Source organism: Nicotiana sylvestris, chromosome 11, assembly GCF_000393655.2.
Source record: "Nicotiana sylvestris chromosome 11, ASM39365v2, whole genome shotgun sequence".
NCBI lineage: Eukaryota > Viridiplantae > Streptophyta > Magnoliopsida > Solanales > Solanaceae > Nicotiana > Nicotiana sylvestris.
Genome location: NC_091067.1, coordinates 158,287,539 through 158,359,627, shown reverse-complemented (window position 1 = coordinate 158,359,627; position 72,089 = coordinate 158,287,539). Strand labels below are relative to the sequence as shown.

Here is a 72,089-nt window from a genome sequence, read left to right as displayed (position 1 = left end):
TGGAGGGAGAATCAATAGATGGATATATGGACCAGAGAGAAGATATATAGTAGTAGCTAGTGGTGGCAAAATGGATAAAAGAAAATAATTATCCATCGATATTATCCATTAAAATATGGGTTGGATAATGAACTATTTGAAAATGAGTCAAATATGGATAGGAACCATATTATCCACTTAGAAAATGGATAACCAGTGGATAACTAATGAGTTTAACTTTACTCATACATTTGTAAAGCCTCAAATCGGGGGTTCCTCTAGTTTGGGAGACTCGGACTTCTCCCAAAAGTGATCATATTCAAGAATCCATGGATAATATGGTTATCCATATTATCATCCGGTTAATCCGTTTTTTATCCGTACTAAATATAGGCCGGGTCTGATAATTTATCCGTTTTTATATTATCCATTTTCGACCCGTCCCATATCCAATCCGACACGCCCGTTTGCCACCCCTAGCAGTAGCATTTAAATCCTTTCAGTTTAGTGCTTTTCCACAACTCATTTGAAGGGGATTCTAATGTTTTAACAAGTATTTTCAGTTAACCTCAATTCTATTATTTCCACCTTTTTGTTTTAACCCAGTTATAACATTATCCTTTTCTAACTTATATGGGAGAATGACACTGTATAGCCGTTCTCAAAATAATTGACAAAAAATGTATATTTTTTGTATACGAAAGTTATACAAATTTTATATATTTTTTCGACTACTGAATATAAATAGTTTCTGACATGGGCTAGAAGTGATAATACCCCAAACTTATATTGGTATGAGATCTCTAACTTTGGTGATTTATGGTTGGCGAAAGTTTAGAAGTTAAAAGGAAAAAGAGATTTGCCCAATTTAAGCTTGTCTTATAAGTAATTACTCTAAGCGATAGTAAAAAGTTAAGTTTAACTTTTAAGGAACTTTCTCAAAGCATATTTCATTTGTTTGTAGGCTGGGGAGGGAAGGGGGGCAGAAAAAGTTCGTCAAATGACTTTTTTTTTGGGCAAATAAAATAAATACTAGAAATTGAGTGCTATAAATATTACCCATAAGGATAATACTAACTAGCCGTCATTACATCGATAATTAATTGTTCCACATATATGGGAGGAGAAAATACAGTAGTACAAAATATCCCATATTCAAGCCTCCTAACAAATAACTTGGGATCGATCCCCCTCAATGCCTTTTGGGTGGAGCCTGTCGCACAGGATTGCTTAGCGCAATTTATATACCCTATGTGATTTGCAAGCTATTATACAATGGAGGGTTTATTCAGTGCGCACAGAATACTCACCCGATAGAGGCTATAGCGGTTTTCTTGGGATTTAAAAAAAAAAAACTAATCGCTTTATAGCCCATCATCATTTTTCTCATCATTAAATTCCTCGTCTATAGCCCAATCTTCAGCATCAGAAAAGACGTAACCTAAAAAAGTTAGGGATTTTTACCTATCTATACCATATATCAAACCTTATTACCAAAAATGTTCATAATTTGTTATTTACCCGTGTAGTCCACACTTTTACTACAAATTATATACCAATCCAAAAATAGGTAGATTTTGCCATAAAAAACGCGCTAAAATGAAGGCACCAGATCTGCGTGTGATTCTGTCAACATTAAATTCGAATTGCTGCGTAATTCTCTCCTTCCTCAACGGAAAGAGATCTCTCTTCTCTCACTCAACTACAATTCTCAAAAAACGCAAGCTACTGAAGCTCCAGTAATCAAACGGAAAGGAGATTTCTGTTCTTCATCTTCATCTTCATCTTCATCTGTTCTTCCATATATTTTCCACCATTGATAGCCATTAAAAAGCTTGAAAGCTTTGAATTCAAATTTGGGTTTTCAAAAATCATTATTTGTTTGGATTGGGTGTTGTTGTAAATAATTCGGAATATGTTTAGGAGTTTATATCTCAATTTTGAGGGGTTTTGGTGAAGCTTAGACTTGGTTTTGACTGAATTTTAGATTGAAACTCGAAGAAGAAGAAGAAGAAGACGTATTTCCAGAAATTGTAGATAAATTGTAGTTAAATTGTAGAATTGTATATATATATTGTAGATAAATTGTAGATAAATTGTAGATGAATTGTAGATTGGGAAGACTAAAACTTCTACAATTATGTCGAAAATGCCAATTATGCTACAATTGAAATGAGAATTTGGATATTAAAATTCAATGTATCTATTTTGTAGATATTTTGTAGATAAATTATAGATTATTTGTATTCTGATTGTAGATGCATTATTTTCTGTTTTCACAAATCCAAAACGACTAAAGCTTCTACAAAATCTTCTGCAAAAAACAGTCTACAATCTATCTACAATTTTTCTACTTTGACTACAATTTGACTACAAAATATCTACAAATTCTGGAAATATGTCTTCTTCTTCTTCTTCTTCTTCTTCTTATTCTTCTTCGAGTTTCAATCTACTGTGTTAACCAGTAACCTTCAACCACTGCCCAAAAAAAAAAAAAAGAGGTCAAAGAATTTCGAACTCTCTGCCATTATTATTTCCAGTGGGAATTCAAGCGGTTCGATCAAAGAATTTAAAATTTTCTTGTGAATCTGAAAATATGATATTATTCGACGGTGGTGGGCAGTTGGGGATGATCAACGAGAGGAAGCATAGGACATCGTGAGTTATGTGTGTGTTGTGAACAATTGAGATGAAAGGAAAGAGAAAGTGGGAAGATACAGTCCTATAATTATGCCTAATATAAATGAACCCTTAATTATATCCCTAATTTGAATTATGATATAGAAATGGTAATTTGGTATGCTTAAATGTAATAAACACAAACCTTAAACATTGAGGGTAATAAAGTTTAATATATGGTATAGGTAGGTAAAAATCCCAAAAAGTTACTACTAGTCTTGTGTCTATCGGCAAGTCCATAAATGAGTATTTCTGAATACCATTCGGATGTAACAGCTCAATGTTATCTAAAGAGTGAGACTCGCCATTGATCATCTATAGTAAAATCAGCACAAACTTAATTGATACACACTTTTAACACATTAAGTATAAGCGCATATATTCTTTAATGAAACTAATAGTAATAATTAATTACCACTGTAGCCTTAAATTTGCGTGGATTTAGGTACCCAACTGGTTCCGCCCCGAGTACCCAAAAGGCCATTAAAACACCCAAGTATGGAGTAGCATGATCCGACTGTGCAGTACATGGCTTGCAGAAATTACCATCCATTGTAGCCGACTAGATACGCCCACAAGACTCACACTAGAAATCGAGTAAAACCCACATGTATAATTCTTTTATTTATTGAAAATCAACAAAAAAAGATATAATAGGAGTATGTAATTTGTTAGTTGGACCAATTTATACTTACCGTCCCTGAGAGATGGACGTTTTGAAGAGAACGTGGATGGGTTTGGAGGAAATGGAGTTCACGAACACCCAACGTAGTCTTACAATCAGAGCATTCCCACTTTCCAGCAACACACACACACACACACACATATATATATATATATATATGGAAGAGAAAAGGATTATCAGAATTATTTTAAGCTTAAAATACAAAGGCAGCAGCCCAGTGCTCGGGGGAAGGGTCGGAACCACAAGGGTCTATTGTGTGCAACCTTACCCTACATTTCTGTAAGAGGCTGTTTCCACGGCTTGAACCGGTGACCTTCTGGGTCACATGACAACAACTTTACCGTGAAACTGTTAGAACATGCGCAGCGGAAGCAAGCATACAAAGCTAGACATCAAATACATGTAAACTAGATAACATAATAATAACAAGATTAGAAGCACTGACCTCTTGAAGTAGTTGCACAAACCTTCCAAACAGTAAGAAACCAGAGCTGCAGTCTTCTGCTATTTGCCTAGTAAAACCTTGGACGATTTTGCTATTGGGTGGGCAAGAACAATACAACTAACTGGTAAGTAATTAGGTGAAACTAGTCTTCCTTTAATAGACCCGAAATTAAGCCACAATAGGGCTCAAAAAACGTGTAGGATTCTCCTACTCTAACTCAAAAGGAAAACTTTTCTCCCAAGCTACTTTTTACCCAAGTCTGTCCAGGTTTTTACTAGGTATAGTAGGGACCACAGAAATAATAAGAGACTACTAATTATAATATTAATTCGAAATTAGCATGAATTAATTCTTACTATAATTAATTGCAATTTATTTCACTAAAAAACTGCAATTGAACTCCTCAATATGAATTTCGAAAAATTATAAACGCTTATTTTAACTCCCCATGTTAAGATTTCAAATACCAGTTAATTAAATTAAATTACTAAAAATTTAATTCAATTAACTAATTAAATCCTTTATAATTCTGCTTAAACTATTTCATGTGACGGATACAAAATTCACCGGCCGGGTTTTCATATGAAAACTTATAAGCTTGTAATAAAGGGGTATCATCAAACCCAAAATCGAGTCATGGATTTTATCAACTAATTATTATTCACAAATGTTATTCGTTATTGTCCAATCTATTAGGCATATACTAACTCTAAATAGAGTCGTACCTTTTGATAAATCAAAACAATAAACAAATTACATTGATCATAATAATTATATCAAGATTAGGAGTATAAGCTCATTTAATGAATTAGAGAAAATATTTTATATATTCAGTACAAAAACATCTTTTCTCTACTTGGTCCGTTCAATATACACTGAGTATATTAGCACAAAAAGTTGGAGTAAAATTACTCCCATAATCAAGACAAATTATACAACAATCTTGTGCTACAATCATTAAGATATTTTGTCCAACAATATCTTTGATTGTGAACATAGTTTATTAATTATGAAAACCAACAATTTAATCTTCTGTGCATGAGTTAAGACTCCATACACTAAATTGTCTAAAATATAACTAAAATGACATACATGTAACAAATAATCTATTTAAAATAGTACTTTATTAAATTGAATAAATTAAATAAATAATTGTTCCATAAAGAATAAAATATAATACTATGTCCAAACCGCATGGTTAACAGTATATCCCAACAGAAGCATCCCCTCTATTTTAAGCTTACACATCTTAATTATAGAATTCATTTTTTTTACTTATTATCACCTCAACTTGCGTAGGTGGCTCAGCAACTATGGAAGTTCCAATCAGGTAGCAAGTTATCACCATTTTCCAATACTGCATCGTAAGCGAGGCGGATCAGTTTCGGTATCTCCTCTCCATCTACAGGAGGATCACCAGATAACACCCCGCCAAGTAGTTGTTTCTCCTCTTCAGCATCAGTCCTTCATATTCGTCATCCTCCTCACCAGCATACTCTTCGTTTTCTTCTAGTCCATAGTAGTCACCCTCTTCAGATTGGTTTTCTTCTTTGGAGGAGTACTCATTCTGATCATCGCTATCGTCGGAGTAAGACTTTGAAGACATAGTGCTGCATGCTGCTGGATATTGTGAGTTATATATATGGGTGGTGATGTTCTCCGGCGAGCTAGAATGTTCCATTTTATAGGGGGAATAATACCCTCCCCTCCCAAAAAACGTCAACGCCATAGCCAGAAAAAGGGAATTGTCTGATGGGGACCCAAAAGAGGAAAGGAAGAAAAGGATGTTGAGTTGAACCACTATGAAGTATGAACTGATCCGGTCGATGTTACATCGTACAAATCAGAAGAAGATAATTTATTCTGTGTATGGGACATCGACGATCGACCGGAGAAATAAATAAAGGTTTTAGAGAGAGATAGTACTTAATTAATTACATGTACATGGTATAATTGAGGGTTATATTATGGACTTTCGGTAGATATACGCAAATACATGGTATAATTAAGGGGTTTTTTTGTGGGTTTATTTATGTTCATCAACTGGTTAACACTGCATGCAGAGGAAATAACCCCCCTTCCCCCCTCCCCCCCCCAAAAAAAAGACGTCAACGCCATATATAGTTAGAAAATGGGAACTGTTGTTCCTGATGGGAGAGCAAAAATAGAAAGGGGAAGAAAGTGAAGTTGGGTTGGACCACCGGACAGAGATCGACTTTAATTTTCTACTCCTTCATTTCATATTGTTTGAGGTAGTTTGACTTGAAAGTTGTGGCCTTAAAAGCTTAAGGGGTAAAAGGTTTGTGAGGCTATGTCATTTGTGTGGTTATAAAAGCTTCTCATTAAGGGCAAAATGATAAAATAAAGAGTTTAAAGTTGAATTATTTCCAAATTTAGAAATGTATCATTTATTTTGAAACAGACTAAAAAAGAAAGTATCTCATTTAATATGAAACGGAGGAAGTATTACTTTGCATTATCAGATGATCAAAAGAAAATATATTCTGTGAATGGGACATTGACGATCGACTGAAGGGTTTTGGAGTACTTAATATGCACAAGTTAGTGCAATACAGAGAATAATGATGCCGAAGAAAGTATTTCTCTTTGGATGCGGCCACATTACCTCTTTTTTCAATAAATATTTAATTTTAACCCTTGCAGAAATGCATGCAATATCTCGCAAAAATCAGGGTAGGGAGCTTAGTGTACCGGGCTGCCCTTTTTTATTTAATTTTTAACCCTTATTTTGGTTAAGGTCGTAAATGTATTGGTTAAAATCTGACCGTTGTGGTCAACCCAATTGGGACCACGTCCAAACAATGGGATAAGAAAATACGACATTATTTATGCCAAACCACGTATTCACCGAACAACGAAAACGGACGCGGAGTGAGGGGGCTATGACCCAAATATATGGCAATGACTCTATGACTATACATAGGGGTGAGACCTTCCTAGAAAAAGGGCTTTTTTTTTCTCTTTCTCCTCGGTAATCTCCTTAGTGAACAGAAAGGAAATCAATTTCTAATCTTCCATTGAATATGTACAACAGTCATTTTCACCGATTGGGGAAAGAAGAAATGAAAGGCTTCGATAATTTATCGCTTCTATTTCATTTCGTGTATCATTTTCCGGTTTGTTTGCAGATCTGAAATTTATCATGTTTGACTAAGATTTACCTCTTCAATTTTCTTAATTGATTTAATCAAAAAGGTTTCAATATCTTTTGGTCAAACAATTTGGCGCCGTCTGTGAGGATTTCTTAGTGAAAACTTCATAATCTTATCCAGATCAAAAACCGGAAACATGGCCGCCCACCAAAGGGAACGGTAAGGATACGCTTGCAACTATTTCAAAGAAAATGGAGGAGACGAAAAATGAGAATTAAGCATCTTGTGATCAAATGAGGGGAAAGAGAGCTGAATACGGTTACCGAATTCAGAAAACATCACCCCCATCAACCATTAAAGTGTCAAGCAAAACGAGCAATGCTACAGATCCACCTTCATTCTCCAACCCATTGAATCGGAATAAAGAGAAGGTCATCCTGGTCCACCTTTTGCCGATTGGTCGAGCAATAAACCGAGTACCACGTGGGCGAGTGAGCAAGGAAACAACTTAACCAAAGTAAGGGAAATTACTACAAAACAACCGAAACATCATCCACCGAAAAACCCAACCCCTAGGGAATGATACCCCTTGAGTGGTACTCCCTCGCCCCCACCAAGAAGACGTCCCAAAAGTGCCCTCCCGGGGACCTAAAAACTGGGCTAATGAGGGGAAGATCCCCTAAGTCAAAGTGCAATTCATCGCCCCGCCCAACAATGACATTTCCAGACCGGCCAATAAAAAGTTAGAAAGGGAAACTCTAATATGTGCGCGAAGTGAGTGCGAGCAAAGCAGCAGCATTCTCTCTGTTCCCCGATATCACATTCCCGATGCAAATAAAATCGGGCGAATTGGGACTCCCCCAGAAGATACCCAACTCCCAAAAAAATCAGGACTCACAACGGGCTAATATTTCAATGAAAGTTCGAAATAACTCCTTTAAGGCCAAGGGCTTTCGCCAAAAAGAAAAGTTCGACCTCGATCGAACATCGACGGGCTAATATTTCGACGAAAGTTCGAAATAACGTCTTTAAGGCCAAGGGCCTTCACCAAAAAGAAAAGTTCGACTCGATCGAACATCGACGGGCTAACATTTCGACGAAAGTTCGAAATAACGCCTTTAAGGCCAAGGGCCTTCGCCAAAAAAAAAGTTCGACTCGATCGAACATCGACGGGCTAACATTTCGACGAAAGTTCGAAATAACGCCTTTAAGGCCAAAGGCCTTCGCCAAAAAAAAAGTTCAACCTCGATCGAACATCGACGGGCTAATATTTCGATGAAAGTTTGAAATAACGCCTTTAAGGCCAAGGGCCTTCGCCAAAAAGAAAAGTTCGACCTCGATCGAACATTGACGGACTAATATTTCGACGAAAGTTCGAAATAACGCCTTTAAGGCCAAGGGCCTTCGCCAAAAAGAAAAGTTCGACCTCGATCGAAAATCGACGGGCTAATATTTCGACAAAAGTTCGAAATAACACCTTTACGCCTTTAAGGCCAAGGTCCTTCGCCAAAAAGAAAAGTTCGACCTCGATCGAACATCGTCGGGCTAATATTTCGACGAAAATTCGAAATAACGCCTTTAAGGCCAAGGGCCTTCGCCGAAAAGAAAATTTCGACCTCGATCGAACATCGACGGGCTAATATTTCGACGAAAGTTTGAAATAATGCCTTTAAGGCCAAGGGTCTTCGCCAAAAAAGAAAAGATCGATCTCGATCGAATGATGACAGGGTAATACTTTATAAAAAAAAAGAAAGGGAAAGAAATACTGGGACTCGCGACGGGATAATGCTTCGATATAAACCCAAAAGTACTATCCCTACGGCTAAAAGTCGTTATTAGAAAACTAGTTCGATGTCATTCGGACTATGGTGGGACAAAATCTCGACACAAGTTCGAAAAACACCATCTTGCCAGCCAAAGCCGTCGCCAAGGTCCCATTCAACCCGCGTGACATTAAATTCCCAAAGAGTAGGGAACTTTCCATGCAGGAATGTACTTCGCACCAAAGTTATGAAGAGCAAAACAAGGAAAAAGTACAAAGGGCATATAACAGTGAAAAATTCCTCTTTATACAAAGTCAGTGCGCAAACGGTCGCAGATTACATCCGGCTCGAACCAACAGTAAAAAAAAGAAGAAGAGAGAAAAGAAGGAAGAAACAACGACAACAAACAACGAATAAAAAAAAAGAGACAGAAAACAAGAAAAGACAACATTCTTTCACTCGGCGTCATCACCGCCACCATCACCACCATCTCCAGGAAGTTCTCCCTCATCATACACGCCCTCATCGGCCTCCGGCGTCGCAGAGTCATATCCATAGTTGACACGAGCCTCTCATGCCTTCGCTCGAGCTCCTTTATATGCGGCCTCGGTAACACTACCCGCCTCCCAGAAATTCTTATATATGTCCCACTAGGCTTCAGCATGAACCCAAAGCTCATGAAAATGATGGGGAACAACGGCGGAAGAAGATTTGACTTGAGCCAACAGTTGCACCTTTTCGGCCTCATGGGCAGCGACCTGATCTCCTAACGACGACGCCTCCCGATCGATCCCGCCAATAAGCTCCTCGAGCCTCACTTCCTTTAGCGTGGCTGTCGCCCTCTCCAACTCCTGCTCTGATCGGAGGACACAGATGGTATTTTCAAGAGCCGTCGCCCTCGCCAATGCCGACGACCAAGCGGTCTCGATGTTCTCCAACCCGACAACCTTTCTCTCCAACTCGGCCAATTTACCCATCCACTCCGTGTTCATCGCCTCGACCCTGATAAGATTCTGATCCATCTCAAACTGCATCGACCTCAGCTTCCCCTGAAGATACTCGCATTCTGCAGCAACCCCTTTGCCCAACTCAAGCTCTTCGTCCTTTGCGCGAAGTTGTGCCTCGAGTACACTTTTACTGCGAATAGCTTGCATCATCTCTTGATCCCTCTTGTCCAATTCCTCGCCGAAAGATCGATTGCAAGGGTTCGCCTTTAGCCGCTCATGCATCTCACGGTACTTGTTGAGATAGAGCCGGTACTTCTCCAACATCTTCAAGAAAATCTTAGCCCGAATGTCGGCCCTACGAGCACTCTCTATTTCCACCATGTACGTCTGAAAAACAAAAAGATGGGTTAAAACCATATCACTAAGAAAAACGAGAGAAACACGAGAGAAAAGTATAACGTACTCTCAAGCCCATAGCGGCCACTTCATGCATCAAATTAATATCGGGAACGTCCCGAAGAGCCGCATTCTCAGCAGCAGAACACAAGATGTCATACTGCGGCACCAAGTCCTTCGTATCCCCCAGGAGATTGATATCCGACGAACTCTCAAAAATACGGGACGGACCTCCCGCATGAACCACCAAACGGGTAAGACCCTCTTCAAACATCCTAACATCGTCAGGATCAAGATTAGACTCAGATTTATAGTCGTCAACCACGACACCCTTCCCCTTTCCGCGGCCGAGGAGCAAGCACGATCCGACACTAAAGACGAAGGCCCACCCAAAGCGGCAACAGTGGTCTCAGGAGTGTGACCCCCTATCGCGGCTGGTTGTTGGTCAATCATAGCGGCCGGAATCTCCGCCGGTGGGGCAGGCACAATGGCTGGCTCTATCTCTACGAGTGGAATGGCACCAACTCCCGTCTCAGACCCCGTCAAGGGAAGATCTTCCTCCAGATTTATCACAGCTGCAGGAGCCGCTTCAATCTCCACTCGCCGCCTCTTGGACGGCCCCTCCCCTTCTGCGGCACGGGAGGATCCCTCCGTTGGGCGAATGATAGGGGTCGGAGTTCTAGCTCGAGGGGTAGCCACCGTGCGTACAACCGCGGCCGTAGATTCTACTGAGGCAGCCCTCGATGCAGGTCGGGCAGTAGATGCTGAAGTAGGGCGAGCAGACGATGAAGGCTGACGAAAGGCTAATGGGGGAGCCCTCGCTCTTCGCACTCTCCCTAACATCGACATACATCAAATAAGTAATAAAATTAAAAAAAATAGAAAGAAAGAGGACGGGGAAGAGCGAAGAACGAAAATGGTATTACTCACCAATAAGGGGCTTGCACATATTTCTCATAGAAGGATGACTATGTGCGAACCCCCGCCGTATGAGAAGGATGGCGTTCACCCACTCGCGGATACCATTAATTGGTGTATGAGGCAGTTTCGCAGCTGTACAAAAAAAAACACAAAAAAACATAAACAGCTGTGAGCACGTGATTTTTGCCTCATACGAATTACTCCAAAATAACTCCCGAAATTAGGTCTTTTCTTTAATTATGTGTTATTTTTAATAAATATTGTACGGATTTCCTGTTTGTTTGCATGGGCATATGTGCATGTGTAATTTTATTAATGCATTCAAAAATAACAAAAAAATGATATAATGTAATATGTGTTGTATGTGCATTTAGGATTTAGTTTTTCAATTTAGGAATTAACAGGTTTGTTTTACAAAAAGAAAATCACAAAAATATGTAATTGTTGTAATTTTGTCATTTTAATGTGCCATTGGGTGATTTAATTTTTGTTTATTTTATATGTTTATTATTGTAAGTGTTAATTAATATTTGTAGTTGTATTTAGATTTTTTTAGGAATTGTGAAAATTAAAAAAGGAAAAGAATTCAGAAAAAAATAAAGAAGGATTCGGACTGGGCCAGTTTTTAAAAGAAAATCAGGCCCAAAGGTTACACCTCCTACCCGGCCCAGATCTGCCAACCCAAAAAACCATCAAACGACGTAGTATAGGGCAAGAGCTATGTCGTTTTGATGGTGCCCATCCAGGTAATTGCCAGACAATAAAACGACGCCGTATTGGTATTCTTATCTGAACCGTTGATCAAATAGATCCAACGGTCCAGTTCAGTTCTTTCATTAAACCAAACGGCGACGTATGATCGTATTTAATCGGGACCGTTCATTGTTTTAAATCTAATGGTTCCCAGGCCCTTCCCATGACCCGACCCACTCCCGTCTGAAACCGACCCATTCCCCCAACCTAAACAAACGACACCGTTTGGTTAAACGAATTGATCCGGGCCGTAGATCTTACCTGATCCAACGGTCAAGATTAGACCACCCCTCCCCTATATAAACTAAATTCTTACCCCAGCCCCCTAACCAAGCACCCTCCCTCGCCTTCCTGTTCATCATCGTCTCTGAGACGACACCCCCCAAACCCTAGCCGCCCTAGTTCCATCTCACCTGAAACCCGGCGGCAACGCCGCCGCCGGTCACCACCTTAACACCCCTGAACCCCCTCGACCTCCTCTTTCCAACCATCACCATAACTCCCCTCGAATCAGGCCCCAGCTCTTCGAATCTTAAATCGAAGGTGGGCCTGAGGACACGACCGTCTCCGATGACCACCAAACTAACACCCAGTGACATTGGAGCCACCCCCAATACCGATCTTCAAACCGTTTGGTTCGAATCATCTCAGAGCTTCTCGAATCTTCATTTGAAGATTCGAGCCAAACATGAACTTACCCAGATCTGTCCCAAATTCCTACCAGGTGACCCCCAGGCCTCTCTCACCCCTAAACCACCGTTGGTTCCCTTCGAATCTGCCCAAAAATGTTCGAGCCCTAAATCCGAAGAAAAACGGAACCCTAAAATTCCAAATCGTGGAATTTGTCCAAATTAAATGAAAGATTGGGGTATAATAGACTTTAATCGAGGTATTCTCAATTGAGAATACTTCGAGTAAAGTCTGTTCGACCTCAAAATGTCTGAATCCTAGTTCAAGCCTGTGTCCGTATAAGTTCTGAAGGTTTGAGGTATTTTTCTTTTTCTTTTCCTGTATTTATGATTTTTGTTTATCTGTGTATTTGTGTATTTCAATTTTGAATTAATTTTCCACACTTTTTCAATTCATCTTTTCATTCCCAGTGACCCTTTTATTTGGTCGATTTCTCTTCCGTAATTAAGTTGTACATGTTATAAACTACGTAGTCGATTTGAGTAATGTCATCGAATAGTTAGCTTCATAAACCCCCTGTGTTGAACAAAACCATGAATTACCCTGTTAGTATGATTAATTCTGTTTGTGTTGTGTATATGTAATTGATTAATTAGATGTCAATGTTCAGTTTGTTCATATAAGTTTGAATCATTTTTGGCATTCTGTTTGGTTTTAATTTCGATGGTTGATGGTCTGATTATTTAAAGTTCTGTTTGATTGTACACAATGTTCTAAATCCTGGGAATCTTAGTATTTAAGGTATTCTTTGCCTTAAAATCTTTGAATTGGTTATAGTTGTTGTAGTTAATTGAATTCAGATAATGGTTGGATTTGAATAGGTTTGAGAGGTTCAATGCAGGTTGAAAGGGAGTGGGTAGGGCAGTAATTTCATAACTTTCAGGGGGCCAATTTGGGAGTGAAACAGTTAGGATAATACTTTAGTGTTAGTGCTTTGTTAAATAGGGTATTAATTAATGCAATAATGGGGGACAAAGGGAATTGGGAGTGCTGAAAATAAGGGAAAAAGTTTTCTTAGTGGAACTAAAAGTGAAAATCAGGGAAGTGGGAAATTTCTGATTTTAAAAGGGGAAAAGGGGTCCGAGCAGTAGGCTGGAAGAGGGGAAATAAGTTGTATAAGAAGGGGTGTTGGGACTTAAAAAAAAAAGAGAAAGAAAAAAAAAAGACAGAAAGAGAGGACAGAAGGGAAAAAATAGAAAGAGAAAAACAGAAAAAAGAGCACACACACACACACACACACAGAGAAAAGAGAAACAGAACAGAAAAATAGAGAAGAAAGAGAGAAAAATCAGAAATAGTGTTTCCTCATATCTGTCCGAGATTGTTTGGTGATATTGTTTGGATTGAATCTGGAGTTATTTTTTGAGGTTACTACTTTGTTTGGTTTTTCACGAAATTTTTTGGGGCTGTCCAATCTGTTGAACTACTGTATGCGTGCTGCTGTAAATTCTGTTGACCTTCATATTTCTCTGCTGCTGGTTTTTTGTTGCTGCTATTGCTGAATTTTACCTCTTCTACCCTCATTTTCAGGTATATATATTTAGACTCATGTTATTGCAAAGTTGCAATGTTGCAAAGAAATGAAATCTGGAATTCTAAATATGTCCGTTATCCATTTAAATTCATTAGTTGAGTTTCAATTTTTAGTCAACTAATATAGCTTATGCTCGGTGTGGGAGCTATTAGTCCATCAAGACCTCTTTTGAAGTTAGTATAAGCTTTGCAATAGTTCTATTTATTTCAGAATATCTTTAAGTATAGTTATATTTGAAATGTCGAGACAGGGAACTTGGTAGAAAGTTGACTATTCTTTAAACTTTGTATTTAGACCATGATTAATTAAGCGCTTGGTAACATGAAAATATCGAGGGACCACGCTAGTAAACTTCCTCAAGCCTGATATTGTTTAATTCTAGTTGACATAAGTATTCTCGTTTATACAAAATAGGGCCTAATAATGGGGATAACTATAAGTGAGAGGTGAATCGATATAATTCGTTACGATTAAGACATTGGAATATTCCGGATGGTTTAGATGTGTATTTGCGGTATATAATGTCAATTCATTTAATCAAATTTGTAAATTAGTTTTCTTTCTTAATAACAAATGGCCATTTATTTTAGGAATGCGATTAACCCAATTCCTTATAAAATAGTATATAAAAATAATGTCAATGATTTGTACAAAGTATAGATTTAGTATTTGTAAATAGCTTGCATAAGCCGAGATAAAAATTGGTTTGATTTTATCTATCCCAAACTCAATCATCATAAGCAAATTAACCAAATAATTAGACCTTTGGACTAAAAACAAGTTGTGTAAAAGAAGGTCGGATTTATAAATACGAATTGCAACATTTTAAGTCAAAGATATACAAAGTAGAGTTCGCTCCGAATAGAATAATGGAAATTCTTCGAAAACTATTAGTTTGCTTATCAATTAAATTTTTCCTAGTTTTTACACGTAATTCGCTTTTTGTAAGTTTTCAAACATATACACTTAGTCTTAAGCTTAGGAAACTAATAAATAACTTGTGCATATAATTATCAAGTACTAAAAATACAAAATACGAATACCGTATTCACGATAAAAATGGTAGTTTTAGTTGCACGTTATTTATTTATTTTCATCTCATTAATTCTTTTAATTTGAATAGTTTTGAGGTATATAATTCACACGTTTAAAATATAACCTGTGGTCAACACCTAATAAATTTTGATTTTTTTAAGAAATCTCGAGACATTCCATTTGGTGATTTCCCATGGCTTTCATATTTAAAAATAGATGGACATAATAAACATTTGTAGAAAATTTATATTACCATCAAAAATATTTTGTGTAATTGGGGACACGTTCGCGTGACATGATTACATTTCTAAAGACAATTCGGAGTATGCGTTCGCGCAACTTCGAGCAAACTTTCTTAATAAAAGGGTTTTTTTTCCGGAGGATATTAAATTAATTTATTTCATATAACCCGAGATGTGCAGTTCACTATTTAATCATACAAGAGTGACGAATGTTCGTAATTTTATTTTAAGCACGCGCAATTTCGGCCAAAAATTCTTTTTATAATAAAAATATAAAAAATATTATCAATCTTATTATGTACACGGATGCGTGACATGATTCTTTACATTTATATATAAAAAATACGAATATAAGTACGCGTGATTCGTTTCAAAGTAGGTCTATAGTTGTAAACAATCTAACCAAAAGCGGTAACAAAATCATGCAACAAGAAAAAATGTATTTAGTAAATCAAGATAATTAAGCCAAGTATAAAATGGTTAAGCGACCGTGCTAGAACCACGGAATTCGGGAATGCCTAACACCTTCTCCCGGATTAACAGAATTCCTTACTCGGATTTCTGGTTCGCAGAATGACAAACAGAGTCATATTTTCCTCGATTCGGGATTAAAACCGGTGACTTGGGACGCCATAAAATTCCCAAGTGGCGACTCTGAAATTAATAAAGAATCTCGTTTCGATTGTCCTTTAATCGGAAAAACTCTCTTTACACTACGCTCCCTCCGGAATGTTGTGTAAAAAAGGAGGTGTGACAACTCTGGCGACTCTGCTGGGGATTAGAACCCAGAACCACTGGTTCAGAGTTCAAGAATTCGAGCTTAAAATAACTGTTATAGTTGGCTTTGTTTGTTATCTGATTTTTTTCACATATTTATGCTTAATGTACTAAATGTTGCTTTTTACCGCTTTAATATTATCTGAATTGTGTATATAAAACTGCTACGAAACCCTTCTTCTTTCTGAGTCTTCTGAATTTATGGTGCACACGTGCGTGTGACCCACCTTTCTATTAGAAGTCATACCAAATAAGACGAAGCTGGGACAAGTAACTAGGCCGGGTAGACTTTCGTGCTCCCGGTACGTTGCCCCCATTTCGGCTCAAGCTGTCCGTTTGGGTAAGCCTGGTCTAGAACAATCTGCCTCAGGTTTTTTACTTAGAATAACTCAGCCTCGTACCGGATCCCTAGTAGGAACGTCTGTTTGCATCATGTACATTTGACCTTGGAGACTCAACACAGGGGTTGGGTCTGTCTAGGACAGGTGAACCCGAAATGAAAAGACCATCCTGATGCATCCTACTTGCTACTTGTGCATTCATTTGCCTCGGATTTGCATGTTGACCAGCTTAATTGAAAAAAAAATCATTGTGAGAGTCGAGAAATAAAATGGGCTGTTTTAGAAAATTCCCAAAATAGTTTTAAATTTTGAAAAAAAAAAAGAAGAATTGTTAAATAAATAAATAAAAAAATGATTTTCTTTTTATGAGTGTCTGTTTTAAAAAGGAGTCTTGATTTTGTTAAAATTAATCGCAGATACAAAATGAGCACCACCCAAAACCCACCATTCGCAAATGTAGATGAGTTTCTATTTCGGCTTCAGATATGGTGGCATGAGTTAGGAGAAGATGGTCAGAAATGGGTCATTAAGCATTTGGGAACTCTCACATATATTATGAAAGTTAAACCACGTGATGATTTGATTGCGGCGTTAGTAACTTTTTGGGACCCTGTTCACAATGTCTTTCGCTTCTCTGATTTCGAGCTTACTCCTACATTAGAAGAGATAGCTGGATATGCCGGTTTTGACGGGGATTTAAGAAATCAAAATCTTATATTCCCAAAGGCTCCCTCAGTGCATCGATTCTTTGGTCTTCTGAACATCAGTAATCAAATCAGAAAAAGCAACGTTGTCACATGGTGATGTTCTTTCAACTTCCTGTATTCAAGGTTCGGAAAGCCGGACGGATTTGAAATTCATGAAAAGGGCCTTACTAATAAACAGAACAAAGACACCTGACAGATTCACCGTCGCTTCGCTTTCATGGTGGCTTTTCTGGGAATCATGGTCTTCCCAAACAAAGAACGAACAATTGATATTCGCACAGCGAAAATCGTACAGGTCCTCACTACCAAGGAAAATCACACCCTTGCCCCGATCATTCTCTCAGACATTTATCGGGCGTTGACTTTATGTAAATCAGGGGAAAAAGTCTTCGAAGGGTGTAAATTTTTGTTGCAAATGTGGATGATTGAACATCTCCAACATCACCCCAAGTTCATGCAGTATGGTCCAAGCAATGACAATTTCATCGAGAGTTATGAAGAAAGAATAAAAGATTATAAATCTCCAGAAGGGGTGGAAGCCTGGGTATCTCATCTAAGATATTTAACGGCAAATCAAATTGAGTGGACTTTGGGATGGCTCCCGGTAAGAGAAGTGATACACATGTCAACCTTGAGTAGTTATTTGCTGCTATTGGGATTAAGAAGCGTCCAGCCATATGCGCCACAGAGAGTTCTAAGACAACTAGGGAGATACCAAGTGGTGCCTGATGATGAGGATTTGAGTATGCAAGTAATCGAGTTACACCCCGAAGCCACTCTTCCCGAGGCTTTAATTCAGCAGATGTGGAATGGATGTCGATACTTGAAAGATGATACTCAAGTTCCGGATACTACAAAGGGCGAGATAAATCCAGGATATGCAAGATGGTTTGAGAAACGATCCCGCGTGGATGATGCACCAGAACCCGATCTGAGAAGGCCTATAAAAAGACCCCATGTTCAAACCTTTAACGATAAAATCCAAGAACGATTGGTTTGGGGAGAAAAGGAAAAGGGATACAAAGCAACTATTCATGCCTTAAAGGAAAGTCTGAGGAACCTCAATTTGGAGAAAGACTTACAAGCACAAGAAGCAGAAGGTGAAAATAATAGTCTGGCTTGTGAAAATAAAAATCTTCACGCTCAATTTCAAAAAATGAAGAAAGCTTCTGAAACACCAATGAGAAGTTGGAAAGATCAAAAAATCATCGCCAATCTTTTGGAAAAAATGCAAGATTATGGCTCCATTTTGGCAAAAACCGAAAAGGCGTTGGGCAAAGCTAAAAAAAGAATCATACAATTAAACGAGGAGGCCAGATCTAATAAGGAACACCAAGTAATGCAATCCGAAGAAGACAGGGCGTAATTCAAGAAAGAGAAAGACCATTGGATACATTCAGAAGCTCAAATCCATGCACAATTGGAAGAAGCGAGAAGGTACAATAGAGAACGTCAGCACGCAGACATCGACAGAGAAAGAGCACAGGCAAGACTCGATCAGGCCAGACTTCGAGCTCAGTTAGAGTCAGCTTTAGATCGCGAAGACCGTATAAGAGATATAGCTACCACTCGCCAACAACAACTGCAAAACCAAGACCAACGTCTCCAAGATTTCCGGGCACAAATCCATGATTTGGCGGTTTACACCTCTCAAAGTTATGTGAACTGCCAAGGGATGGATTATGAAAGGTTTATAGAGCATGCACCTATTTTTGCCCGTCATCTGGTAATGGAGTTAGAAAGAATGTATTGTATGCTAGGAGGTCAGCCGGGTCAAGCCCCACCATGAGCAGATGATCTAATGATTGAAAACAAAAGTGGGGAGTGGAGCATATTCACGCTGTTAAGAGTTATGTCTTTTGTTTGATTTGGGTTTGTGTCGAGTTTTTAAACCATTTTTGTTTTCCAAATGTAATGTCCGTTCCATCTTTGTATTATTTCAAGAATAAATAAAAGTGTTGACAATTGCCTTACGCCGGAACTACGCACGGTCTGATTCATGCGGGGACATGATACGTAGGCAATCTCTATAAGATTCGACCACAATCAAAAGAAGGAATAAAATAAAGAGTGAGTGACAATAAAAAGAAAGATCAAGAAAAGCTGGAATGACACAAGCAACCGAGCAAATGCATAATAGAAAAGGGTTATTTGTCTAGGAACATTGCATCTCAACGTGTAATTATATATGTGTTAAACTCTCAAAACTAACAAGTTTGCTCATTTCCAGAATTCAAGCAGTTCGTTTTTCTAAGAGTATACTGGCACATTATCATTATCATACCAGATCAAAAGGACCGATACCCGAAAGCATGTCTATCCCGGATGTCGACACAGGTATTGAGATAGAGGAGATGGACGTTGGTAAAATGAAAGAAGAGATGCTTAAACTTAAGCAACAAATGGCCGAGATGTATCGGGCTTGGTCTACAGGACAATCACCCCCATCTTACCCAGCTAACCCTGCCTCCACCCCATTACTAGCCCAAACTCAGGATAATCCTGCCACTAAACTATCCCCGAGTTTCCCCATCTACCAGCACTACTGGGGCACCACCTCCCATACACCGCAGTCTCCACCTCCTAAACCAGTTCCATACCCTCCTCCACCAATAACTCCTGTCTTCGTAGCACCTCCCCCAACTACATTCCACAAATCTCCTAGTGAGCCTATGTTCCAGGCCCAGGACAACCAATACTACCCCCCGGATCCCACTTTCAAAGCTTCCGAAATCCATTCATTCACTCCCCGTTTTGACCTCCCAACAGAAATTGACAAGCCAGTCAAAAATACCGAACAAGAAGAGATGTTCAGGAAGGTCAAAAGCTTAGAACAATCGTTCCGAGACATGCGAGGGTTAGGAGGGCAGGTCAATGTGGCCTACAAGGACTTATGTTTGTTCCCAAATGTGCAATTACCAGCTGGTTTTAGGATTCCCAAGTTCGACCTATACAACGGGCACGACGATCCAGTAGCCCACTTGAGGGGTTTTTGCAGCAAGATGCGGGGAGCTGGGGGAAGAGACGAATTATTAATGGCTTACTTCAGTCAAAGTTTGAGCGGATCAGCTTTGGAGTGGTATACCCGCCAAGACCATGGGAGATGGTACACCTGGGATGACCTGGCACAGGCCTTTGCTTGTCACTTCCAATACAATCTGGAAATCATCCCAGATCGACTATCCTTGACAAAATTTGAGAAAAGGCACAATGAAAGGTTTAGAGAGTATGGTTTCCGGTGGAGGGAACAGGCAGCAAGGGTAGATCCCCCAATGAAGGAAAGTGAGATGGTAGATTACTTCCTACAAGCCTTGGAACCTACTTACTATGCCCATTTGGTTTCAGCAATAGGAAAATCATTCAACGAAGTGGTGAAGATGGGAGGTATGGTGGAAGAAGGCCTCAAGTCGAATAAAATCATGAGTTATTCGGCTATTAAAGCAACTACTCAAGCTATTCAAGGTGGAGTAGGAGGAATTGGAAAGAAGCAAAGAGAGGAAGCGGCAATGGTTGATTCAGGAACTTGGTCGGGATCCAGAGGTTTACCTCATTACTACAATCAACATCGATCCCACCAACCAACTTATCACCACAATTCACCCCAACACTACTATCACCCGTCGGAACCCCATTTTTCCGTCAACCATGCGCAAGCATACAATCAGCCACCTGCCCACGCTCATTGGCGTGCTCCTGTCATACCAAGTACCTACCCTTATTCGCGAACCTATTCCGGACCAGGTTTCAGGCCTAATCAAGCACTCAGGGGTGAAAGGTTGCAGAAAAAGAAAACCTTTACTCCATTGGGAGAATCCTACACTAGTCTATTCCACAGGCTAAGACAGCTAGATATTCTAAGGCCAATACAATCCAAGCCGCCAAATCCTCCCCCAAAGAATCTGGATTACACCGTTAGCTGTGAGTATTGTTCTGGTACACCAGGCCATGATACAGAAAAGTGCTGGCATTTAAAAAATGCAATACAAGAGTTGATTGATACTAATAAAATTGAAGTTAAAACCCCCGAAACTCCCAATATCAACAGAAATCCAATGCCAACCCATCAGGAGGCCAATATGATAGAAATAGTACGGGCTGATGGGGAAACAAAGAAGCTATCACAAACCGTCATGATGATTCGGTCTCATGAAGCCAAGCCAGATGAACAGTTAGCAGAGGGGAAGTCGGTACCTAAGCAGAACAAAAACTGTGATGAGCCATCTGTGGTAGTTGAGAAGGGATCTTCAAGCAAAGTTGCCACGAAGTAGGAAGGGCAAAAGGTAATTGTACCAGGGGTGGCCAGCAAACCCATCATAGTCGTGGAAGGAGCCCGTGTATATCGGGTTATTATCAAGCCAGTAACCTAGTTACCAGTGATCAACAACAAGGCTATTCCATGGAACTACGAACGGGTGACGGTAATGTACAAAGGAAAAGAAGTCAAGGAAGAAGTCTGTGAAGTGCAAGGCTTGACTCGCTCGGGAAGATGTTTTACTCCCGAAGAGTTAAGAAAAACTAAAAATAATCCAACACCAATGAATAACGCCGTGACTGAAGAAGAAGCGGAAGAATTCTTGAGAAAGATGAAGCTGCATGACTATTCTATCGTGGAACAATTGAAAAAGACGCCCGCTCAAATTTCATTATTGTCATTGCTGATCCATTCGGACGAGCACCGTCAAGCTTTAATGAAGATCTTGAATGAGGCACACGTTCCTGATAAGATCTCCGTGAATCACTTGGAAAAAATAGCCAACAAAATCTTTGAGGCAAACAGAATCACATTTTCTGATGACGAATTGCCTGTGGAAGGTACTGAGCACAATAGAGCTCTTTACCTCACCTTGAAATGTGAGAACTCCATAGTGACCCGGGTGTTGGTTGACAACGGGTCAAGCGCAAACATATGCCCTCTCTCCACTCTGAGCAAGTTGAAAATAAAAGAGGAGAGAATCCACAAGAATGGGTCCTTCCAAAGCCAGTCCCACATCTGTCAAAATCTTTTGTCAAGTCCGGTACCAGAAATCACCCGATAACAACAATTCCTGAATCCATGATAAATCCTGAGGAGGAATTAATTGAAAGATTTGAAAAGCTGTTTGACGATGTGAACATGGTGGAAAACAGTGAAGGTTCTAGCAACGCAGAAGTTCAATTCGTTGGGCCAGAGACAAAGCTTAATAACTGGAAAGCCACTCCTCTCCCAATTCGAAAGGAGTCTTGGTAGTTTATTTCGATTTTCCTTCAGTTTATTTGGGTTACTTCAGGGTTGTAATCCAAATTTTTATCTTACAGTTTGTTTGAAGTGTGCAAACCTGGTTATCTTTCATCATCCAATGAAATACAGTTTCCTTTTCATTATCATTCCTGATAGTTTTCTTTTCTTTTTTCTTCTTTTTCTGTACAGTTCTTTTTACGCTGGCTGTAGTGATATGGCATGCATGAGGAATCCTCAACCCAGTCTTAAAAATCAATTTGATTCCGAAATAGTAATTCAAGAAGTATATTGTGATTATGAATCAGAATATGATGAGGATGAGGCTTTCGAAGAGATTAGTAAAGAGTTAATTCATTTTGAAGAAAAAACCAAACCTAACCTGAGTGATACCGAAGACATCAATCTAGGAGATACAAATAATATCCAAGAAACTAAAATAAGTGTCCACCTCTAACCAAAGATCCGGAAAGAGTTAATTAGAACACTCATCGAATTCAAAGATGTTTTTGCATGGTCATATGACGACATGCCAGGCTTGAGCACTGATTTAGTGGTTCACAAATTTCCCACTGATCCAATGGTGCCTCCTGTCAAGCAAAAGCTGAGGAAGTTCAAGACTGATATGAGTGTGAAAATTAAAGAAGAAATCACCAAAGAGTTGGATGCAAAGGTCATTCGAGTCACTCGATATCCTGTTTGGTTGGCTAATGTCGTTCTTGTGCCAAAGAAAGACGGCAAGATTAGAGTATGCGTCGATTACCGCAATCTCAACAAAGCAAGTCCAAAGGATAACTTCATATTACCCAATATCCATATTTTTGATCGATAATTGTGCCAAGCATGAGATAGGATCTTTTGTGGATTGTTATGTCGGGTATCATCAAATTCTAATGGATGAAGAAGATGCAGAAAAGACGGCATTCATCACACCATGGGGAACTTATTGCTACCGGGTAATGCCATTTGGTTTGAAGAACGCCGGGGCAACCTACATGAGAGCAATGACCACGGTGTTTCATGATATGATACATAAGGAGATTGAGGTATACGTGGACGATGTGATCATAAAATCAAAGCATCAGGCCGACCACATTGGGGATTTGAGGAAATTCTTCCTAAGACTTCACAGGTACAACCTCAAGCTTAACCCTGCCAAGTGCACATTTGGTGTTCCATCTGGAAAGCTATTGGGATTCATAGTCAGTCGGCGAGGCATCGAGTTAGACACATCAAAGATCAAAGCCATCCAAGAATTACCACCTCCAAGGAACAAGACTGAAGTAATGAGTTTGTTAGGGAGGTTGAATTACATCAGCAGGTTTATTGCTCAGCTCACGATAACTTGTGAGCCTATTTTTAAATTGTTGAAGAAGGATGCTGCGGTCAAATGGACTGATGAGTGTCAAGAAGCGTTTGATAAGATAAAAGTATACTTGTCAAACCCACCCGTGCTGGTTCCGCCAGAGCCAGGAAGACCTTTGATTCTTTACTTAACAGTCTTGCAAAATTCATTTGGTTGTGTACTAGGAAAACATGATATCACCGGCAGAAAGGAACAGGCCATCTATTACCTTAGCAATAAGTTCACAGCTTACGAGGTTAAGTGCACTCATCTGGAAAGGACCTGTTGCGCCCTAACTTGGGTAGCTCAGAAATTGAAACACTATTTGTCATCCTACACTACTTACCTCATTTCGCGTCTGGACCCGTTGAAATATATTTTTCAAAAGCCTATGCTAACAGGGAGACTGGCAAAGTGGCAGATATTGCTCACAAAATTTGACATCATCTATGTGACTCGGACTGCAATAAAAGCCCAAGCATTGGCCGATTATTTAGCCGAAAACCCGGTCAACGAAGAGTACGAGCCATTGAGAACTTACTTCCCCGATGAAGAAGTAATGCATATCGGTGAGATGGAGCAAATTGAAAAACCTGGCTGGAAACTTTTCTTTGATGGGGCTGCTAACATGAAAGGAGTCGGGATAGGAGCTGTGATTATTTCTGAAACCGGGCATCACTATCTTGTTACAGCTCAACTTCAGTTTTATTGCACCAATAATATGGCTGAGTATGAAGCTTGTATTTTAGGGTTAAGGCTAGTTGCAGACATGATCCAGGAAATCTTGGTCTTAGGAGATTCGAATATTCTGGTACATCAAATTCAAGGAGAATGGGAAACACGAGACCTGAAGCTCATACCATACCGACAATGTTTACATGATCTTTGTCAGCGGTTTCGGTCAGTAGAGTTCAGGCATATTCCAAGAATCCATAATGAAGTCGCCGATGCATTGGCTACCTTGGCATCAATATTGCACCATCCGGACAAAGCTTATGTGGATCCACTGCATATTCAAGTCCACGATCAGCACGCTTACTGCAACATGGTTGAAGAAGAATTTGATGGTGAACCATAGTTCCATGACATCAAGGAGTATATCAGACTGGGGATATATCCAGCACAAGTCACAGGGGATCAAAAGAGAACCATTAGACGGTTGGCAAGTGGATTCTTCTTAAGTGGAGGAGTTTTGTATAAAAGAACACCAGACCTTGGATTATTAAGATGCATAGATGCTAGACAAGCTACGACTGTCATGTCTGAAGTACATTCGGGAGTTTGCGGACCCCACATGAGCGGATATGTGTTGGCAAAGAAAATTCTCCGAGCTGGTTACTATTGGCTTACCATGGAGCGAGATTGTATCAGTTTTGTGCGCAAATGTCATCAATGCCAGATACACGGAGATTTGATTCATTCTCCACCATCCGAGTTGCACACAATGTCGGCACCATGACCCTTCGTCGCTTGGGGCATGGATATTATTGGACCAATTGAGCCGGCAGCATCCAATGGGCACAGGTTCATTTTGGTAGCCATTGATTATTTCACTAAATGGGTTGAGGCCAAAACATTCAAATCGGTGACCAAGAAAGCTGTGGTCAATTTTGTTCACTCCAATATCATATGTCGATTCGGAATCCCAAAGGTGATCATCACAGATAACGATGCTATCTTAACAGTAACTTGATGAGAGAGGTATGTCAACAGTTTAAGATTATACATCGCAATTCTACCCCATATCGGCCCAAGGCGAATGGAGCAGTCGAAGAAGCCAATAAAAACATAAAGAAGATACTTCGGAAAATGGTAGAAGGTTCAAGACAATGGCACGAAAAATTACCATTTGCGTTGTTGGGATATCGCACTATTGTTCGCACTTCGGAAGGAGCAACTCCCTATTTGTTGGTATATGGCACTGAGGCGGTAATTCCTGCAGAGGTTGAGATTCCTTCCCTTCGGATCGTCGCCGAAGCTAAGATTGATGATGATGAATGGGTCAAAACCCGTTTGGAACAGTTAAACTTGATTGATGAAAAACGATTGGCAGCAGTATGTCATGGCAAATTGTATTAAAGAAGAATAGCAAGAGTATACAACAAAAAGGTGCGTCCCCGAAAGTTCAAAGTGGGTCAACAGGTGTTGAAACGTATTCTTCCACATCAGGTTGAAGCAAAGGGCAAGTTTGCCCCGATCTGGCAAGGACCGTTCATTGTGACCAGAGTATTGTCCAATGGTGCATTATGTTTAACAAATATTGAAGGAAAATGCATAGACATGGCTATCAATTCTGATACAATAAAGAGATATTATGCATGATTTTTCTTTGGTATAGTTATTGAATGTTTGTATTTGGCATTATTTCAACGATTGGAATGACGAAGGCAATTTATTCTGCTATCCAAACACTGTACCCTTTGTTCCCCCTTTTGAGCCATATTTGTTTCTTTCCTACCCTCTTTTGGAATCAATAAAAAGAACAAGAAAAATTATAGTAGTGAACTACGTTTGACCTGATTCCTCAAAGAGGATACGTAGGCGTTGGCAAGCAATATGCATAATGTGAATAAAATAAAACATCAAAAGACCCCCAAGCAAGAAGCTGGGGCAGGAATTGCGCTGGCAATAAGAAAAATGATTCCAAAAGTTGTAATTTTAAACCCATATCAAATTGTTTTGGTTTTTTTTATACCCTTTCATTCCAACCACATCCCAAAAGACCTTTCGATCAATCTTAGAAAAGTGCCGAGTCGAGCAAATGGAGATGATTCATAACACTCTGGTCCAAACAGGAAAAAGCGATGAAAATGAGAGAGTCTTATAGGTGAAAACCTTCACGGGCACCATGAGACGACGGAAGCTGAGAGAAAGTAAAATGAGAGAGTCTTATTGGTGAAAACCTTCGCAGGCACCATAAGGCGAAAAGGAATTAAGAAATAAACAAATAAGGGAGGTTTGTCGGTGAAAACTCTTTTGGACACTGCAAGTCGAACAAAGTCCGTAAGTTGGCAAAAAGTAAGATTGGGTTGTGGAAATTTTGGAAAGTAAAGTAAAATAATTGAAAAAGAGATTGGTTAAATAGACTGGGCTGATTAATCCAAAATGCATACCCTGATCATTGGTGCCAGTTGACTCCAATCAGATAAGTTCCTTATTCCTATCTCCAACAGTCATCCAAATTTGGATTTCTCTTTTCATTCTTAATTGTCAAAATCGTCATGTTTTGTCACTAATAATCTTATTCTTCTAAAGCTTTTGAGGTAAGTTTCATTCCAAGCAAATAAAAAGGAATGTCAAGGTATACTACCAAGATTCAAAATTGCACAATGCAAAATACGGCCATGATAGGCGGGAGGTAATAGGATGAAAATAAGATATGGGTGTGAGAAAAGTTGAATCAGAAAAGTGGTTCAGTAATGTCATTAGAGACATATGATTACGATTGAAAGGGTTTGAAGTGAAAACAACAGTTGGGGATCCTACGGTTAAGGATCAATCATGAGGACAAAACAGTCTTTTCAACCGCTTCAAGGCAGTAAAACAGGACAAAGAGAAACCCCACCCCCAGCGAGAATGCCACAACTAACCACCATGCCTTAAACTAACAAGATTTTCCTTGATTTGAAACAGGGGCAAAAACAATATTTGTTTCAGGAAACACCCGGTGAGGGAAGCAAACATGCGTCCACCTAAAGAACAAGGAAGAACAGTTGAAATAGCAAGCAGGCGTCCACCTGGAGAACAAGGAAGAACAGTTGAAATAGCAAGCAGGCGTCCACCTGGAGAACAAGGAAGAACAGTTGAAATAGTAAGCAAGCGTCCACCTGGAGAACAAGGAAGAACAGTTGAAATAGCAAGCAGGCGTTCACCTGGAGAATAAGGAAGAACAGTTGAAATACCAAGCAGGCGTCCACCTGGAGAACAAGGAAGAACAATTGAAGTAGCAAGCAGGCATCCACCTGGAGAACAAGGAAGAATAGATGAAGTATCAGCAAGCAGGCGTCCACCTGGAGAACAAGGAAGAGCAATTGAAATATCAGCAAGCAGGCGTCCACCTGGAGAACAAGGAAGAGCAATTGAAGTATCAGCAATCAGGCATCCACGTGGAGAACAAGGAAGAACAATTGAAGTATCAATCAGGCGTCCACCTGGAGAACAAGGGAATATAATTCAAATTTCAAGAGGTCAGGAGCACCCCCCTGAAGAACAGAATGGCGATTTATTTTTGACATTGATTGGTTGAGGTCAGGAGCCCCCCTGAAGAACAGAATGACGATTTATTTTTGACATTGTTGGTTGAAGTCAGGAGCCCACCCATATAATGGAGGAATACACTTAGAATCAATAAGGCAGAGGAATCCGATCGGAATCCCCAGCGGGAAACAACAAAGAATCCCCAAGCAGAGGAAGGAAGTACAAGACTCAATGAAAAACAATACAAAAAGGAAACAAGAAGTTCAAGATCGGTAGTCTGAAGAGAATACAAGACAAATCGGAAGCAAAAGATACCAAAGGAATCATCAAGACATGAAAGCAACAAGAGACATAAGGGCATGATCTAGATAAGATTTTGTAATTCATATACCATGGTCTAGTCTAGCCTTTTGTTTTTTTTTGTTTTCTTTAAGCAGGGTGTAATGAGGAGGTCAGCAAGCAGTAAAAGCAGCATGCAACAGCAGTAATGTCGCAGTCCCACGGTAGTCCCAGCTACCAAAACTTCCCGAACTACATTGACCTGATTCCTTTATAGCCAAGGATATGTAGGAAACCTTTGAAGCAGAGGTTCGGTCAAATCTTTCAAAAAATGATGCTTCCCACGGAGTATTCAAACAGGAAAAAATCGCTCGTATCCGCTCACTTTATCTTTGCACGAAAACTCTTCGTGCTTCCGGACAAAGAGGGGCAGCTGTGAACACGTGATTTTTGCCTCATACGAATTACTCCAAAATAACTCCCGAAATTAGGTCTTTTCTTTAATTATGTGTTATTTTTAGGAAATATTGTACGGATTTCCTGTTTGTTTGCAAGGGCATATGTGCGTGTGTAATTTTATTAATGCATTCAAAAATAACAAAAAAATGATATAATGTAATATGTGGTGTATGTGCATTTAGGATTTAGTTTTTCAATTTAGGAATTAACAGGTTTGTTTTACAAAAAGAAAATCACAAAAATATGTAATTGTTGTAATTTTGTCATTTTAATGTGCCATTGGGTGATTTAATTTTTGTTTGTTTTATATGTTAATTATTGTAAGTGTTAATTAATATTTGTAGTTGTATTTAGATTTTTTTAGGAATTGTGAAAATTAAAAAAGGAAAAGAATTCAAAAAAAAATAAAGAAGGATTCGGACTGGGCCAGTTTTTAAAAGAAAATCAGGCCCAAAGGTTACACCTCCTACCCGGCCCAGATCTGCCAACCCAAAAAACCATCAAACGACGTATTATAGGGTAAGAGCTACGTTGTTTTGATGGTTCCCATCCAGGTAATTGCCAGACAATCAAATGACGCCGTATTGGTATTCTTATCTGAACCGTTGATCAAATAGATCCAACAGTCCAGTTCAGTTCTTTCATTAAACCAAACGGCGACGTATGATCGTATTTAATCGGGACCGTTCATTGTTTTGAATCTAATGGTTCCCAGGCCCTCCCCATGACCCGACCCACTCCCGACTGAAACCGACCCATTCCCCCAACCTAAACAAACGACACCGTTTGGTTAAACGAATTGATCCGGACCGTAGATCTTACCTGATCCAACGGTCAAGATTAGACCACCCCTCCACTATATAAACTAAATTCTTACCCCAGCCCCCTATCCAAGCACCCCCCCTCGCCTTCCTGTTCATCATCGTCTCTGAGACGACACCCCCCCAAACCCTAGCCGCCCTAGTTCCCTCTCACCTAAAACCCGGCGGCAACGACGCCGCCGGTCACCACCTTAACACCCCTGAACCCCCTCGACCTCCTCTTTCCAACCATCACCATAACTCCCCTCGAATCAGGCCCCAGCTCTTCGAATCTTAAATCGAAGGTGGGCCTGAGGACACGACCATCTCCGATGACCACCAAACTAACACCCAGTGACCTTGGAGCCACCCCCAATACAGATCTTCAAACCGTTTGGTTCTAATCATCTCAGAGCTTCTCAAATCTTCATTTGAAGATTCGAGCCAAACATGAACTTACCCAGATCTGTCCCAAATTCCTACCAGGTGACCCCCAGGCCTCTCTCACCCCTAAACCACCATTGGTTCCCTTCGAATCTGCCCAAAAATGTTCGAACCCTAAATCCGAAGAAAAACGGAACCCTAAAATTCCAAATCGTGGAATTTGTCCAAATTAAATGAAAGATTGGGGTATAATAGACTTTAATCGAGGTATTCTCAATTGAGAATACTTCAAGTAAAGTCTGTTCGACCTCAAAATGTCTGAATCCTAGTTCAAGCCTGTGTCCATAAGTTCTGAAGGTTTGAGGTATTTTTCTTTTTCTTTTCCTGTATTTATGATTTTTGTTTATCTGTGTATTTGTGTATTTCAATTTTGAATTAATTTTCCACACTTTTTCAATTCATCTTTTCATTCCCAGTGACCCTTTTATTTGGTCGATTTATCTTCCGTAATTAAGTTGTACATGTTATAAACTACGTAGTCGATTTGATTAATGTCGTCGAATAGTTAGCTTCATAAACCCCCTGTGTTGAACAAAACCATGAATTACCCTGTTAGTATGATTAATTCTGTTTGTGTTGTGTATATGTAATTGATTAATTAGATCTCAATGTTCAGTTTGTTCATATAAGTTTGAATCATTTTTGGCATTCTGTTTGGTTTTAATTTCGATGGTTGATGGTCTGATTAGTTAAAGTTCTATTTGATTGTACACAATGTTCTAAATCCTGGGAATCTTAGTATATAAGGTATTCTTTGCCTTAAAACCTTTGAATTTGTTATAGCTGTTGTAGTTAATTGAATTCAGATAATGGTTGGATTTGAATAGGTTGGAGAGGTTCAATGCAGGTTGAAAGGGAGTGGGTAGGGCAATAATTTCATAACTTTTAGGGGGGCAATTTGGGAATGAAATAGTTAGGATAATACTTTAGTGTTAGTGCTTTGTTAAATAGGGTATTAATTAATGCAATAATGGGGGACAAAGGGAATTGGGAGTGCTGAAAATAAGGGAAAAAGTTTTCTTAGTGGAACTAAAAGTGAAAATCAGGGAAGTGGGAAATTTCTGATTTTAAAAGGGGAAAAGGGGTCCGGGCAGTAGGCTGGAAGAGGGGAAATAAGTTGTATAAGAAGGGGTGTTGGGACTGATTTGAAAAAAAAAAGAGAAAGAAAGAAAGAAAAAAAGACAGAAAGAGAGGACAGAAGGGAAAAAATAGAAAGAGAAAAACAGAAAAAAGAGCACACACACACACACACACAGAAAAGAGAAACAGAACAGAAAAATAGAGAAGAAAGAGAGAAAAATCAGAAATATTGTTTCCTCATATCTGTCCGGGATTGTTTGGTGATATTGTTTGGATTGAATCTGGAGTTTTTTTTTTAGGTTACTACTTTGTTTGGTTTTTCACGAAATTTTTTGGGGCTGTCCAATCTGTTGAACTACTGTATGCGTGCTGCTGTAAATTTTGTTGACCTTCATATTTCTCTGCTGCTGGTTTTTTGCTGCTGCTATTACTGAATTTTACCTCTTCTACCCTCATTTCCAGGTATATATATTTAGACTCATGTTATTGCAAAGTTGCAATGTTGCAAAGAAATGAAATCTGGAATTCTAAATATGTCCGTTATCCATTTAAATTCATTAGTTGAATTTCAATTTTTAGTCAATTAATATAGCTTATGCTCGGTGTGGGAGCTATTAGTCCATCAAGACCTCTTTTGAAGTTAGTATAAGCTTTGCAATAGTTCTATTTATTTCAGAATATCTTTAAGTATAGTTATATTTGAAATGTCGAGACAGGGAACTTGGTAGAAAGTTGACTATTCTTTAAACTTTGTATTTAGACCATGATTAATTAAGCGCTTGGTAACATGAAAATATCGAGGGACCACGCTAGTAAACTTCCTCAAGCCTGATATTGTTTAATTCTAGTTGACATAAGTATTCTCGTTTATACAAAATAGGGCCTAATAATGGGGATAACTATAAGTGAGAGGTGAATCGATATAATTCGTTACGATTAAGACATTGGAATATTCCGGATGGTTTAGATGTGTATTTGCGGTATATAATGTCAATTCATTTAATCAAATTTGTAAATTAGTTTTCTTTCTTAATAACAAATGGCCATTTATTTTAGGAATGCGATTAACCCAATTCCTTATAAAATAGTATATAAAAATAATGTCAATGATTTGTACAAAGTATAGATTTAGTATTTGTAAATAGCTTGCATAAGCCGAGATAAAAATTGGTTTGATTTTATCTATCCCAAACTCAATCATCGTAAGCAAATTAACCAAATAATTAGACCTTTGGACTAAAAACAAGTTGTGTAAAAGAAGATCGGATTTATAAATACGAATTGCAACATTTTAAGTCAAAGATATACAAAGTAGAGTTCGCTCCGAATAGAATAATGGAAATTCTTCGAAAACTATTAGTTTGCTTATCAATTAAATTTTTCCTAGTTTTTACACGTAATTCGCTTTTTGTAAGTTTTCAAACATATACACTTAGTCTTAAGCTTAGGAAAATAATAAATAACTTGTGCATATAATTATCAAGTACTAAAAATACAAAATACGAATACCGTATTCACGATAAAAATGGTAGTTTTAGTTGCACGTTATTTATTTATTTTTCATCTCATTAATTCTTTTAATTTGAATAGTTTTGAGGTATATAATTCACACGTTTAAAATATAACCTGTGGTCAACACCTAATAAATTTTGATTTTTTTTAAGAAATCTCGAGACATTCCATTCGGTGATTTCCCATGGCTTTCATATTTAAAAATAGATGGACATAATAAACATTTGTAGAAAATTTATATTACCATCAAAAATATGTTGTGTAATTGGGAACACGTTCGCGTGACATGATTACATTTCTAAAGACAATTCGGAGTATGCGTTCGCGCAACTTCGAGCAAACTTTCTTAATAAAAGGGTTTTTTTCCGGAGGATATTAAATTAATTTATTTCATATAACTCGAGATGTGCAGTTCACTATTTAATCATACAAGAGTGACGAATGTTCGTAATTTTATTTTAAGCACGCGCAATTTCGGCCATAAATTCTTTTTATAATAAAAATATAAAAAATATTATCAATCTTGTTATGTACACGTATGCGTGACATGATTCTTTACATTTATATATAAAAAATACAAATATACGTACGCGTGATTCGTTTCAAAGTAGGTCTATAGTTGTAAACAATCTAACCAAAAGCGGTAACAAAATCATGCAACAAGAAAAAATGTATTTAGTAAATCAAGATAATTAAGCCAAGTATAAAATGGTTAAGCGACCGTTCTAGAACCACGGAATTCGGGAATGCCTAACACCTTCTCCCGGATTAACATAATTCCTTAATCGCATTTCTGGTTCGCAGAATGACAAACAGAGTCATATTTTCCTCGATTCGGGATTAAAACCGGTGACTTGGGATGCCATAAAATTCCCAGGTGGCGACTCTGAAATTAATAAAGAATCTCGTTTCGATTGTCCTCTAATCGGAAAAACTCTCTTTACACTACGCCCCCTCCGGAATGTTGTGTAAAAAAGGAGGTGTGACAACAGTTTTAGCATTACTCAAAGGAAAAACAGTCAGATATCACTCCAACCCAAAGTGTAGGGACTTACGTGCAAAATTTCATTTCTCATGGAATCCCGTAGGATCCACCATGAGATGCTCAGTCCGCACATAAAAGTAGTTCTCATAGAAGCGACGGTTGGCTCTGTCGTCCATCTTTACCATCAAGCTCTTCGACCCTCGGTGGCGCATGTGAATCATCGTGCCACGAATGAGTTAAGGGGAGAAGATATTGAGCATGTGCCCCAAAGTGATCTCACGACCGGCAAGCTCCGCAAATTTGAGCAGCATGAGGAACAATTTGTACAGGTACAACATAAATTGAGCCGGGCATACCTCGTAAAAGTGGCAAAAATCTACTACCAAGAGAGGGAGAGGGAGCGTGTACCCAACAATAAAGGGGTAGGCGTAGAATGTACAATACCCTGGGTAGTCAAAATGGACTTGTCGTCCCCCATCGCCGACAGTATTTCAACATAGGGAGGAATTCCCCACTTATCCCTTAAGTCTGCAATCCCCTCCACATTTATGACGGAGGGAACAGGTTCCGGTTCTTCTCCGGCGGGACTTTGGAAATCGGTCCACGCTTTCCTAGGGCGAGGTAAGATCTCAGCCACCGACAAAACCTTCTCATCTTCCGCCACTTTTATTCCTTCAGTGGCCAGAACATCATCTTCCGGCACCGGAATTGTGGCGGGAAGGTCAGCACGAGAAGAATCGCCAGCCATTTGTATTGGTTTGATGAAGAGAAGTGGCAAGGAAAAGAAAAGATGAAAGTTCTTGGCTAACTGAAGAAAATCAAAAATCCGAAGTATCAAGAGAAAGGAGAATTCGCAAAATTCCTTCGAGTACAGGTAAGGAAGTGTGTCGCTCGAATGATGCACTAATCCTATTTATAAGAGACATAAATTCCCCAAGCTCGAAACCCAAGAGTCGCCAATCGAATTTGAGGGGGCACGAAACGGTTCAATCCCCTAGGAACGTGTGTCATAATGGCAGCAACCACGAACAACGTTTTAAGACTAAATGATGTTTCGGTTCCGAAACGGCCGCAATGGTTCAAAGATATCGAAAGGGTGCTAATATGCTACCTGATTCTGAAAAATCATACCCATGGGGCAGACAGTCAGATTTCTCCTAGACAAGCGGAAATCATCATCCGCCTATCGGGCTCGACAAGGGACGACCCCGACAGACGGAGGGACTAACTGTATTGGTCAAAATCTGACAGTTGTGGTCGACCCAATTGGGACCACGTCCAAATAATGGGATAAGGAAAGGCGACATTATTTACGCCAAACCACGTATACACCGAACGGCGAAAACGGACGCGGAGTGAGGGGGCTATGGCCCAAATACATGGCAATGACTCCATGACTATATATAGGGGTGAGACCTTCCTAGGAAAGAGGCTTTTTTTCTCTTTCTCCTCGATAATCTCCTTAGTGAACAGAAAGGAAATCAATTTCTAATCTTCCATTGAATATGTACAACAGTCATTTTCACCGATAAGAAACGAAAGGCTTCGATAATTTATCGCTTCTACTTCATTTCGTTTACCATTTTTCGGTTTGTTTGCAGATCTGAAATTTACTATGTCTGACTAAGATTTAGCTCTTCAATTTTATTAATTGATTTAATCAAAAAGGTTTCAATATCTTTTGATCAAACAGTAAAGACAGTCATCCGCATATATAGCACGTTAAAGAATAATTTTGACTGCAGAAGAAATTTCTCGTATCTCTCATAGGAAAATTTAAACAAGTACTATAAATTACTTTTTGCAAAAGTTGTTCAAATCATTTATTGATAAGGATAAATTTATAATACAGCATCTTCTTGGTTTTTGCACTTGAAAGATTAGATATAGTCTCTTGGGGGTCGTTTGGTTTTAAGATAAGTAATGGACTTAGTAGTTATGTTGATATTAAAAAATGTTCATGCCTAGTAATTACATACGTTTGTTGACGTAGAAAGTACTGGCTAACACAGAAAACTAATGTTTATCAGCATATTCTAGCCTAGTTTCTCGAATTAATTTTCCAACTTAGCTAAGGCACACAAAATACCAAAGCTTTTTGGGAGATGCCCGAAGCAGCTTTGGAGATTTTTTATAAGTCAGGTCTAGCAGTCAGTTTTCAGCAAGTATTCAAATCTCCGTGTTTATATCCCACCAAAACCATGTTGGCTTTGATTTAACAATTATCTCGTTAATACAATCAAGTTTTCCATACAGTACTTTTGTGCACACTCTGGTCTTGTCGTTGGCTTTCTAGTTGACGACACTGATGTCACACTTCCTTTTTCCGCCCCCGCGAAGGGTGAAGGAGTTTTTCCAATTAAAGGACAATCGAAACGGGATTTGTTTATTTATTTCAGAGTCGCCACTTGAGAGATTTAGGGTGTCCCAAGTCACCAATTTAATCCTGAATCGAGGAAAAGAATGACTCCATATTACAGTCTGCGAACCAGAAATCCGGATAAAGAATTCTGTTAACCCGGGAGAAGGTGTTAGGCATTCCCGAATTCCGTGGTTCTAGCACGGTCGCTCAACTGTCATATTCGGCTTGTTTATCTGATTTTATACAATTATGCGCTCTTATGCAAGTTTTAACTCTTTACCGCTTTTATTATTATATTTTTAAAAGAATGTGAACATCGTTTAAAAACATGTCTTTGGATTGCGTCACATGAAATGCACCCGCAATCCGGAACACAGTTTTATTCAATGTTTTGGGATTTGGATTTGGGTCGCATGAAATGCGCACCCGAGTTTAAGAAGGTAAGATTAATTAAATCGCGCCTAAAGCGATTAGCGTATTTATTATTTGGGGACAGCCGTGAAGTTTGCTAAACGGCTCCTCCCGAAGTCTAAGTGATTAAATGTACATTTATTGAGGGACCCGCAATCTGTGCGTTTTATTTGGCGAGGCTCGTCTCATTTTTATTTAAAAGGATGAACCTATAGTGACTACATTTTTTCTATTAGGTTCGTCTCTAAAATAAAAGAAAATTTCTCAATTAATTACATGCTGAAAAAGACGTAACTTATTAGTTATTAGTTTACGGCTAATGCAAATGGAAAACTGCAATCGAGTTTGTACAAAGAGAGATTGCTTTCGTTCTATATTCTATTATTTAATAACACTAGAACATGAGATTGACACACAATAATATCAAAACAGATTAACTATTCTTTGATTAATTTAAACTAACATTATTAGATGAAGGAGTTATTATACATGCGACCCCATTATTCATTAATCAATCAACTACATTTTTATACAAAGAAAGAAAAAATTCTATTCAAACACAAATCTAAACAGGAGGAATTCAACAGGAACAAAGCCTGGTCAATATTTCATTTCGCCTCAAGCCAAAAGTGTACAAATGTGTACCTGGAAATGGCAGTACAAGAAGAAAAGAAGGAGTCAGCAGCAGTAATAACACAGCAACAGCAGGTTCAGCAACACCGCAAAACCAGTAACAACCAGTAGAATAACCCAGTAACAGATTGAAAAATCAGCAATACCAAAGTGCAATCGCAGTCAAAACAGAAGAGAGACGAATACAAGATGCAATAGTTTACTGATTTTTGAATAACACTCGAGGAAAGGCAAACGGAAATTATTCAAGTGAAAGTTCAAATTGTCTTTCTCTTTTACTCTCAAATTCTGATTTCTCAAAATTCAGTCAACTCTCTCAACTTTTTTTCTTCTTCTAAAAGTCTCTTCCTTTCTCTCTCTCTAAGTCAAAGTCTTTCTCCCCTAAGTCTCGGTCCTTCAGAATGTGTCAAATGACCCTATATATAACAAGACTCTTGTCTTGAACCCCTAACACAAAATATTCCCATCATTGCATGCTTTGCTTCCCACTTTCTTAAACAAATGAATTATTCCCCACTATTTTGTGTCTTGTCCCCCACTATTTTAAACTAAAGAATTATTCCCAACCCATTATGTCTTGTCCCCCATGCCTAACATAAACAATTACAATATTCCTCCCACTACATTATATCTTATCCCCCATTATATTAAACAATTATATCAACCCCACCCCATTACATCTTCTCCCTCATGCTTAACATAAAGAATTATTCAAAATGTTCAATTCCAAAACTACCCCTCCGACCTTATTGCAATTACCATTTTACCCCTGAACGTACTGCAATTTACCAAACTACCCCCTCAGCTATAACCAATTCACCTAATCAATTCCAACTAAAATATAGCAAATATGACCAATTTCTAAACAAATTCAAACAACAAATTCAAACTAAATGATGAACAAAGAAACAACTAAAATTAATTTGGTTGAACAATATTTTTTAACAACAAACAAACCTACTTTCAGATTCAACAACAACAACAACAAACAAGTATATTCAGATTTCTAAATTCAATAATCATTTGAACTTAAAATTAAATCTAACAACATTACAACCAACAATTTCTATATTAAAACTCAACAAGATCATGAAACAAACTGAAGAAATAATCAAAAATGATAATCAACAAACAAGAAGATCAAACTTATACTATTTTCGGATTCAAGAACAATCAAACAAAGTATGGACATAAATGAAAAGATTCAACAACAATAACAAACAAGTTTCATTCAAATTCGAATTAAACTCGAATTAAGCTTAAACAAAACAAATAAATATATTCAAATCACTAAACTTCAAATAATCAGTTGAGCTTTTAAAATTAATTATAACAAAGATACATTGAATCAAAAAAAAAATTAAAAACCAAAACAATAACTTCACATTAAATCACTGAATTAAAAACGAACTTCAAACAAAATGAACACGAATTAAATCTATATTAAACAACAAACAACGGATTCAAGCGATTTAAACTAAATGTAACAATATTAAACAATTAAACTAACAATTCTTACAAAAATAAACAAGAAAAATAAAACAACTGAATAAAAATCAAGAACAAGAATCAAACATTTAATGATTTCAGATCCGAAAAATATCAAACAAATTACGGACGGGAACGAAACTTAAACCAACTAACCGGATCGGAACGATGATGAACTCGAACGAAAACAAATCTGTCCGGAAACAAATATCGCACCAAAATAACTCGACGCCGAAGACGACCACGAACGGACCATCGAAGAAGATGGTCATTTGTGTCGTTTGAAAAAACGAAGCAGAAGGCAGCATAGGTGAAGAAACAAGAACGCAGCAAGGGCAGCCATCCACAGCTGGAATATGCAACCATGGCAGCAGCGACGCGAAGGAGAAGAAGAACGCAGCAGCGGCCATGGCGACGTGAAGGAGAAGAAAGCGCAGCCACGCAGCAGTGAAGCAGTAGCAGCCGCTACTGCTGGACATTGGAGCTTGACTGAAGCAGAAGCTCGTCGAGGGTCGTTCATGGCGGAGTGACAGTGGAGAAGACTAGGGAGGTTAGCCAGACGTGGTGCAGTAGTAGCTGCCGCTACTGGCTGGGCAGTGAAGCGGCAGAAACACGACTGTTTTCCGGTGGTCGTCCGACATGGTGAGGAGGAGCTATTGTTGAGGGCAATGAAGGAGATGAAAGAGTAGCCATGGCGGACTGGACTGGAGGTGCAGCAGCTGATGGTGACGACGAGATGGCGACGAAACAATAGCCATGGCTGCGTGGTGAAGGGGTGGTCGTGGTGGTTGTCGAGCAGCAGCAGCGTTTGGGTGGCTGCAGCTGCTGGTCGGAGCAGAAGAAGAAGTAGCAATGTAACAGGGGGAAGCCATGGGAGCCGGGGTTTGGAAGGGATTTTGGAGAAGAAGAAGAGGGAGGGGCGGGTAGGTTCTTTAGGGTTTGGGGATACAAAAAATGAAAATGAAGAAAAGGGGTTGGGCGGGTGGTTTAGTTATGGGGCGGACCGGGTCGACCCGGGTTGAAATGGACCGGGTCATGGGGAAGGTTGGGTATTTTTTGGGCCTGTGGCTTGAATTTGAAGAAGAGGCCCAATTCCGATTTTCTTTATTTTTTTTTCTCTTTTCTTCTTTTATTTTTCTAAAACTAAATTCTAAAAATCCTTAAACTATCATATAGAACTAAATTAATTTATAAAAGCGCAAATTAACTCCCAACAACAATTAACACACAATTAAGTAATAATTAAGCATAAAATTGTACAATTGGACATTAAATGCTAAAAATGTGAAAGATGCCTATTTTTGTAATTTTCATTTTTGTAAAACAAACTTAATTACTAACAATTGTAGAATTAAATCCTACATACAAAATGCGATATATTTTTGTATTTTTTATTAATTTAACAAATAAACATGCGCAGACAAATGCAAATAATTATCCAAAATATCACAAAATTCAAAAATTGCACACCAAGGAAAATTGTTTTATTTTAAATTTTTTGGGAGTAATTCTTTCATAGAGCAAAAATCACGTGCTTACAACTGACAATCTAGTTTAGCAAACTACAAGTGCTTTCGGTGGGTGGAAAAAGGCGTCATGTAACAGAACACTATGCCTCATGTTTGATCTAGGAACAATCTGGCTAGATCAGATTGCTTCTATATAATCTGGCTAGATCAGATTGCTTCTATAGTATACCATGCTAGACCTCTCAGTACTATTACCTTGATAGGTAAACAAGAGACAACTTCTTTATCTACACATGAAAACAAAGAGGCAAGGAGCTACAAAAGCTATTGCAAAAAGTGAGATTCTTGTTATATAGCTCAGTTGAATTTGGTAGATTTATATTAGAAATATCCAGTATGCTTGCTCGGGTACCTATCTCCTAAGAGAGGAAGATAAAAGAAGGGGAGACCGGAGATGGTTTTGGAAGGTTGAACTTGTTATGATCTACCACCCCTTTCATGATAACTCTCACAATTACCTAGTGCACACAGTACTTCTCTAACTAAAGTTGCTCGAAGGCTACAGTCTTAACAGTATGTTAGATTTACAAAAAGACAAACTAACGTATCTCTAGCTTCCTCTATTGAGACTTTAAACCCCTAAAATGTACAAATAAGCATCCATACACACCAATAGTTCTGCAATAAAAAGAAACTGACTTTAAATTATAAGAACGTTAATAGATCAGTGCTTGTACTTACAGATAGATGTTTCCATCTTTACAAAAGGGAACTGCTCATGGGATTCGCAAAGAGATGTCGTTTTAAAATAATCTTTGAATTCATGAATTGCCTTCCAAGAAGGCCACTGAGAATGGCAGGTGGCCCAGCTGTAGTTTCAAACATTTTACGCACAATGATATGGTTATCCAGAATCATCATCTCTAACAAAGTTCTGCAACTCTTTAAGACAAAAGGCAACATATTAGCATTTCTCAGAGGCATTCAAAGCATGTACTGACAACCTTTCTCTAAAGCCATCTAACTGGAATGCTAAGTTACAGAATTTCATGCAATATTACAGAATCTGGCACTTTGTGGTCACAAAGAAAGGAAATTTATACTTCCTCGGATAAGTAGCAATATATGATAGACATTACTCTAGTGCAAATCCCAGAACTACAGAAGTTCTTGGAAAGAAGTTGAACGTAAGAGGTGGTATTTATAAGCTCTCAGGTACTTAGCTCCACGATTAGATAAATGGGAGAAAAACTAGTCCAATTAAAGTTGGATTTCAAATCTCTTTATAGCAACAAATACTTGGCAGCAAGAAGATGCAGTTAAGACTGGTAAGTTTTGAACGAGAACAATAAATTACATTCATTTTCGGTAGGACTGGGCCGAGAAGGTCGTCGGGTATTATTTTATACCAGAAATGTAACCATGTAATTCAGTTCATATCCTTAGGTGATGGGTAGTCATGATAAATAGAAAATTCAGGTCTCGCTATGAAATCATCATGATTGTTCAGTCAATGGGAAACGTACACTGGGGCACTGATGAATAGTTTGTTCATGGAAAGTTTACAAATGGATATATACCTGAGGATTCAGACCATGCATCTGGTCGATAACATTATCCTGCAACAAAAATTAAAAGAAGCATTTATAAGCTCATATCGGGAACAGGCTTCATCAAAAATACTGACTGCAGTAATCACTTTCTATCCATGCAAATTAACATGCCAACATCACTTCTGTAATGGTCTACAGCTGCATGTCATAATCAACTGATATGCACCACATTTCATATAAGATACCGCAAGTTTAAAAGTGCATACCTCTAGAATTCCTGGATTCTGCATTATGATACCCAGAGCACGAGACACAAGTTTTCTGTAGACAATGTTGTTGACAGTGCCATCGCCATCAATCCAAAACAATATTGGCTTACAGAAATGAGATTTTGCAGTTTGGAAGTCCAGTGGATCATGGTCATTATTTGTGCTTTGCCTTTCAAGTAAAGGTTCAGAAGGTTGCTCTTGATCAGTGGGATTATGGAGTTCAGCGGCTTCATGTTTGCTTGGTGCTGCCCCTTTAGAAACTCCCGAAGGAATGACCAAAGAATCTTGTTGAGCAACAGACATAGTGGATAACACATACTTAGAACGATATAATGAATCAACCACATGAACAGAATCATAAGCATTGACCTGCATTGAAGGTACAATAGGTTATAGGAGCAAATTACAGAAAGTGGAAACCCCCCCCCCCCCAATTAATGCTTTCATATCTCGTCTCTCTGTAGCATCACTGAAAAACCATTACCCGTGTACCAAGATGAAAGGAGCAGGGAAAAGGATCAATCGTAAATCAGATAATGACAAGATGCCGATCTTTGCCAACTTACACCCTTTTCTACTCCATAGGTGTGTATCAATCATGCGAGTTTATCTGGCGGATAAGACAGTTACCACTTACCAGCACCAGGGCATTGACTTAGCTTACTTGGAACAAACATACTAATTCATTGTTTTCTGGCACAATCCTCAATAAACAGTTTGTGTAGTTTTACCGTCTATCCGCTATCTAGAGGGGGACATTTTTCTGGACACTATTACCAATACAAAAGGGAAAACACGTTACATGGTCCAAAGTGTTGTAGTATACAAATTCCTCTATCTAAACCAACCAGGCCTTGAAAAAGGGAAACGAACCATATCACTATTCCCACCATAAGAAATACTCCATCCATCTCATAAAGATAGATCTAGTTTGATTGGGGTGGAGTTTAAGAGAGTAAAATGTTTGAATACATTTCCAAGTTGATAGAGAAGTGCTTAAATAATAGTTTGAACTTTGAAAGAGTGGAATAGTTAATTGAAAATATGTCACATCAAGTTGAAATAATACAAACTAGTAGTAATAAACCTATACTAATATGAATTTTTGGAGGGAGTTAAATTTACCATTTGTCGCAATAGTTCTAGCTTTTCCGGACTGACCAAAAAGAAAGGAGGTCAATTTTAATGGAATGGAGAGAGTACTTCTCTGTCTACTTTCTTTTATACTTGTGTAATATCAAATTACCACCACTAGGAAAAAAATTAAAATTAACAACTACAAAGCATAGTACCTTCAATACTTGTCCAAAAGTTTCAAGGACGTCGACAATAATGCCCAGCAGCTTTTCCCCTGATAAAGGACAAAAACTCATCGCATCACTCTTGTGATATTTTAATCAAACAGAAAAGTATATGAAAACAGAAGAGTTTCATACCCTGAACATCCACAGACATTGAGATTTCTTTCATGCTTAGACCCTGGTCACCAGCCTTTTGAATGGCCAAAAGTAAAGACCTAAAGAGCTGTGGGTTAAATGCAGAACTTTCCTTTTTAGAAGAAAAGGAGCAAAACTGTTCAGCACAGCTTGCCATGGCTTCCCAGAGCAACTCTTTGGAAGACACTGCTGTGTATCTGTAACTCTCATTCTCATGTGTTTCCTTTACATGATTTTGTCCTTCGAAGTAAGATGCGCTACTGCTAGCTTCAAGAACTGACATGAACTTGACTTGACTTTCTTCACCAATTTGTGTCAAGGGCTGATTGTCATCATCTTTAAAAAATTCTACAGCTTCTCTGCTGAAAAATGTTGCACGGCTCAAGGATAAAGTAATATCAGGAAAACCCTTTGCTCTGCGACCCTCACCTTTGCCAATCAACCATGGTCTCAATTTCTTACTCCTGTTTCCATCCCAAAACTCACAAATATTATGTTTACGTTTGAGAGTTCTGGCATCCTTAGCCTCTCCAACACCTTCATCTGGAAGGCATGGTATAATTGACAGTTCTCCTGAAGACAACAGACCACATAAAGTTAAGACGTCACCACCTTGCAAGTCTGGCAGAAGATCAACCCCACCATTTATCATCTCTTTTTCTCTTTGATGCAGCCAGGTTGAAAATCTAGCTGCTTGTGCTCCAGTTTCTCTTTGAAGCGGAGATAAAAACATACTATTCAAGATGTTCGGAGGAAATACAACGGTGCCTTTGGCTGTAGTCCTGATCTGCGTAAAGGTGAAGGTGAGGGCATTTAGTATAATAAGGAGAGAATAATTGCAGATGCTTGCCATCGATTAAAAAAAAAATTTGCACTTTGCTACACATATCCTTCTATACCAGTTTCACTGAGTCATCTTACTATTAGGGAGCGGCTTATAGAAACAGGGTAACCAGGTTGGTCTCACCTGCAAACTACCATCCAAGAAATGAGCTAATACACTAACGGGGCACTTGTATCGACAAAGCTATGCGTCTTAATACCTGGACACAAATACTGGCCCCACAATACAACTCTCCTGTTGAGAAGCTCCATCAATCATAGACACAAGTAAACAACTAACAATATTACTTTTTCCCATTATTCCATGCAATACGCTTAGTTATTCCTTCTGTAAAAATCCTTTACTTTCCAGTTGAACAAACATGAAAATTTGCAGTAAAATAGGTTTGCTCAAAACATGACACTAGCTAATGCAGCCAATGAATGTTTGAATTCTTCTCAAATATATAATGCTGATACTATACTCATTTTTTTATAAACGAAAAGGCCAGTGGCACATGGTCCAAAACTCGGTGGATAATGGGTCCATCCCTCTGCTCTTCACTTAAATACCGAGCTTTTGTCTGATATTAATTTCTTGAATCTTTTATATGAAATGTTTCTCCTGCTTTGCACATAATGTGACACAATTTGACTGGAACAAATATCACAAACTTACTTTCACTTCAACATTGTATTGGTAGGAGTAAAGAAAAGTACTATTCTTTCTAAAGCTAGTCCGATAGTAGGACATCGCACCGTAGTTTCAAATTTGAATGTCAATCTTGTTAAAGTTTTACAAATTGTAGATATTCTATAAGTGCAATAAAATTTTAAGGTTTTTCCAATTACATGATTCTTGCATAAATTGGATGGAAGGGCTTCAAATCCAATATCATGAATTTCTGCATACAGTGATTGTATTTAAAGTTTAAACATACACCAATTGATGATAACATCCATCCAGGTTATATCAGTGCATACCAGTGTTCAGTAAGTGCAATGTGTATAATCAGATGAGCCAGAAAACATTTACCACTTTCTTCTCTTTGAGGAAGTTGAAAGCATCCAAAATATCATGCTTTGGGTAATGATTGTACGTTGCAACAATGGAAGCTGGCACCAGTCGGAATCTTGAGAAGGCCAGGACTGCCATCTTTAATAGCTCTGCAGCATTTGCAACTGCAACTGATTCAAATGCTTGCCTACTTACACTGTTGCTTTCACTTAAAGGATCACCACACCTCTTAGGAACCCAGTGAGAGCTTTTCTCCTGATAAGAAATTTGTGTCATCTGGTCAAATTCTCGGCCTTTTGTCCATGAAGGGGGGGAGGGGTAAGTAATTTAGCATAATGATGATCATGCAGCAGACATGCAGACACAGAGCGGGTGACAGGGAATAAAAAGAGAGTATTAACCGCGGGAAGCTAGTTTTCCAGATTGAAATTAGATATCATAATTCATATGCAAAAACTTGACCAACACTTCGACATGCAGATGAACAGATCAAATAGAAAAAGGGTCCTGCACCCCAGATCTCTACTTATGCATCTGGAGTTCCTTCTTTTTTTCATTTCCTCAGAAATTGGTGAACTTCTTTCTGTTTTTACTGGTGAGGGACAACCAAGGTGATAGAGGACATTATGGCTCGGATATCAAACTTACTGAGTCAAACATCAAGCCTCTGATAAAAGACACTTGGCAGAGAACAAACGGAAGATGATACACTTGAACAGGCATATAATGTCATGCACATCTATGACGTGCTGGAACATCAGGACTTACAGGTCTTTCAGCATTTAAACTGAGATCTGAATTATCATTGGCAGATTGAACTCCATTGCTACCATCCAACTTAGCAATCTTTTTGCATTCTAGCACCTTATCTAGGGCAACCTTTACGTTGTCGTTGTCAAAATCATCCCACCGCTCGTGTGCAACAGCCTTTCTAGAATGTTCACGGCCGTCAGAAACACCTTGATCCAAATCTTCTTCTTCTGAGGCATGATGCCAAACCATCTCTTCACAATCACCGCAATCTAAAGACCTGTTCTGGAGGTGCCGTGCATAACGCTCCGAGACTGCATTACAGAGATTCATTAAAGCACTTCTGAATTGCATACAGCAGTTCAAAGCAGTCATTCTCCTTTTGCAGGCATCAGGTGACGCTGGAAGGTTTTTGACTGAGGCCCATTTAAAACGAGAATATGGCCCAACGGCAGCTTTGTGTCTTACAAATTCAATCACCAATTGCCTGGACAGATTCATTATATATTAAGATCTAGAATAAACTGATTTATCAAGATATTATAGATTTGCTGAGTAAGCAGCAGCAAATCACCCGCTGCATGACGATCAGTACCAGACCGTGCAAATAGGATATTCCACAGAAATTTACTTCAGAACAAACCAAATATACAACAAGCTAAAAAGTGTTACAAAATACCTCTAAAAAATTTTTATCTACAATTGAGAACATACAATGAACATGGGAATACCTGTCTGCATCTTCGCTCCAGGAGAAACTTGATCTGCATGTTGGCTTCAGACTTGAGATATCACTTCTCTTCATGAAAGAGTGATTGGCCTCAGTTTTTTCACATTGCTCTAGCCCTTTGGTAACCTCCCTATGATCACCGACGCAATTTATTTGAGAATTACATCCAACATCCCCTGGAGAAACCAGGAAAGCATTTTGTTCATCAGGGAATTGGTCAACAGTATCGAATGTGCTCTTGTCACTTGGTCGTACGTCTGAAGTGCGTAACTTTTCATGTCTTGCAGGATCTCCACCTGATGACCTCTTTCTTTTCTGTAAAGAATTATTCCATCCTTCTATGGGCTGAACCTCCATCCATTTGGCAGTTACAACTCCTTGGAATCTACAGAGACGCATTTGCTTCCTATTGTGAAAACAATGGAACACCTGTATATTGCGTCTTCTAAATCATTCATGATAGAAATGTGTCAAATATGTTAATGCAGGAGAAAATGAAATAATGCTTAAAACTTTGTTTCTATTATTTATTTAATTGATAACAGAGAAATTCCCGAGGGCCAATTTGCTCACAGTTCAAAACTCGGTAGAAAATGGGCTCACTCCTCTTATTTCAACTCAGTTTTCTATATCCTCTCTCTATAAATTACTTCTTCTTGTACATGCATAATCCATTAAGAACAATTTCACATATTGCATACAATTTCAAGAAAGGAAGGACCATGCTTTAGTTCAATAAAATTAATATTTTAAGGGTGCAAGTTAACTGCTAGCAGTAGCACAATTGGCAGATTAGCTAGATGATCTTTAAGTTCGTTGAACAATACCATTAAGAGATTTTAAGGCAGGGAAGAGCAAACTTCAAAAAATTGCAACGTCTTGCAAACCCCAAAAGCATAACTTGTGTGTAAAATTTTCATAATAACACTAAAAGACAATCTTTGTTTAATGATTTTGAGACACCTTCTTTGCCATTTTCTGGAAACTAAAACATATTTGGTCCGGCCACAAGCGAAGATCTTATAAACACATTAAGCTTAGAAAAGAAAAGAGAAAAAAGAAAGAAAGAAATATGGATGTAAAGTGTCTTCATGCTTGAGGGAGAGGGCTATTGAGAAGATATAAACTAAGCCCTATTGCTGCTTATGAGCCCTATATAGTATTTACAACATGAACATCCAAAGGATCAGCATTGACATCATGTCCATAGAGCAACATCTTCACCTAACAGCATAGAAGGACAAAATTGCAATTTGTGTTACACTATCAAACCTCTTGAATTGCAGATTCTGGGGAAGCAATTGAAGCAGCTTCTGGATTAGCACCAGCCAATAAGTACTCCAGAGTGTTCCAGTACTCATCAACAGCGTTCCTATTTGAAAGAACAAAATCATGTCTAACTTGATGGCAAGAATCTGGACCATGAAAATCAGATGATCGTGCAGTTGAAGAGAAAGGCTCCTCAAAGTAAGGTTTAAGCTCTAGCGCATGAGTAAGAGTGATCTGTATCACATGAGTGGCGTCTACCGTATGTTCACCACAAACAAGGCGGATTAACTGCCAACAAAGATGAAACTACTTCATACTTGCCAAAACAAGAAAGAAAGAAAAAAAGAGTGATCACTTGATCATAAGTCAACTCCATAAACCATGTTGATATAGCTATTCATGGTATCAAAATCCTCAATTTCTACAAATTGCAAAACAAGCTCTTTGACTTATTTTTTATGCAAATTTTCCTGAAAAGAAGCTGGGTGTTTCTTAATATTTTCTTAAAACAATTTGGAATCCTTCTCCAAGGAAATAAAGTATCATGTTTAGTAGGTAGAAGGAAGACAATGGACCAAATCTTGAATTTTAATCATTTTCCATTAAATCAGAGTATCAGACTACGTACACACAAGTTCTTAAAAAAGATTGGACCACAATAAATTTATCAACCACCCATATATAATGTCTTATGCTAGTTGATCATATAAATTGGAAACCATTACGAAGTAAAACAATGATCTCTGGCTCCTTTAGTCCTCTTATACTCCATCTTAGTCAATTCATCCCTCAAAAGTAGTTTGTATCTTCCAAGCATGGAAAAGTTTCCATCTAACCAAACTCTTTCTTTCATTTTTTGCTACCTAGAAAGGGGGAGACAACAAATTTGTGGACCCTTTTGACACTGCTAAATCCAATTCATTCTATAAGGGCATAGTTTTCTTACTTGTATACACTAAGATTTGAATAGAAAACATGCTCATCAACATAGGATCTTCCATCCCCTACAGAATGAGCCATATCAAAGTTGATACTTCTGAGCAGAATACAAGAGGAAGACGGTTAAAGTGTCATCAGTACGATTTTTCGTTTAGTATCATCACATCAAATTAAAACCTCTGACCTGTGACTTTGAGGCATTCTTGTTTCATTTTTTCCCAGAACTGAAGAATGCATCTGTCATGTCAACATGTCAATTCTCATAAGGTTTGGAAGTTTTTAAGCTCCAAAATCAGAGCATCTTGTTGGAGTATGGTTTCTTAGATGCACATATTTATAAGGAATCACACAAGAGAGATGACCTTAAAGGGCAGCCCGGTGCACAAAGTATCCCGCATTCACAAGAGAGATGACCTTATTTCTTTAAATTTACTATCATTGAAGATGCTTCAGATCACTCTCTATACTCAACTGCACCGGGTTTATGAAAATATCTGGGCTCTTAGCAAGGGTAAACCTGGGAATGTTTTATCTGAATGAGCGCATCTTTAGTTTTTAGTAACAACACTGAGAGAGCTAACATTTTATAGGAAGGAGTAGTTTTCTTCTTTTGACACTTCTGAAAGCGTCTTTCTGAACAATTTGTTAGAATATGCAGGAAGATCAGCAACTTATTCGTGCTCAACTTTTTTCTAGATCTATTATAGTTCTAATATACTTTTGCCTTGAGGAAAATCAGTAAAATTTTGATCTTCTCATATTGAAAACTAACTTGTTACAGCTTAACTTTAGGTCTTCACTTTTATCATCAAATAGCAATATCTAGCACGCTTATCACAAAATGCATCGAATGAATAAGCTGAAGTATAACTCACAGCAAACAAAATGCACATGTAGATGTAAGATATGCACGTCTGGCAATCGTATCCCCAAATGACAGGAAGATTAATCAGATTGATGGGAGGTAATTGACTATGCCAACACTTGGGGAAGCGCTAGATATGTTAAAGTAAGGGTTAGAACTTAAATATGAAGTATTCTCAAAAATGATTTTCAATTATACCTTAAAACGTTGTAATATGACAATCAGCAGTGATAGCTCCTGGATTGACTGGGTATCACTCAGACGCACGTAGTCCTTCATGGGAATATTAGAAAGGTGTAAATAATCCCCACATTTCTCAAACATATTGTCATGCATTGGAGCAGAACCTGAAACTTGTAAGAACAGCTCAAGCTGCATGGCCTCGATGGCTGCACCTATATCAATCAATTTGCAACTGTTATCATCATTTTTCAAACCACAACCGTATTTACCAGATGAGGAAGTATCTTCACTATCATGGGCATTATTGACATACTCCCATAGATAGATGTGAAGACGCTTTGCCTGAGCCAATTTTGGCATCACAGACCTAATCCAATGACTTTTTTTGGCTAGTGCATCTTGGACATCCATTTCTACTCTTTGTTGTCCTATGCCCATATCATACACTATTGGAAGTGCATTCCCCTTCTCAAACTGAGAAAAGCTTTCTCTACGCACTTTCCTTTCAAAGGACCTAATTCTATCATAAATTTTAACCAACATTGCAGGAGATAACTCATAAATGGATGGATGCAGGACCACGACCTTTTTACGGTTCTCGCAAAAGTTTGTGACAGCAGGGAAGAAGACATCAAGGCATTTACAGTGCCCTTTATGTTGAAGCTTATTCAAACTGCGTTCTAAGGTCTTTTTGTCCATTGATGTGTGCCTGTCCTTCTCAAGATTCTCAAGTCGTCTTTGTAACTCAGGTTTTATAAGGAACTTCTCCTCCTGCTCAAAGAAGAATAGCTTGAGTTGGTTCATCTAAACTGAAATGTATAGACTTATATTCAATGCAGAAGCAAAAAAGTAGTTGAGATGCCAAATACCTCTAACATTTTAAGTATCCACTGCTCTCTCTGTTCCCTTGCCCAGTCTTCTCGCAATTTATGACTGGGATATGCTTTGTACGCTTGGCATCTAGGGGATATTGTTTCAGTTACTGAAGATTTTACAGGTACAAAGTCCCGTACAGAAGAATCCATTATCTGCATTTTTGTGTCATTAACTGTGTTGCTCACATCTATGGAAGAATTCTGTCCGTTGCTCATTCTATTGTTGCCCCAATCCTGGACCTCCACGATAGAGAAAAACAAAAAGGTGAAAAGTGTACAATGCCGAGTTGAGTACAGAATATAAATCTGAGAATGTGCATCAATGGAATAAAGCATTTGGTTCCCACTGCCAGATAATACTTGAGATAACAAACCAACTACCTAGAAATTACAAAACCACTGAACCCTCTCCCCCCCCCCCCCCAAAGTAGCCACAAACAACATGGTACTGCAAACATGAAATATAGTAGTTTCCCTACTGCAACCAGAATACAATGCCCAAACGGATAGAAATTAAACGGAAACTATTGACTAATTAATCTTATCGCAGACCTAAAATAAATAACTAAAAGTATTCCCTGCTTGAGATAAGGTGGACAAACAATTCAAAAGGAAAGAAATAAAATTGGGTTACACCATGTTTTATGTATATAATGCATTTTAGTGCAATCTCAATGTCAAACGATATATTTTCAATGATTTCATGTTTATGAACTATCTAGTTGCAGATAGTACATGTTTACGAACGTTTTGAAAGCTTTATATGATGACAAATATGGATTTCATGATATTGATACATGAAATGTTTTTGGAGTAACCATGACAACTGAGAGGGTATTCGCACTTACGGGTTCGATGCCTAGAAACGGTATGTGCCGGTATGGGATCATAGTTAGTGCCATTTTTAAATGGTGGTTATGTTGCACCACACGAAAGTAAGTGGAAATGTTTGCCAGCATACCTACGGTGAGAAGGCATATGTCAATCAGGAGGATGATCGGATGTCATAAGTAGTTTCTAGTGAAAGCTCCCTAAAGTTATAAATACTTATGTTCATGGACTACGAGCACCCTTTGATTTCAAAAATAATTTCGAATGACTTAGCATGTGTTTATTATATTGGGATAACATTGATTTGCATGAGAAATATGATTGTGATATTGAAGTGCATGTTTTTTGAATACTTGTCCCACATTTTAAAGGGTGATCAATAAGACTTAGGGGGTATTTTTATACTCACTGCCTTACATGTGTGGTACAGGTTTGGGTATTGCAATGGAGTCCAGTCCATGAATTGAGCACCATTACTTAGAGCTTCAGTGGTGAGCCCCAAATTTGATCAGTGGCGGCTTAGTTCATTTCAATTGTTATTAATTATATGGGGAACCATGTCCCACTTCTTTTTTGAAATAAGATTCTTTAGACGCTCTGTGACTCATTGTGGCTAGATGTATATGTACCTCGTATTGTATTTGGACTATGCCTCTCGAGGTTTAATTCAGATATGTGATATATTCGAGCCTTTCTTTTGGATTTAGTTGATACGACGGGCAGAAGGATTAGCTCAGTGAGCGCCAGGCTCGGGCACCAACCATTGCCCCTTAGTTTGGGTTGGCTAACAACAAAATTAAAGGCAAAAGCCTTCCTACTATGGTTAAGCTGTAGATCCTTCTAGAATAAATCTCACTAACTAGAGACACTCATCTGCCCATATAGATACCATCCACGACTTCCACTTACATATAAAGCTTCAAGTACTACAGACTTGATTGATAAACACCCTGCTACTGCTTCCTTGGCGTGGAATTGTTCTATAAGCCCTCTACTACATTTCAGGGCACTAAGGGGTAGCATCCAATCTATGCACTACACACCCTTCACCTATACATCTTATTTGATAGCCTATACTAATTCACCTATCATTATCAACCATTTTGCTCCTTACACCTAGAAACTATGTGCTCCCTACTAGTAGAAGATATGATCTTGAAAATAGTTTCACTCTTTATCTTTTGTTAATTGGATTTGATCTTTATCAGTTATCACCTTATGGAACGAAGAATAAGGCACAAAAATACTCTAAACAAAAATAGTTTTCAACACCAACTTGATCCAACCAAAGTGTCTCCTCTTTGATGCAATTTATAACTCTATAAGGCATGAACTAGGGAATTCCATGAACACTCTGCTTACAGATGTCTTTAACATGTAAAAACTACACCAGAGAAATCAATATTATACCAATGCACAATCAAACAAAGAGTGAAGTTTATACAAATGCATAACTTGCCTCAAAGTAATTGTAAGAAATAATTTGTTCTTGACTCTCTTATATTTGTAAGTGAAAGACTGATAACCGCGGAAAAGTTGGAAATGACCTTATTAATTGAGATAAAATGCAGAGGCAGAAATCATGCAGTGGCAAACGTAACTGTGAGATAGTGTACATCATGCAAGAATTTGTAGTTTAGTTCAACACTCTTTTGAAACGTACTGGGTGGAAAGGACAACTAGTATTCTCGTACTATTTCATACTTTAAAGGATATTAAGTTGGAGTCCTATTTAATCAGACTTTAACTAAGGAGAAGAGAAGTGCTGCAATTTTCATGTTTTCAGACTCTCTGTTAGTCTTTTTTAAATCCTTCCTCCACTTCTCTTAAATAAGGAGGGCATAAAACAGCTGGATGGCATATAAAGCACAGCAAAAACTCATAACAAACTCAAAAACTCTAAGACAAGGTGATCCTTTATCTCCCTTTCTATTCATTATAGCCATGGAAGGATTGAACAACAGAATCAAAACGGCTAAAGTCAGTGGGTGGGTTAAAGGTTTTGAGGTAAGCAGGAGTGGGGCTAACAATCTAGAGATCACACATCTCCAATATGTTGATGATACTCTAGTCTTCTGTGATGCTGAAAAGACCAACTTAGATTCTTAAGGATCATTTTGGTCTTATTCGAGGGAGTCTCAGGATTACACATTAACTGGAGAAAGAGCAATATTTTTCCCATTAATGAAGTTAACAACATGGAGGAACTGACACAGATATTGGGAGGAGAAGTTGGGTCCCTACCAACTGTTTACCTTGGGATGCCTCTTGGTGCAAGATCCAAATCAAAAGAAATCTGGAATTCAGTCATAGAAAAGTGTGAGAAGAAGTTGTCAAGATGGAAATCGCAATACCTATCATTGGGGGGCAGGCTAGTTCTAATCAACTCAGTATTAGACTCACTACCTACTTATATGATGTCTTTGTTCCCAATTCCAGCAGGCATTTTACAGAGATTGGACAAACTCCGAAGATCATTCCTTTGGCAAGGTAATAAGGAGAAAAAGGTCTTCCATTTAGTTAAATGAAAGACACTCACAATGGATAAAAAACAAGGTGGTTTGGGGATAAGGAATTTGAAGAATCAAAGCAAGGCTCTTAGAATTAAATGGTTATGGAAGTACTCTCAAGAACCCCAATCTTTATGGGGCAAAGTGATCAAAGCAAAGTATGGTGAGGAAAATAACTGGGTGTCAAAAAAGTCAGAACATCATATGGAGTAAGTATGTGGAAATCCATCAGAGAACTTTGGCCTATAATGAAGAATCACTCCTCCATAAGAGTGAACAACGGAAGGAACACATCATTTTGAAATGATAACTGGTTAGGAATTGGAAGCTTAAAGGAAAGATACCCAGATATGTTTGGTTTAGCACAAAACCAGCATAAGACAGTAGCTGATATGAGGAGACATCAAGGATGAGAAATTGCTCTAAGAAGACAGTTGAATGACTGGGAGATAACAAGATTAGTTGACCTTTACAAAGAGCTGGAAGCATTTACAGGATTATAGGAAGGTTTGGATTCACTATGGTAGAAGAGGCACAACAGAGGAGTTTACCGGGTGAAGGATGCATATAAGATTTTGAATCATAATAACCAACAGGTAGACACATGGTTTTGGAAACATATATGGAAAACAAAGATTCCATACAAGGTAGCTTGCTTCACTGTGTTCAAGATGTTTTCTGTGTGGGGATAATGCAGAAACTGTCACCCATTTGTTTCTACATTGCAAGATTACAGACCAACTATGGAAAATCTTTATTAGTCTTAGGGGTATTTCATGGTCAATGCCATACATGCTTAAAGATGTCCTTTATAGCTGGGAAGAAGCTGGAGCTGAAGCAACTAGTAGAGATAGATGGAGGACCGTACCGGCTTGTATCTGGTGGACAGTTTGGAGGGAAAGGAACGCTAGATGTTTTGAAGATAGAAGCAATCCAGTGCAGAAGATCAAACTCAATTGTATTCTTCTTTTTTGTTTTTGGTGCAAACAGATTTACACAGAAGATACATTGACAATCATAGACATACTAGGATCTTGCTAGATCTCAAATTAGAACATCTTCCAATCCTCTCTATGTAAATTTGGTTTTCAGTGCAACCTATGTACTGATATTTATAATATATACAATAGTTACCAATTCAAAAAAAAAAAAAAACAACTCATAACTCACTGTTACTTCTTAAGACCATATCTGAACTGTTACACAAAAAATTCCATGAAAAGTGGTAGATGGTAATATCAACAGAAGGAACTTTACATACTTCAAAAGTCTGATGCTCGACGGGAAGCTCCACAAGCTGTTGGCCAATCTGACCTCTCTTTTCTATTTTAACCGGAGGTTGTTTTCGGCCAAGGTCATCAGATCGACGTATGCGAGTATTAAAGTGCATTGGTGAAAATTCCTTTAAAAGACGCAAAGACTTGCCCTTCTGTGAACAGTGAATAAAATTACATTAATAAACTCCGCATGTAGATCATCATTTTTAAGATTACCAAATGAAAACAGTACCGACTGAAGATGAAAGAGAATATTTTTGGTCTTCTGAGTATAGGATAAGTGCTATTTTAATCACCTTGCCGACATCAATAATGTAAAATCCCCGAAGGCCCGAACTACTAACTTGATTGCACTTTAGCCCGTAACCATAGTTTATTTTCACAAAATGGGAGGGTTGGGTCAATTTTGAGTGGGTTAAAACGGGTAAGTCATGATTCAACTCGCCCAACGTTTACTTGAATCATGATGGATTGGTAAAAATAAATTAATTAACGGATCATAACCCAACCCATCCAACTTGATCCAGATTAACAAAAACTATGTAAATACAGTAAGCACTTTGATGGAGATTCAAAAAGTTAAAAAGAACTACCAGCGAATTTTGGTTTAGATGACAAACCACAGATTTTCCTGAATCTCACGTGCTTTAACAAACAAACAACATCACAACAAAAGTGTTTAAAATCTTTGAAATTCCATTGATGTAACATGAGAAAAAATCAAGGTTTTACAACTGAAACAGTTTAAGGTTGATTGAACTGTTTAGTGGATTTCAGCAGCAGATTTATGCGTTCCATATTAGTATATTGTAACTCTGAAATAAATGAGAGTAAGCAGCAAAGACTTCTGTTAATCTTGCTTGATATCCTTTAACACCATTATTCAAATCAGCTTCATATATAACAGCATTTGGGATATGGATAGATCGTATCTTCTAATATTTCTTTCTATTCTAGTCCATTTCCCATGTTTCATGCCTATTTCATTTAGACAGCTATTCTGAATCAAATGCTATAAACTGCAATGTGAGGACAATCAATGTTTGTAAAGCAAAACGTTGGAAGTGAACTACAATTTAGGTCAATATGACTCTTTCACTTACTTCAGTTACCTCCACGACCTGAGCTTGTGTCAACCTACGTAAGATCTGTCAGGAAACTGTATCAGACAAACAGTACAACTTATATAGTGCTTCTTTTGGAATTCAATTTACTACCTCCAAGATAAAAAACACTTACATTTTTTCTCCATTCTTTATGTCCAAAAGCATCTTGATAACCTAGGTCCTTTTTAATATTTGAGATAGTAAGAACCTGGAAAGGTGAAACAGGTTATAAGAAGGTTTGTATCATGTTGTTCACAAAATTGAGATACCCAAAATATTTCAAGAGTATGACAGACCTTCCCCTTAGCCTTTTCAAGTTTATTACAAATATCCCTCAGTATGGGCAGATAATCTTTTATATGCACATCCTCTCGATTAGACTTCACATCACAACTACCAGAATTTTCATAAGATAAATCATCAGCCATCAGAACTCCACCTCTTATTTCAAGCCTTTGTTGACTGTGCAAGTGCTTCCTGTAGCGGCTTAAATAGAGCATGTTGGTTGTAGTATGCTTACTTATAAGTTTCCCGTTATTGGATGCTTCATTTGTCCAAATAATTGCTTCATGCCTCACAATCAGTCCTAGAACCTCAAGCTCCTTAAATATGTGGAAGAAGTTATTGGCCTTGATGCCAAATTCCTTAGTAAGCTCACACTGGGTAATTCCATTTGCTCTGTCAATGCACCATGAACCATGGTTAGCACATTATGAGAGGAATCAGTGTCTTGATACTTGCTTTAAAGAGACAAAGAAGTCTCTTCAACCTATATATGCCAAGTAGGAGCGCAAACACGTGGGTTTTTGGGGGTCAAAGAAAACAAATTAAAAAGAATAAAAGCTTTTGAACGGTTGCTTCTCTTCTACTCACAATTAGCATGACGGCGTAGTAAGTCCAAGGTTCAAATCCTGATAGAGGCAAAAAAGCTAGGTACTCTCTTCTTATTTTTTAACCTTTGAAAAAGTAGGTTACCTGGTGGAAGAATGCAATAGAATAGCTGAGGTGAGGCACAAATTGGCCTGAATATATACCATTTTAGAAATAGGAGGTGTGACATTACAGATAATTAAATTCCATAACTTCAATGAAAGCAGAGCAAAAATTTCAATCAGGTGTGGATAAATATATAATAATAGTTACAAATGTATATATATCAAAAAGACCAACAGTCTGTTTGGCCAATCTTCTAAAATATGCTTATTTTGATAAGTACTTTTTCCAAAGTGCTTTTCAAAAAGGTACTTTTGGTGAGAATCAATTTGTGTTTGGCTAATTAATTCGAAAAGTACTTTTGAGCAGTAATTAGTGTTTGGCCGAACTTTTGAAAACTGTTTCTAAGTGTATTTTTCTCAAAAGTGTTTCTCCGATAAGTGCTTTTGGAGAGAAGCTACATTTTTCTGTTTCTCAAAAACTTCTTTTGTTTCTCCTAAAAAGCATTTTTTTTCTTCCAAAAGCTTGGTCAAACACCTCAATATTTTGACAAAAGTACTTTTGGCCAAAAAAAGTACTCCTAGCCCAAAAAAAAGTTTGGCCAAACAGGCTACAAATTTCACTCAAAACTCATTAACTCTAAATTCTGGCCGATTTGCCTCAATTAGAGGAAGAGATGGAGGAGATGAACCTTGCAATGGCGATCCGTTGGAGGACTCTTTTACGGAGATGAAGAGCTTCTAACTCTTGTTTACATAGCTTAGACTTGAAAACCTCAACCTCATGAATCCTAGTAAAATTATCAACCATATGCTCCGGTACGACGATCTTCAATTCCATTCTCTCGCATTCTTCCACACTATATGACTTAACCAAATCATTATCATCACAAGTGTACCTACTCCCTTCTCGCGATTTGAATTCGAGACCCGGAATGTTAATAAGGTTAGACAAAATTGCCTTTTTTACATTATTACAGAGTACAAGGCCGTTTTTTGAAAGGATGGGATTTAGTTTGGGCCAGAGATTGCTGATAAGGACTGAACTATTGCCTTTGCAACCTTGTATGCAGAGTTCTTCCACTGCTTTGTTCACTATTGCATCCATATATTTGTGAAAAACAAGTTTAAATAGAATTATTTCGGAACTCACCCTAAAAAAAGCAGTAGCCTAGTGAACTAAGCTCCCACTACGAGCTAGGTCCGAAGAAGTGCCGGACTACAAGGGCTCTATCGTACCCCTATTTTTGCCTTGTTTCCACGACTCAAACCCGTGTCTCAATAAAAGTGGGCACGGGTGTCGTCTGCGACGCACCCACCCTACCTCTACCGGTATCCACGGCCACCCCCTTTCCAAGCTCCACTCTCCTTTTCTTTCTCAGTGACGACTCGTCCCCATTAGAGGATTCATCCAAAAGGTGAGGGGTTGGTACAGAAGAGGCCTCTTCCCTCACGACCAAATCCCGAGAGGAACCTTCTATCTGAAGCAGCTGAGTACAACCCCCTCGAGCAGATTAGGCCAAGGCAAATTGCATTCCCACAGCAGCGACGGCCTGTCGGAATGCAGGGACTGGGGCCCTCCGCCTGGAAACTCCTCGACCTGTCATCACGAAGAGTCGTATCAATAGTTAACGGTGTTTAACCAACGAAGTGATGTGGGGGAAGATACTTACCAGATGAAACTTTCGGGCCATAACGTTTCACAAGGCGGGCCAATCTCGAGTCTCCGCTGCATGGGGCAACAAACGAGTTACCCAATCCCTTATGCCAGCAATAGGGCGGGGTGGACGCCCCATAGCTGTAAACAAGAAACAAACAAACTCTATAAGGAATGAAGAGGAGAAGAAAGAACAAAACAAGTGGCAACACTTACGATTCTCGTTCCATCGCTCTGGGAACCTAGCGGGATCGGAGACAACATGTTCGGTTCTGACAAAGAAGTACTTATGCCAGAACTCGTGACTTGCTCGGTTGTCAGTCCCCACTACCAGCCCCTTTGTTCCACGATGCCTCAAATGGACCATAGTGCCTCTATGAAAGCTGGGCGAGAATAGGTGTAAGAGGTGATGGACAGTAACTTCACACTCCGCCAACTCCGCATACTTTGTCAACAAGAGAAGTACCTTAAGCGTGTATGGTGAGAGTTGCACCAGGCAAACCTGATAAAATCTACAGAATTCCTCCGCCAACGGAGGGAGGGGGAAAGAATAACCGATCACGAAAGGGTACTCATAAAAAGCGCAGTACCCAGGTCTGTGGACTTCCACGAAGTCCCTTCCCGCCAGAATCATATCGACATTGGCGGGGATACTATACTTTGTACGGAGAGCATCTATATGAGCTTGGTCCGTTTCGGAGAACACTGGGGTAGGAGTAGCGGGAGGATCTTTGAGGAAGTCACTCAGAGATGTGGGGTGTCTCGGCAGCAATTCCTCCACGGTGGGAAAGCTGCCCCCCTTTTCCACCACTATGTCCTCACCGCCGGAGGGGAACGCCACGGACAGCAGGTCAGCCTCAGAAACCCCTTCGTGAGATCGATGTGTTCTAGGCATCGCTTTGACAGGAAAGATGTTAGAGCAGCAGAGAAAGTTGTAGATGAATAATGAAAGAAGAAGAAACAGAAAATCGTAAAAATGAATGTAGGAAAGATGAGGAAGGATAACCGGAAGTGAAATGGCCAAGAGTTTTTGAAAAAACAAACCCTCCACCTATTTATAGGATTGGGTGGCGCCAGAATCGAAGCAAAAGGCTGCAGCGGAGCACCGAAATCGAAGCGACAAGCCATCAACCCCTGTATCGAAAACACGCATAATGATGACGCACGTGGAGATGACGTCATTTCCACGTAAAATACACTACCTAGTGTCTTGCTGAGCACGCTGACCGCCCCTTATTGGCCAAGCCGTAACGCCTCGAAGGATCAAATTTCTCCATAAGGACGTGTGGTGTCCGCTTACCGAGGACACACCAAGTTGCAACTTCGACAAGTGGAGGGACTAACTGTATGGCTCCAAATTTAGACAACCACGACCGTTGATGATTACGACAAACGACGAGATCCTCGTAGCTCGACATCCTACAGAGGACGACCTACAGGCGAACAAGAGGCCGCACGACTTTTGCAGCAGTGTAGGTCCATTAGGGGACATTAGGAATCTTCTTTCGAATATTCCCTATGATTTGTCTTTTAGGGCTTAGAGGGGATTTGTCCCCTATATAAAGAGCGTAAAACAACCTTGTAAGCCGCTGGGCACTTTCCTCGCTTATGACACATGACACTTGCTATAACACTTGCTTACATAAACGATTGATGTCATTATTGTTTCAGGGTTCATCTTTTGTTCTAGAGATTATTATACTTAGCTAAGATTTACCCCTTCATTTTTTTTGATTGATTTATTCAAAAAGGTTCCAATATCTTTTGAGTCAAACAGTCTCTTCAACCTATATATGCCAAGTAGGAGCGCAAACACGTGGGTTTTTGGGGGTCAAAGAAAACAAATTAAAAAGAATAAAAACTTTTGAACGTTTGCTTCTCTTCTGCTCACAATTAGCATGACGGCGTAATAAGTCCAAGGTACAAATCCTGATAGAGGCAAAAAAGCTAGGTACTCTCTTCTTATTTTTTTAACCTTTGAAAAATTAGGTTACCTGGTGAAAGAATGCAAATAGCTGAGGTGAGGCATAAATTGGCCTGAATATCACCATTTTAGAAATAGGAGGTGTCATTAACATTACAGATAATTAAATTTCGTAACTTCAATGAAAACACAGCAAAAATTTCAATCAGGATGTAGATAAATTGGCAATGAGAGAAAAACACTTCTTTCAGAATTAGAGTGTAATTTCTATGGAGCAGTAACATATATAATAATAGTTACAAATGGATATATATCAAAAAGACCAAATTTCACTCAACTCATTAACTCTAAATTCTGGCCGATTTGCCTCAAATTTTGGAGGAAGAGATGGAGGAGATGAACCAACCTTGCAATTGCGATGCGTTGGAGGACTCTTTTACGGAGATGAAGAGCTTCTAACTCTTGTTTACATAGCTTAGACTTGGAAACCTCAACCTCATGAATCCTAGTAAAATTATCAACCATATGCTCCGGTATGACGATCTTCAATTCCATTCTCTCGCATTCTTCCACACTATATGACTTAACCAAATCATTATCATCACAAGTGTACCTACTGCCTTCTCGCGATTCGAATTCGAGACTCGGAATGTTAATAAGGTTAGACAAAATTGCTTTTTTTACATTATTACAGAGTACAAGGCCGTTTTTTGAAAGGATGGGATTTAGTTTGGGCCAGAGATCGCTGATAAGGACTGAACTACTGCCTTTGCAACCTTGTATGCAGAGTTCTTCCACTGCTTTGTTCACTATTGTGTCCATATAGTTGTGAAAAACAAGTTTATATAGAATTATTTTGGAACTCACCCTATTAGAAAAAAACAGCTCAATGCACTAAGCTCCCGCTACGAGCTAGGTTTGGAGAAGTGCCGGACTACAAGGTCTATCGTACCGTATTTTTGCCTGTTTTGACAACTCGAAACCGTGTCTCAATATAAAAATAAAACTATGACGTCCAAATTCTAGATCTGTAACAACATCATATCCGTGTGAAGATCATATGTTAGAAAGAGTATAATTTTGAGTTCTCTGAAGTTTGTGGTGACCGACGGCAAGAGAAGAGGCAATCGTGAAACCCTAAATTAAATTACGAGTTTGGATTCCTATGGAGCCGAGAATGGGAAAAAAAACAGAGAGCAAAGAGTTGTGGACTGAGGAGGAGGAAGAGAGGAAGGGAATGAATTTGGTAAGAATCAAAACGGGTATTTATACGTTTCTATAAAAGGAAATCTGCTAACATAATATAGTACAGTAATATATTACTCCACTAAGATTATTTTAGGCGAAATTTTTGGGGGAAAGGGAATCCTATTTTTATTTTTTATTTTTTATTTTTTGGTAAGTAAAGTATATTATTTACCCTGAGAAATATGACTATTGTCACTCGCCTCTATTCAGGCATGCGGGAATCCTATTTTATACTTGCAATATAGGTTGTAATTTACCGATTATTTGCAAATGTCCAATATGTTAATTGATACAAATTTTTAAACATAATATTCTAAAAATAAATGTGATTTCGACAAAATTGTATAGGCCAAAATCTGATCAAAAGAATTCTACTTAAGAAAGAACGACCAAGAATCAACCAAGCCGAAGTCACGTATAGGAAGCAATATACCAGCAAGTGATGTAGCTACGGTCGAGGTCGAGTACTCAATTTGGCCCGAACGGCTAGTTCAATACTTAGATATTTTAGAGGAATATTTTACAAGATATTCTAAAAATTTAGGTACTCCGGTTAAGGACCGCTAGGTAAGGAACGTATTTTGTATAAATATCATGGGAGAGAGTAACAAAGGGGGGCTGATAGGAACACACACACACATGTACATCTCTCTGAAGGGAAGATATTCCCTGATCTCAGGCTCTTCACCGGAAAAGGAGATAAGAACATAGGATCTCGATATTTATTTGTAATTCGACTTTATCAAATATACGGAAGCTAGTCTTGTTCTAGAATGGTGATTATTTTCATTTATGTAATCTTCATCATCATTTGATATTATTAGAACAATCATCTATTTCTTCCATTATGAAATTCAATCGCAATTGTAATCAAATTTATGTTCAGTTGTGTTTGTTTATTCCTATTGTCTATTTTAGATCTAGAATAAATTATTTCTGGCTAGGATTTGCCCTCTGTCTATTTATTACATTGGTTCAACTAAAAGGACCTAAAACTTTTTGGTCGAACAATTTGACGTCGTCTGTGGGGATTTTCTAGCCAAAGTTTTAGTTTCCTCTAGATCTAAATTCGGTTCTAGCTCTACTTCCCATTCGTTGTAACTTCATCCTTTCGCATGTGTACTTGTGGTACGGCTTATGTTTCCGTGTCTTCACACCCTCGAGACCGGATCGAATTGGTACTTGAACTCGAATATCCACAACGAGCGAAGTAAGTCATCAATCCCCAAGGTGCCCAGATTCAACTAACGTCGAAGCTAAGTGCGAGGCTGAGATTGGATCTGAAGCTAGCACTCTCAGTTAATTGCCAACCACATCGAAGGGACTTTCCAGACCCAAGTAGCGGAGACGGCAAAACACCAAGCTAAAGACCCACAGGATGTCATCCAAGTTCGGTGAATATTAGCTCAGCCAGTGATAGCAGCTACGAAATACAGCCAAAGAAGGGAACACAGTCGCTCCCTTCCACCAGTCAACCAATATGTCGAGGTAACAAACGATTTCGTTTGGCTTTAACTTACAATTTATTTTCAGAATGGGACAAGAACAGGGGCATACTTACTGACACGCGAACAGGGAACAAACGCCATCAAAATAGCACGCCAAGAAAATGTTGCGCGTCCTATCATCCTGCAAGCAACGGTCGAGCGAAACCCCCTCCCCCTCCATCAAGTTGGTACTCAACGCCATAAAGGAAAAGCCTATATAGACTGGGACTGGATCTCCATACCGGAAAACATACGAATCTCTCTAACATGCAGACAAAGCACAAGTGCGTGAAACTCACTCGCGCACTCGCCAAAGTCACTATGCGATGACACAACTAGCCAAAATTCAATCTCATACATATATTGAGACACCCCAAAGTTTGAGAGAGACATCCATCGCCCGGCCTACCAACTACCTCTCTAGGCCAAGAGATGAACTAGATGGACTGGGACTCCTCGAATGTATGTCTATACCAAACAGAAATATGTAATATTCTCCAATGAATAAATGAAGCAGTATATGAAATTCTTAAATAACTCCACCAAATTTACATATCACACCAACGCAAAGGAAATGTACATTCGACCTCGTTCGAATCAATCAACATTCGACCTCGCTCGAATTAACTTACATTCGACCTCGTTCGGATTAATCAACATTCGACCTCGCTCGAATTAACTTACATTCGACCTCGTTCAAATTGTTCTACATTCGACCCCGCTCGAATTAACTTACATTCAACCTCATTCGAATTGTTCTACATTTGATCCCGCTCGAATTAACTTACGGTCGACCTCGTTCGAATCATTCTACATTCGACCTCGCTTGAATTAACTACATTCGACCTCGTTCGAATCGTTCTACATTTGATCCCGCTCGGATTAAATTACGGTCGACCTCGTTCGAATTGTTCTACATTCGACCTCGCTCGAATTAACTTACATTCGACCTCGTTCGTCTCAATCTAAATTTGACCTCGTTCGAATCAATCTAAATTCTACCTCGCTCGAATTAACAAGTATAAATTCGACCTTGCTCAAATTAACAAAGCCTAAATTCTACCTCACTTAAATTAGCGAGACAAATTCGACCTCGCTCGAATTAGTAAGTCAAATTCGACCTCACTCGAATTAGCAGGTCAATATTTGACCTCGCTCGAATTAGCAGGTCAAAATTAGACCTCGTTTGAATTAACTACCGAAAGTCAGGGACTCATTGCGAAAGATCCAAGAAATTCAAAAGAAAAAGAAGGAAAGGCTAAAGACATACAATCAAGGACAAATCAACTGTTGCGTTCAAAAGGAGAGTAGCATCTTACAAAGGGCCAAAAGGGGGCCCCATCCAACTAACTAAATATAGGATAAAATGTTTTTAGTACAAAAGCTTCACTCAGCATTATTCTTATCCACGTCGTCACTTCTCTCTCCGTTCGGTTCGGCAGATTCACCTCCACCGTCACCCTCTCCATCAGGATGATCATAATTAAAGGAAATCCCATCCACAGCCTCATCGTCTCCACCAGCCTCCGATGTCGCGGGGTCATAACCGCAGACAAGCCGGGCCTCACGCGCTTTAACACAAACCTTTTCAAAATTAGCCTAAAAAACATTCCCTGCTGCCAACAAGCCCTTTTATATATCCCGCTGAGCCTCAATATGGACCCACATCTCGTACAAAAAGGCGAGGAACGTTAATAGAGGCGGATGCATGAGAAGTCGAAGCCAACAATTGCGCTCTCTCCGCCTCAAGAGAAGTAATTTGATCACACAGGCTCGAGACGTCCCTCTCAAGCTTGCCAATTCGCTCATCAAGTCGCGCCTCCCTCAGAGCAGTCGTCTTCATCTTAATGGCATGTTCGGACCTGAGAACGCGGATAGACTCTTCTAGCGCCGCAGCTTTTGCCAAGGATGCTACTCGGGCCTCCTCATCCCTCTCCAGCTCGGTTGTCTTCCCTTCCAATTCGGTCACCTTTTCCATTAATTCAACACTTAAATCGGTGACCCTAGCATCACTCTACTCAAGCTCCGCCCGCAAGGCCACCACCTTCGCTTGAAGATCAACACACTCAACTGCAACACCTTTCCCACCTCGAGCTCTTCTTCTTTAGCTTTAAGCAGCCCATCGAGTTCGTTACATCTGCCCATAGACCGCATCAGGTCTTCGTCTTTTCGCTCCAACTCCTCCTTAAGGGACTGAGGAATCGCCCGCCTGGAGCCGCACATGCATCTTGCAGCACTTGTCACGATATCTGTGGTATTTTGAAACCATTTTCTGAAAAGTGGCAGCCCGCCTCTCCTCACGGCGGATACTCTCAGTTTCCAAAATAAAAGTCTGAAGAAAAAAAAGAGAACAGAGAGAGAGAGTCAATAAGAGTAGACGTAAAACGAAGAAAGCAATAAACCCACCCTCAAAGCCATTCCGGCTACGCCCCATGATAAGACAACATCGTTGATTTCCTAGAGGGACTTACTTTCAATAGCAAAACAAAGGAGGGCAAATTGGGCTACCAGGCTCACCATATCCTCCAACAAATGCAATCTGGAGCAATCTCGATCACACGGAGGAACTATCCGTTCCCACCTCCACCCAAGTAAACCCCATTTTAAACATGTTTATGTCCTTGGGGTTAATATTTGAACTGGATTCATAGTCATCAATAACTACACATGTGCCCTCTCGCTGGCCGAAGAGGGAGCACAAACCTGTTGTGAAGTTGATCGACCACTCGGAATAATCGCAGCGGCCTCCACGTTCTGCCCCCTACCACTATAGATTCCTTCATGCTAGAAATGGGCACACCCTACACGCTCGAGGGGGACACAATCTCCTCATCTAAATCGACATCACTAGCGGGCTCAAACACCGCCGACAAGGGATTGTCCCTTGAAGGCCCCTCGGTCTTGGGTACCCCATCAGCCCTTATTCACCGCCTCTTTAATGGATCCTCTTTGTCGTCGTCCTGAGATGATTCTTCCAGAAAATGAACCACGAGAAGCGGAGCCTCCGCCTGACAAGCAACCTAACGATGGCCAAGCCCGGGAAGGGTCGTAGTTTGTAAAGTAGCAGCGGTCTGAATGCTCTCTCTTGCAGCAGAAATCGGTGCAGATTCGGTCGAGAGACCTGACTGACGGAAAACGGGTATGAGAGCCCTCGCCCTCCTGGTGATCCGTCGACCTACCAACGAGAAAAGCTTAAACCAAGGAGGAAAATACAAAGCAAAGGGCAAAAAGACTAAGGATAAGACGAGATAACTCACCGATAGAATGTCTACACCCGAATCTCTCGTGAAATGGGACCATTCACGAATCCCCATCGTATGGGGCAAAACCTATCTCAGCCACTCGCGAATGTCAGTGACTAGCGGAGGAAGCGCCTTATCGGCTGTAAAGTAGAGAAAAAGGGAAAAAGAAGGATAATTAGATCACCGGAAGGGGCAACGAGAAGTCGTTTTTAAAATATAATATATATATATATATATATATATTTGACACTACGTGCTCCGTCTTTACAAAGAAAAAGCTCTCCCAAAAGCGGAGATTAGTCTTATTGTCCATCTTTACCATCAAGCCCTTGGCCCCGTGGTAACGAACATGTATAGGGTACGAAGAGGTGAAGTAAGTGGCTAAGAGAAATCCCCCAGCCAACCAGTTCCGCATACTTAGTAAGCATGAGGAAGAGCTTGTATAGATACGGAGAGAGCTGAGCCGGGTACACCCCATAATAGCGACAGAAGTCTTCTGCCAAGTAAGGAAGGGGAAGTGTGTAATCGATGACAAAAGAGTACGCATAAAATGCACAGTACCCCAGGCGATGTATTTGTACGATGTCGTTACCCACGGGAATGAGTTCAACGTGATCAGGAATCCTTCACTTAGCTTTAAGCGCAGCAAGCAGCGTAGTGTCCATCACAGAAATGATAGGCTTAGGATCGGTGTCAGGTAAGTTCTTGAAATCAGTCCTGGCTTGCCCCGAGCGTGGAATTATTTCATCCACAGTGGGAAAATTCTCATCTTCCACAATTGTCGTCCCTTCTTCATGGGAGGGCACATCCGTTTCCGATGCAATGATACCGACGACTCTAGGCTAGAGATGCACTAGCCATGTTTTCATTGGTTATATAGATGATAAGTGCTAAGGTAGAGGGAGTAACGCTGGAAAGAAACTTCAAAAGAAGAGAGATGGAGACGTAATAATCTGAAGAAGGGGGAAAGAGAAGCCTGGAGTTTTTCGAAAATATGTAGGAAACACAACAACCCCAAATGAGGAGTTCCCTTCTATATTTGTAAGAATACAAACATCATCACCAGGAAAACCAAACACCACCACGTTACTTTTAAAGCATAGAAGGCATGAGAAACGACGTAACATATAGGAAACATGCAACATAATGACATATGACAGATTGACATCATTTCAAACTGACATAACGATCAGGCAGAGCTCGCGAAACATCGCACCATTATCTCGCTATGAAGGGTCACTCGTCGGCCAATGTGCTCAAATTTCTCAAAGGGAGCAACTGGCGAAGTTCGCCCATCGAGCCCGCCCAAATGTGACCCTGATAGGCGGAGGGAATAACTATATAGGTTAAAATCTAATCAAAAGAATTCTACTTAAGGAAGAACGACCAAGAATCAACCAAAGATGACTCCAAAAAGATAAAGTATTAAATAAGAAAAAAGGAGATGTTGAAACAAGGAATTATACAATACAGTTCAAGCCTTTATGCCTCACCTGTTGTACTGGTAGGGAAAAAGGATGGTCCCAGAGATTATGTCTGGATTATAGAGCATTAAACAACGCAATTGTAAAGGATAAGTTTTCCATCCCAATCATAGAGGAGTTACTTGATGAGCTAGGAGGATCTCATGTTTATTCTAAAATAGACTTGAGGGCAGGCTATCATTAGATAAGAATGGCAACCTCAGATGTTCCTAAAACAACATTCAAACACACTCTGGCCATTATGGGTACTTGGTTATGCCATTTGTCTTGACCAATGCACCCTCAAGCTTCCAAGGATTGATGAACCACATCTTTCAGGATCACTTCAGAAAGTTCATTCTAGTATTTTGTATGACATTTTGGTCTATAGCAGGAGCTTGGAGGAGCACATACAACATCTCAAGGTGGCCTTTGAACTACTTGTTCAACATCAGTTGTTGGCCAAAAAGAGTAAATGTGTCTTTGCTGCCAAAAGAATAGAGTACTTAGGATACTATATCTCAGCATAGGGAGTGTCCACTAATCCAAGGAAGGTGGAAGCTGTGAGGACATGGCCTGAACCATAGTCTGTGACACAATTGAGGGGATTTCTGGGCCTTGCAAGATACTATAGAAGGTTCATCAGGAATTATGGTGTCATTAGAAAACCCCTCACTTACATTCTCAAGAAGGACATCTTAATATGGAATGAGGAGGCTAGAGAAGCTTTAAAACAACTCAAGGAGACACTGACTACAACACCAGTCCTAACTCTCCCAGACTTCTCCCTAATATTTGTGGTTGAGACTGATGCATGCAACATGGGCATTGGTGATGTCTTAATGCAAAAAGGGCACCCCATTGCATTCCTTAACAAGGGACTTTCCAAAAGACACCAGTCCCTATTTGTTTATGAAAAAGAGTTGTTGGCTTTAGTGCTAGCTATGAACAAATGGTCATAGTACCTGACAGACATGCCTTTCATTGTAGAGATAGATCAAAAAGCTCTTAAATTCCTATTAGATCAAAAGTCACACACAGGCACTCAACTCAAATGGATCACCAAACTTATGTAGTTTAATTTTGATTGATTACAAGAAAGGGAAGGAAAATAAAGCAGTTGATGCTCTATCAAGGCTTCCTCTAATCAAGTTGGCTGTAATGACACTCTCCATTATGAAAATTGACTTGTTAGAGTTAGTAATGAAAAGCTGGGACAAGGATGAAGAGCTCACAATATTGATTCAGGCAATAAAGGAGAAAGGAGCTGAGGTTAATAAATGCACTTTCATCCATGGTCAACTAAGAAGGAAGGGGAAACTAGTAGTAGGTCCTGATCAATAACAAAGAAAGGACAACCTATAGTTTTGGCATGATTCCCCAACATGAGGACATTTTGGTATTGATAACACTTACAGAAAGTTGGCAGCACTTTTCTGGTGGAAAGGAATGAGGGAGGAGGTTCATAATTATATGAAGGCCTATGATATATGCCAAAGGCATAAATATGATAATGCACCTTATCCAGGGTTGTTACAACCCCTCAAGATTCCAGTGGCAACATGGAGTAGTATAAGCATGAATTTCATTGAAGGGATGCCTAAATAAAACGGGAAAAGTGTGATTTGGATTGTAGTAGACATGCTCACAAAAAATGCTCACTTTATTTGCCTTTCCCATCCTTATTCCACTCATGATATAGCAAAAGTTTTCATGGAAAACATTTACAATCTACATGGGGTACCAGAGGATATTACTAGTAACAGGGATCCCACTTTTACAAGTAAAATTTGACAGGAGTTATTTTCTATGACGGAGTAACATTGAACAGCTCCACTGCCTACCATCCCCAATGGCCAGACATAGGTGGTACATAGGTGTTTAGAGACCTTTTTGAGGTGCTTCAGCTCATATTCTCAGGCTGATTGGACTCAGTTCTTAGCATCAGCTAAATAGTGGTATAACACCACCTTCCATACCTCAATTCAAAGCACACCTTATGAGGCTTGTAGGTCTAGCCTCAACCTCTACATCTACCCTATGCTTCTCGTGATTCAGGATTGGATGAGATAGACAAAAGCTTGTTGACTCGAGAATTCAAAGGGCAATTACTGGAGTACCATCTTAAAAGAGCACAACAAAGAATGTTAGTGAGCCAACAAACACAGGTCTAATAGACAATTCAAAGAGGGAGATTGGGTCTACCTTAAAATTCAACCATACAGACAAGTTTCTATGTCAGGAAAACCATTATCTAAGTTGTCTGCTAGGTACTATGGTCCTTACCAAGTTCTGAAAAAAATGGGATCTGTAGCCTACAAACTATCACTTCCCCCTCAACTCCTCTTGCACACAATCTTCCATGTCTCCCAACTTAAAACCTACCATGAGATCCCAACAACCATTTCTCACCCACCAGTTATAGATTGATCAAGCCCTTATTGTCCACAACCTGAGAAGATTTTGGAGAGACGAATGATCCAAAAGGGAAACAAGGCTATGACTCAAGTCTTAATTCAATGGAAACAAGTACCTGCAGAATGTGCAACCTGGGAAGATTATCAAACGTTGATAATACATTTTCCCGCTTTTCTTCCTTGAGGTCAAGGAAGATATTAAGAGGGGGAACTGATGCGAGGTTTAATTGGCAGCTGATCAGAGTTGTACAAAGAGCTTGCGTAGTTGCACCTAGCAGTTAAGTTAGTTAGGAATGTCTTTCGGCTGAAGCTTTCATTGAGAGCATTTGAGTCCTCTACTAGTTTAAGTGTAAGTTTTGGCATTTACACATTAGTATTGTTAATTATTAATTTTAGGTGCTTAGAGTCCAATAGAGTTAGTTATGCTCTTTTGTCTTTTAACTAGGAGTGAAAGTTTATATACCTTGTATTTGCAGTATCAAATTATGAATGGAAGAATTCTCCTTTTAATTTCTTATTTTCTCTTCTTAGTTGTAAATTTTAGTTCCTAAACCCTAGCTGCCGCAACAAGTGGGTTGTTGTCTTGGGCAAATTTTACACCTTATCTACCTATCAAAAAGAAAAAAAAAAAAAAATCCCCAAAACGTCTATTCCGACCACTCCAACACTTCTTTCCTCAATTTCGTATTTGTCAGCGTCCTTATTTCGCCCATCTATCTTGGCGATCTATATGAATCTTGTAGCAAAAAAGTGCTCTAGATACTAATGGTTGAAAGTGGTGTTTGGGGTGGCAGTAACAAAAGTGATTGTGATAATGTTTTTAAAGTGGGTTTGGAGTTAGATGAAGGGGGAAGAGGAAAAATTTGGAGAAATGGAATTGAAGAAGATGAAGAAATGAGGGGAATGGCCACCGGAGAAAGAGGGTCGGGGAAAGAGAATGGGGAAGGTGGGGGGGGGAGGGGGAGGGGGCGAGGTTGTCTTGAAGTTTTTTCCTTCTTCTTTTTATTTTTTGCTTTTCCTTTATTTATTTATTAGTATAAGAATCCGCGCGATGCTTGAAAATTTGACAGAATATTAATATTATAAAATTATGATTTAATATATCAATAAATATTAGTTATATTTTATTATTTAATATAGTATGCAGAAGTATAATGCAATTTATAAAAAATTAAAGAATACATATCATATAGCAATTAAGTAAATTATTTATTCATTTTTATTTTTATTATTTAATTAGCAAGTACTTAGTACTATTGATACTTTTCTTGAGTGGTCATTATTTGTCTTTTACTTTTTCATTAATTCAAACTGTAAATATCATAACATTATCTCCATCCCCCTCTTTTCGAACATTCCTTTCTACTGTAATACTTATTTGGTTAGTTTTTAGATTTTGTAGTTTATTAAAAATTTAAATAATGTAATATTTTCTTTTACTAAATTATAATTTTGAATTCATCAAATAAAGAGATAAGTGCATATATATATATATATATATATATATATATATATAATATCCTAATAGTATCTTTATAATTTTATATTTTTCATTTGAATTGAAAGTTTCTTTATTTTTTTATTTTCTTTTGTTTTTATT

At 38.9% G+C, this 72,089-nt stretch overlaps 1 protein-coding gene and 1 long non-coding RNA gene across 7 annotated transcripts; both read right to left on the bottom strand.

Annotated features, from left to right (window-relative positions):
• Positions 1–2,210: 2,210 nt before the first annotated feature.
• On the bottom strand, positions 2,211–3,444 carry LOC104238127 (uncharacterized). The gene is made up of 3 exons (XR_713819.2): positions 3,354–3,444; positions 3,074–3,244; positions 2,211–2,457 (listed from the first exon to the last, which is right to left on the bottom strand). It is a non-coding gene; the product is annotated as an uncharacterized lncRNA (long non-coding RNA).
• A 33,138-nt stretch (positions 3,445–36,582) lies between these two features.
• Positions 36,583–61,892, bottom strand: LOC104213479 (uncharacterized). 6 transcript variants are annotated; one of them, XM_070162605.1, is made up of 18 exons: positions 61,039–61,892; positions 57,744–57,911; positions 56,416–56,797; positions 56,253–56,327; positions 56,117–56,161; positions 54,998–55,165; positions 50,390–50,635; positions 49,536–50,291; positions 47,537–47,821; positions 46,266–46,693; positions 45,553–46,021; positions 44,803–45,039; positions 42,945–43,731; positions 42,801–42,859; positions 41,506–41,877; positions 41,267–41,305; positions 40,428–40,628; positions 36,583–36,741 (listed from the first exon to the last, which is right to left on the bottom strand). In XM_070162605.1, exons 1-17 carry the CDS (start codon positions 61,452–61,454, stop codon positions 40,446–40,448), a joined length of 5,115 nt encoding a protein of 1,704 aa, XP_070018706.1. In that variant the 5' UTR covers positions 61,455–61,892; the 3' UTR covers positions 36,583–36,741; positions 40,428–40,445. The 6 variants fall into 6 exon arrangements, with proteins under 6 accessions (XP_070018706.1, XP_070018707.1, XP_070018710.1 ...); XM_070162606.1 differs by having other exon boundaries at positions 50,390–50,629; XM_070162609.1 differs by having other exon boundaries at positions 57,744–58,651; positions 58,725–61,160.
• Between the last annotated feature and the right edge of the window lie 10,197 nt (positions 61,893–72,089).

Coding starts and splice junctions, on each gene's coding strand:
- LOC104213479 (XM_070162605.1), bottom strand. CDS start 61,454: ATGGACACAATAGTGAACAAAGCAGTGGAAGAACTCTGCATACAAGGT. Junction 46,022..46,265: donor TGGAGCGAAGATGCAGACAG/GTATTCCCATGT, acceptor GAATCTGTCCAG/GCAATTGGTGATTGAATTTG. Junction 40,629..41,266: donor TGCATGGTCTGAATCCTCAG/GTATATATCCAT, acceptor TTTGTCTTAAAG/AGTTGCAGAACTTTGTTAGA.